Source organism: Myotis daubentonii, chromosome 9 (assembly GCF_963259705.1).
Source record: "Myotis daubentonii chromosome 9, mMyoDau2.1, whole genome shotgun sequence".
In the NCBI taxonomy this organism is placed as follows: Eukaryota; Metazoa; Chordata; class Mammalia; order Chiroptera; family Vespertilionidae; genus Myotis; species Myotis daubentonii.
In genome coordinates this window covers 56516492-56587529 of record NC_081848.1, presented here as the reverse complement: position 1 = coordinate 56587529, position 71038 = coordinate 56516492, and the positions used below count along the sequence as shown (strand labels likewise).

Sequence of the window (71038 nt, the reverse complement as noted above, 5' to 3'; positions counted from 1 at the left end):
AGAGTAAAAAAGTCCCTTCTTATCTTGTACTTCTGGTTTCTTCTGTGTTAGCTTCATCTTTACACAGTCTTTCCCCTTCCCAGTGGCCAGGTGCACAATCAGCAGCTCCAGGCTTTCATTCATCTAGTTTAGCAACCCCAAAAGAAAAAGCGCCTTTCTCCCAAGAGTTCTAGAAAAAGTCCTTAAGAGGGTTCCCACTGGCCCAGTGTGGCTCATGTATTCATCCCTGGACAAATCCCATGGCCGGGAGACTGCAACATTCTGATTGGCTGGGCATTCCCACAAAGTCTAGAGGTGATGTCAGCCCCAGCCCTATGGACTGATAGTGAGGACAGGAAGGCATTCCCAGAGGAGAAGGGAATGGATGCTGGGCAGGCAAAAAGCTCAGCCATCCTTTCTCTGGGTAACCGTAAGGCAGTCTCTTTGCCACTTGGAACCTGATTGTCCTCACTGCACAGGCTTCTTGTGATGTGAAAGCCCTTGGACAAGGTGGGGTTATTCTTTTCTCTGGTCATTTATTAGTAGCCACTATGGCTCCTCTGGCTCCTCCTCCTCCTTGAAGCCCTCCCCAATATGTTGGCCTTCAAATTCCTCCCATTTCTGACTTAGGCCATTAAACTTTTCATGCCACCCATTGGATGACTAATCATCATGTATATGTGGAGCAGAAAAAGTGCCTAGACTCTTGCCAGACCCAACAAGAAATATTACAATGAATAAAACCTTCTTTTTCCACATAGAAGACTCCCAGTGTAGTTAGTGACAAATCTAGCATTGTTTCCTAATTGCTTTGTCTGTAAGTTTCATCCCCAAAACAAACTACCGGTTCTTTGTGGGCAAGGCCATGCCTCAGCCTTCTGTCATCTTGAGAGTATCAATCGTTTGCTGCTTGGCTTTTTGGCTAAGATCAAGTGTGGAGAGTACCAGTCAAGGGCCCTTGGAGGCCCCATCACTGACATGGTTGGAAGCCCTACTCCATGGATTCTGACCTTCTTCTTTAAAGGACCCCCATGCTCCAAGCAGCCAGGACAGTCCTCCTCTCTGTTGCCTCATACTATGTGCCTTGCTTCCCACACCATCTCATCCTGAGGCCCTCAGTCACCACAACATTGGTACCCTCACGCCCAACTTAACAGTGACTTCCATCTTTAGTTTATGAAGCCACTAGAGCTCTGTGGCCCTGACTGCCCTTTGGATCTAGCCACTTCCAAGCTGAGGAGGAAAAGATCTTTCTCTAGCTTGTATCACACCATCTTGCAAGGCCAGAAGCAGAGTGGCAGCTTCGAGATATGCTCCTTTATTCAACAAATATCTTCTGAGCATCCACCCTTCTGTGCCCAGAACACGTGCTGGGGAAAGTGGTAAAGAGGCAGGCAGAGTCCTGTCTGTCCTTCAAGAGTTCACAAACCAGCAGGAAAGACTCCCCACCCAACCCTGGGAGAGAAGCTTCTCACACCTCCACAGTGATCCCTTCTATTCATTCCCTGGAACATGGATGAAAGGAACCTGGTACAACTGCCCCAATTGGCTTGGTTGTGGTTCAGGGAGTGGGGAGGAAAGGAGAGGAGTGGCTCTCATGATCAGAAACTCAAAATGGTCCTTTCTGTCATTTGTGAATCATGGCCCTGGACTCAGCACGTGGACCCAAACTCATTCTCTCCACTTACTGCTAAGGACACAAGCTGGAGCATCTTAGCTTTGGCTTCAGGCATCAGGGCTCTCCAGGGAGGTGCCTGTGCTTACACCAATGTACCCCAATCTTCAGTGGGTATATGCTTAAACCCTTACTTCCCTTACATCCTTCATGTCACCTAACACAGTCCTGTGTGCTAGACACCAGCTCAAAGGACAACTGCTGGGTAAGTCTAATGTGAAATGAAGCCGGTCAGATTGAATGGCCCTCTCCTAGGCTCTTCCAGACAGAAGTTGATTTTTGAAAAATGAGGAGCATTTTCTGATCCATCTCCTCTTCACCTGAACTCCTTCTGAAGGTAGGCATTTCCCTGGCATAAATCTGTTCTTCTCTCCTTTGAACTCAGAGGTGAAATGACTCCTGGGAACTCAGGGGTGAAATGAAGTCCCCCAGCCACCTCTTTTCTGACATTAAAATCAGTCTCTGTCTTTCATATCCACACAGGAGGGGGGTGGGACTCCACTAATGAATGTTTGAGAAACCCTTTGAGATCATGGATGAAAGGCACCTTATAAAATACAATTAAAAATAATAGGGGTAATTACTAGCTGGGCTTGTCCCTGTAGGATAATTAGAGTTTTCCTCTGGCAGATTCTGAATTTGCGCAGAAACACAAGGGTTCAAACAGCAAAACTGATCTGAGATTTCAGGGGTCACTGTTATGCTTCCTCCATTCAAAGATCCTGTTCTGGAGTCTCTTCTGAAATCTGAGGTTCATTGCATCAGGCTATAGCTAGAAAGGATTTTTGAGACAATCTGTCCAACCTCCTTATTTGCAGATAAAGCCAGTGAGGTCCAGAGAGATTATGTGACTGGCTCAAAGTTGCCCAGCAAGTGTGAGAGAGCTACAACTCTAGAGGTCCATCCCCTGGACACCCCAATTTGGGGGCTCCTGTAACCACTCCTAATCAATAACACACCCTTTCCAATCTCTACATACTGGTGACCGTCTACGGTGCAGTAGACGATTGGAATAAGAGCCAGACAGCTGAATTCAAATCCCAGTTCTGACACTTACGAAAGACAATAGCTGGCAAGTAAGCCTCATTTCCTTGTGTGTAAAATGGGCATAATACCTATCTTGTAGGGTTGCTGGGTGGAGCCAGTGAGCAATGCACACCGAAGCACCTGGCATAGAGCATGTGTTCTGTCAAGGCTGCAAGAATGAGTCTTGGCAGTTCAAAGGCTTTACCTACAGTCTGCTTTATATAGCTACTAGAGGCCCAATGCACGAAAATCGTGCAAGGGGCTCAGCCTGCACTGCTGCAGCTTCATCCAGAAGGTCATCCAGAAGGTCGTCCAGAAGGACGTCTGGTCTAATTAGCATATTAAACTTTTATTGTTATAGATGTTCAGTACTTAATGAGCACCGATTATGTGCTGAACACTGCAAAGCTCTCCAGTACTTTAGCTCATTTCATCAGTATCACATCCCATGAGATGGGCCATGCGAAATTGAGGTTCAGGGAAGTTAGTTAACTTGTCCAAGACCACACAGCTGAAGGGAAGGGAAGCCTGGAAACTGTGCTCTCAGCCACTATGCAGGCTGCCTTCCTTCATGAAAACAAGCATGAACTTTGATGTAACCACACTGAAGCCACCTAAGGACTCTCTGCTGTGACACAGGAGAGGAGGCACGCAGAGGAGTGGGCAGGGACCGGTTGTAGCCTAAGATGATCCCCTGAAGCATTTTTGCTTTCAAGGTTGTGAAAATGAAACTCTTCTCCTTTCATAAGGCTTATGTATTCTGAGGGGCTGCAATGATGCAAGGAGTCAAATGATCTCTCCCAAGAAGGGCAGTCAGTAGCTGGAGCTGAATAATTTGTAACCAAGAACCCTAGATTCAAGTCCTGGATCTGCTCCTTAGAAGCCAATTACCTTTGCTCAAGTCCTTAAGATCTCTGTCTTCGGAGTGTCTTCTGAGGATCAAATGGGAATGAACACGGAGGTACCTTGTCAATTGCAATCTTCTGTACAAATGTAAATCCTTACTGTCACCGCTGCTGCTTAGAAGATTTTTCAGTGTAATAAAGAAGGTGGCTGAAGCCCCAGGCTGGCGGACTTCAGCAAGACTGACTCAACACACTTGGCGGGCAGGGGACGGTACACATTCCTTGTCTCCAGAGGACAGCTCTGAGTGCTCTGAGCTCTGCGCTCAGATTATTTGGTTGGGAGAGGGCATTTTAGGGACTCGGCCCTTTGAAATTCAATTGTAAATGTAATGGGTTCCATTTATTTCAGGTTTTAATTTTTTCCCAGCTGAACCCCAAGATGGAGACCTGCTGGGCCACACACCCTTCTTCTGTGTGCATAGAGGAAACCAGGCCCCTGTGACGGCCCCTGGGAGAGGCCGGAATGGAGGAAAGAAGCTTCTCTGAGAGTCGTTAATCACTCATCAATTTCCTCATCAATCAAGACTTTTCCAAATACTTCCTAGAAACTAGAACAACCAGGACTGTATTTTTCTGATTACCCTGCTCAGAATGGCTAACTCTGAGTCATCCTCTCCAGAGATTTCCAAGGTTGACTAACAGAATGACAATGCGTCAGACTATCAGAGCCCAAGGTGTCTGGCAAGTCACCCTCTGCCAGACAGGTAACACCCCCAGTGATGGGCACACCCTCACATCGTTAGACGCTTCAGCCACTGTCTGCCTCCATGGGATTCTCACATGGGATTTCTCCGGCTACCCTGCTCTGGTCCTTAGAACAGAGGCAGAATGGAAAATGACATTTTGAATTGTCATAAGCAGTTTAGGAATTGGTTAGAGTCCAGTGTATTGGAGAACATTTTCATGAGGAAATGAAAACCTGATGATTCATTTCAGGGCCATGTGTGAGCTCTGTGTTTTTTTTACTTCAAAGCATAGCGAGTATTGTGCCACATGGACTCTGGACATTTGGGAGAATTCCTGGAAGCCTTGTGTGTCCTGAGGAGGGAGCATGGACCACCAGCTACTCCCACCCCGCCTCTTTCCTCCTCCAGAACATTGATGCAGGCAGCACCCAATGGGAGGAAGAGTCCGCAGAGGCCTGGCTCACAGGGTGTCTGGGTGCCCTGGGAAGAGGGTTCCTAGATGTGCTGGGCATCTTTTATGTCCCACTTCACATATCCTAGGCTCACTTTTTTCATTTGGCCGCATGCTGTGGCAACCAGCTGTACCACAGCTACACAGAATATCTCTTACTTTCAGACAGCTACTCATTAGCTGTGTGATCTTGGACAAATTTCTTAACCTCTCTGTGTCTTAATTTCATCACATAGAAAAGGGGGGTGGTGATAATGGTACCTAGTTCATATGGTTGTAGTGAAGATTATATGATTTAATAAATATAGAGTGCTTTAGCAATGCCTGGCACAGATAGATGGTGCTGTAATTACTATCATCACTATTATTGTCATCACTGTTATTACTCTATCTAGGACCTGGTACTAGAGGAGGAATATCAAGCTTCCTAGCTCTGAATCTGCTGAGTTGGAGCCTGACTTGCCATGGATGGGAGTGGACTTCAGTCCTCAGGCCTGTGGGGTGGGAGTGAGGGTGGGGCGGGAGGACAGGAACTGCCACTTATCAAAGGTGCAGAATCACAGAGGATTCTCCTCACACCTCAGGGAGAAGATGCTCTCTCTATCTCCTTTATAGAAATGAGGAAACCAAGGCTGGAAGAGCTGGTGGGAGTTGCCCAAGGTCACATGGCCAGGAATGGCTGACCAGGGCTGCAGCCAAACCCAGTGAGCTTGGTCTCTATGGCCCCATGGGAGAAGGGGGCAGAGGCAGGAAAGGAAAGTGTGTGTCTCTATTACTGCTGCCTGATATTATCTAGGAAGAAGAGAGAGGTGGCAGAGAGGTGCCTCCCAGCTCCCTGTACCTGCCCACAAATATTGCAGGGTATCACCTGTCAGGGCTCTGAGAGAAGGTGGACCCTCGTCACTGCTTCCCTGATGTATAACCAGGGGGTCAGGCTCTGGGTGAGGTGAGCAGGAGGTAGGACCTCTGTTATAAAGAGCACTGGGCCAGGAGTCAGGACATGGATTTCAGGCCTGGCTCTCCGCACAAATTCCAGCACCAAAAGCAGAACCTGCCAGGCAATGGGTCTCAATCAATATTTATTTAATAAGTGGATGAATAAACCAATGGACGAATGGTCTCTGCTCTCAGGAAGTTCCCAACCTAAAGGACAGACCCATAAATATCAAGATAGAGCAGCGTGTGCAGAGCATGGGAGTTACAACTGAGGAAAGTACCCTATAACTGACTTTATTCCAAATGAGAGCTCGAAGGATAAAGGGGATTCCAAGAGGCAGAGAAGAGGGAAGAGCACAGAGCACAAGGCTTGTGTGCACACAGGATTGGAGGTATTTGGGAGGTAGAGGAAAAGACAGTTTGATGCTGTACGGATCCTTCCATTTTGGAACATATTCTGCTCCAGTAAGCCCTTCCTCTTCATTCTCCCAAGGCACAACTCCCCACTCCAATCTGTAAATGGGCATGAGCCCAACCCTCCAACACTGGTTTTCTAAAGTCCGGCCCCATCCCAGGAGCTGGTTTAGTACAGTGACCTGTCAGTTCCCAGACCCCACAGGTCTCCTCCATCCAGCAACCACAAGGCCTGGTTCCAACCAGCCCTCAGAAAGCTGCAGTTTAAGTGGAACCCAGTCTGGGTCTGGACCTCTGCCCTCCTCCTTGGCTGTCCAACCCGCCACCACAGTGTTCACTCACACACCCTCCCCACCCAGCCCTGGTCTAACCCTAGCAGAGGAAGCTGGAGAAAACCAGACTGCTGAGCCTCACCAGGTAGCAGCTGGATCTTAAGGAACCCAGGAGAAAAGGGTGACATGAAGGTCACTGGGGCTCCCTGGTGCCACAAAGACACAGAGAGGAGCTGCTGTCTGCTGGGACCTACATGGCAGAGAGTCTTGCTCTTCTGCTCCTCAACAAGTGTCCGTGAGAACTGAAGAATTATACCAACTAGTTATAATGATCCTCTACATTTATAACTTTACAGGGCTTGCCAGCCTACAGCCCACATTTCCACGAGGTGTCTACTCTAATAGAGACACAACAACAGACATGAAACTGGGGCTCTCAGCAGCACAGCAGCAGTGGAAGAGCCGAGTGCAGCCCACTGCCGGCCCCAAAGATTCAAGTGGCTGATGTGGGCCGCGTAGCTTCAGACCCTGCTGGCCTTGAGGTCCTGGATTTCAAGACCCAGCTTCAGAGGCTTGTGGAAGTCTGGGAAAGGACTAGGGATAATAAAGATGATGATGGTGAAGATGAGCAGGTTCTGGTCAGTCACAGGATTTTTTACCTTGTGCTAAGCACTCAATTGTGACTTTAGTGACTCACAACAACACTATAGGCAGATGTCACCATTTCACAAATGGGGAAACTGAGGGTTAGTGACTGAGGGTAAGTAACTGAACTGTTAGTAAGGCTAAATTAGTTAGCAATCCTGTTAGATCCAGGACTTGAGGCTGGGAATGACCATTCCAGAGGTTAAAGTCATGGACACTGCCCCACACTGTCCTCACTGCCATTCATGAATAACCAGCTAGAAAAAAACATGGGTTCCCTTCACTATCCTACTATATTTATATATATAATCTTCACCCGAGGACATGCTTAGAGCGAAGAAGGAAGAGATCGAAACAATTGAACCGGCAACCTTTCCGTGCACAGGACAGCGATGCTCAACCAACAGGATCCTACTTAAAATTGGACCTCTTCCCAAACTTCAGTGGCTTCGGCTCCCTCTCCCTAGTCTAGCATTACATGATCCCCACAGTAATCATTGACTGCCACCTAGTGGTGCCAGGTGGAATGTCACATTTTTTTGTATTCCTTTTTCATCTGATGTGATGATACTTCGACGACCAGAAGCCTTTGCTTCCCCTTGCTTCTGCCTCCCTAAGAATACCTACAGGCAGACATTATTCCTGTTTTGTGAATGACTAAATGGATATCACATTGCATAGAAATTAAGGGTTGGGATCCTGAGCATCATATACTGAGCATGACCGACCTTGACTAGACGTTATATTTGGTTTTGGTGCCACAATAATAATTTTTTTCTTGGCTTTTTAAAATAAAATGTTCCTTCTTCCCCTTTTATCTCCCATGCTAGCTCTACCATATATCAAAGTTTGGTGTTCAAGTGAATCTGTTTCTGAGCTATTTTTCTAATCTACTGACCTATTTGTCTATCCCTAGGTCTGTGCCATGTAGTCTTAAATACTACAAGTGATGATAAAGTGAAGATCCTTTCTCCGTATGCTTCTTTGTCAAAAGAATGCTATCTATTTTTATGTTTCTTTTAAAATTCATATATCAGCTTATTAAAGATTTAAATAATTCTATTGAGATTTTTATTGGAATTGCATTGAATATACAATAGAGAAATTTAAAATAATTCATATCTTTTCAATGTTAAAAGTTCTTATGCATGAACATGTGCTGTCTCTTCACTCATTTAACTGTCTTTAATGTCATTCAAAAAATTGTAGCCCTGGATGGTTTTGAGCAGTGGGTAGAGCATCGGCCTGAGGACTGAAGGGTTCTAGGTTCAATTCCGATCAAGGGCACATGCCTGGATTGTGGGCTTGATCCCCAGTGGGGGGCATGCAGGAGGCAGCCGACCAATGATTCTCTCTCATCATTGATGTTTCTATCTCTCTCTTCCTCTCCTTTCCTCTCTGAATTCAATAAAAATATATATGTTTTTAATTGTAAAGTTTCTACACATGGGGTTCTACATATTTTTCATAGATTTATTCCTAATTACATTTTTGATATTATAAATGAATTTCTTCTTAGATTATGTTTTAAATATTTTTTACTAATATATAAAATGTAATTAACATTTTATAATACAGTAATAAAACACTCCTGTATTCATCTTATAATCAGTTAGTATAACGATTTCATCTCTCTTTTGGTTAGTGTGTGCCTGATGAATCTTTTTCCATTCCTGTAATTTTAATCTCTTTGTGTCTTTATGTTTTATGTACTATTGTTATCAAAGAACCAGATGCCCACACCCTTCACTCCTACATGCTCAGTTTCCCTCCTCGGATCTGGCATGGGAGGGGCTGCGTAGTGTGTTAACTTGAATCAGCCTGAATCAACCTAGAGCTGACAGCAATTTCAGGAAAGTGCTGGACACCAGGCCTCAGCTCTGGCTCCAGCAGAAACTCTCCAGAGTCCTTCAAAGCCCTGCCTGCCCTTCCTGCTTCTCCCATGGTCCCCGGACACCTCTAAGCCCCCCAGGCTGAGCTGTTAAAAAAGGTCTTAATGAGCCCTTTCTTGGGATAATCCCCTCAAACTGTTGTAGGAGATATGAAGGTCTAGGAGTGGGGAATAGAGAGAAAGGGGTGATATATAAAACCAAGGACACAAAGAGGAAAAGCAGAAATAGTGCCATGCAGGGATAAACAGCACTATTGGAGACAAAGACAGCACAAATCAGACAGAGTCAGGGATAGATAGATAGAGACACAGACAGAGGCACAGAGAGAACCTCTCCCATTGGAGAATGGCGTGGGCAGAGAGCCAGCACCCTGACACTGACAGAAGGGGCTTCCTGGTTATGTGTCCTCTGGGGACAGTCTCAGCAGCACTTTGGCTGCTACTGTCTATCAGAATTGACCAACCCGGGGGCTAAGAAACACATTTCCTTTTTGGAAAAGGGTGAGATTATTAGCAGTGCAGGTCCCACACCAACAAAATCATCCAATGGAGAAAGAGTCAGGGGGAAGAACTTCTGGGGGGAAGGGGCATGGCACACTCTGGGGAGGAGCCTAGAGTTATGTTCCCTGTTCTGTGCCTGACAGGTATGTGACCTTGACAGTGCACGTGCCCTTGCTGACTCTCAGATTCTCCACCTGTAATGTGGTGATGAAGGGGACGTCCCCCCCACCTATGAAATCTGGATCTCTATGAGCTTTGGAGAGATGCTGATGGAGTGAAAGAAACCAATATGGCTCAGCACAATGCAGGGAGCTTCAAGAAAGAGCAGAACACCAAGGTGTAGTGGGCAGATGCCTTCCACGGCAATTTGCTGACAGTTGAATACGGTCATATCAAACAAGACATCTCAAACCAGACTTTCACTCAATCAAACCAAGCTTATAAACAGTGCATAGAAATATCTCCAGATTGTAATTTCAACAGGCACTGGGACTTTTGTCTGTGATATTCACCCCCTGATTCCCCAGTGCCTACAACAGTGCCTGGCACAAAGTAGACATTTAATAAATATATGTTAAATGAAATTATGTGGTACTTTGGGGGGGGGGGAGACATTCTAATCAGGAAAGCTAGAATATTGGTTTTCCAAGTTTTTTATTTCTAGAATCTCCCCAGACCTACACCTCATGTTCCCTGACAGCAGATCAAAATGGATGACAGACAGGAGAACACAGAATGAAAGAACAAACAGAGAGGAAGGACCAGAGAGAGGCAGGAGCTGGCTCGCCCCAGTCAGGCGAACATGGCTCCAGGCTTCTCTCGCCACACAGCTAACAGAAGCCCTAGAACTCCTGTCTCCACGATCCCCGGATTTTCTGAGAAACCTGGCTGTTGCTTAAACAAGAGCACTTTGACCTAAAAGGCAAAGAAATGGAAAGAAAAGAATTTAACCAGCCTTTACCTTCCTTCTCCTCTGTCCTAGTAGAAAGTCAGCTCAGCTGCCTTGAAGTAGGAGGTTCTTCCTGGAGCTCTTGACCCTGAAATGAATTTCTGGTCCTCTGATAGGGAAGATTCTTGCACAACGTGCTGCCTTATCTGGTGTCACCAAGAGCCTGAGAAGCCATGTGATTTCCTATGTAAGGACTGCAGACAACCATAACTCAGTGAGAAGGGGCACCATGCTCTCATGAGGGAGTTCCTACTTCCTGTGCTCCTCAGCTCATCCCAGCTTCACTCCTCTTTCTGACTGTTCTTCCCTTTATCCAGCCAGTAGTTCAAGCTAATCTTAATCATTTGCTCCAGCCCCCTGTGGCTCTGCCACCTATGTCAACCGTCATTCTCATCACCATAGTCTTCCAGCCTGACCAAGAAGACACAAGAGATTGTAAAATCACTCCCCACCAGTGTATTTATAGAAAGGATTCTGTAACCCAGTGACTTTTCTGCCCCACCCCAACCCCAGCATATGCTGCTTCCACTTTCCCAAAGTGATCCTCTATATCACAGTGACCTGCTCCCCCATTCTTTCAATACACTGCTTTCCAAATTTTACAGGAAGTGAGAAACTAATCTAAGGCAACTACAGCTGAGTCTATTTCCTACAAGGGCTGTGCTTCTTAGATGCTGGGTAAATTTTAAACTGGACTTTATCCTGCCCAATAGTCTTTGTCTTCATTTTGTTTTGCTCTTCTACTGACAGATAAGCTCTAAAAGTTCTCTGCCCAGAATGACTACCCAACCCACATCTCCCCACGTCATCTATTCAATCACTAATTCACTCATGCTTGTAGACTCAACGTGTGCACTTAAAAAAAAATATGCTGGTCATTGGGCCAGATACTGTTCCAGGCACTGAGACATGAAGTCATGGTCATTATTCTCCAAGCACTCACAGTGCAAAGAGAGAGCAATATGTCCTGAGATGCTTAAAGAACTACAGGATACATACTTTCATATGGATATGTTTGTGGTTGTGTGAGCAAAAAACGGAGCCAAATAGAATTAGTTTTAGCAAAAATGGGTTGTCATTAATTCAAACGACTGAGAATCTGCAAGAGAAGCTAGCCCCAGCATAGCAAATCCAGAGATCAAACGACATCATAAGGATACTCCCACTTTCTTGGTTTCATTGCATGCGTTGGGCTTTCTCTGGCTGGTGATGGCCACGTGGAGTGGAATGACAACAGACCCTGACACAGGGATGAGCAGCACCCACTCAAAATATATCTGTGCAAGTTTATGTAGTAAAATCAGCCACACACATAAACACATAAACCTGAGCACAGGTGCTTCCCCAGTGTGTGAGCCCTGGCATCCGCAGGGAGGATAGCAGTGGAAGTGAGAGCGAGCTTGGCAGACACCTCACATTCTCATCATACCTCTGTCCCCCACACCCCTGCCCCCAGGTAGCCAGAAAGAGATCGCAGCGCCCCCCCCGCCCCAGGTGCCAAGGGAGGTTGGTTGCCGCCCGCTGCAACCCAGTTCCCTGTCCCAGCCTGGGGCCAGCCCCAACCAGGCTATCAGGGCCTGCCACTGGTCACAGTCTATGTGATGATCAATCCAGGGACAGGCCTCCCCCCCTACCTCCCAGCTCCCTCAGCCCTGCCCCCCGCCACTGCCACTGGGCCTGCAGTGCCTCCACTGCTACCCATTGCTAGTGCTGCGTGGCTGATGCCAACCATGCTCCTCACTGCCCCCTGGTGGTCAGTGCATGTCATGGCAAGCAGTCAAACTCCCGGTTGAACCCCTGGTCAAGAGGACAATTTGCATATTAGGCTTTCATTATATAGGATTTTGTCCCAAGGTATGCATTATACATATTTTTCCAGATTGTTGTTTGACTTGCTGATGCTGGCCATGCAGGAAAATTATTTTCATAGTTTTTTTAATCATTATTTTCACTTATGGTTTCTGAGTTTTGTGTTATGGTTAGAAAGATCGTCCCTGATCCAAGATTACAAAAGAATTTTCTCATGTTCTTTTCTAATTCTATATGATTTTCTTATTCATATTTAATATGCAATCCATTTGAAATGTAACAGGGTGTAAAATGTGAAGTATAATGTCTGCTACGTTTTACTCTAAATGGCTTCCCAGTTGCCCATTAACATTCATTAACTAGTTCACCACCAAGTCTTCCATTCTTTTTTTTCTTTTTCCCCCCCTTTTTTTATTTCAGTGAGGAGAGGGAGAGAGAGATAGAAACATCAACGATGAGTGAGAATCACTGATTGGCTGCCTTCTGCACACACCTTACTGGGGATCAAGCCTGCAACCTGGGCATGTGCCCTGACTGGAAATCAAACCATGATCTCATAGGTCGATGCTCCACCGGGGGGATTATCTTGCCATTCTCTCCTAAGCCAACTCCTGCAACCTTCCAGCCTCACCATCCCCTGGAACCATGCCTGCCATGATCGGCAGTGACTCTATACTGCATGTCCCAGGTTTAACTCTTAGTCTTCATCTTACTCAGCCTCTCAAGCTGGATTGAAGCTATTGCTCACTCCCGTGTTCACACCATTTCCTCAGTTCAGCCTCAGGATGCAGTGCTCTCCTCCTTTATCCCTCCTTAGGTAGCTGCTTCTTTCTACTGTGGTGGCTGGGCCAACCTCTTCTCCCAGGAGGGTGGAGGCCCGAATGCCGAGTCTCAAAACTCTTCTCCATCGACATTCTTTCCCTGGGTGAGCTCACCCAGCTCGTCTGGAATGTACCAACATAGTTCTGTGCATATTCATCGCTGCATCTTCCCTGCCTGGATCACTGCCTGGCACAGCATAGGCACACAGTAGACATGGGTAAACACAGAAATGAGTGAATAAGTTTCTCTCATTGTTTCAAATGCTTCATAGTTAACTTTTTGAGGAAATGCCATGTCACTCAATTTGGCTGTGGCATGGGCACATGAAAGGAAGTCATAGGAGCTAAAGCTGAAAACACTGGTTGTCCCCACATCATGTGAAAATAATCTAGCTAACAAATGTCGTAAGGAGAGAGAGAGGGATTAGTGGTAGTCCATGTGGTGTGCTAAATTCCTTATGTTTTATAAGGAAACACAATATACACAGTTGTTGATATTGATATCTCAAAACTAGAAATGAAGTTTATTATGCAAAACCATAGAATAACTTGTAAAGGAGTTAAAAATGGGAAGTGCAAACATCAGTTGCCATTGGGAGATGAGATTAAGAAAGACTTTACATTTCATTTTACATACTCTGATGTCCTCTGAAATAAGTTAATGTGCATACATTACTCCTGGGAGTAAATGGAAACAGATCAGATGAACCAGGCCATGCAGGGTCCTGAATGCCAAGCAAACTCTTCTTTAGCTATGGAAGCTCACATTGCCTGCTGGGTGGGCCTCCTGAACAGTGGGCAGTGGGCAGTGACATGCTGCAGCTCAGCCATTCCTCACTGGAGGGGGACCAGATGGGGTAAGATGGACAGAGGAAGAGATAAGTCACTTGTCCTGAGAAGCATCTCGTGAGGTCCTTGTCTCACATCTCCAGAATCTCACTTGCCAGTGCCCCTTGTGCAGGAAGTCACAGGGGCTGCCCAGCATCTTGATAAGCCTCTCTTGGTCATCAGGTTCCACTCCTGCTCCTGCAGACACCTCCTATCCAGGGGTAGGAGAGCATTCTCTGGTGTTCGGCATTCCCTGGAAAGCTCCTCCTCTTCTACTCACCACCTTCAACTAGAAGATGGCGCTCAGGTAAGAGTCGGCTCAGAACTACCTTCTCTCAAAGGCAGTTTTGTTTTCTCCCTCTTAGTCCACATGGTCACAACTGCATCTTAGGGTGGAGCATGCAAGGAGCCATGGGAACCCATGAAGGAGAGTCCAGAGACCTGAAGCTCCCTCAGGGAAGCTGTGGGTGCTGGTAGCTTAGGCTGTGAGGGACACAGGTTCTTTCTGCTTCACAGACATTGTTTTCAAACCTGAATTGTTGTTAATAACTCAGCTTTTACACATTAGCTTACTGTTCAATGGATTTGTTTGTTTGTTATATGTTTGTATCTTTCTTGTCCCAGCAAAAAACATAAGGCACAAACGTACGAGTAATTGAAGAGAGTTTAATAAAGGGACTATGTACAAAGGGGTGAGCAGGAGTAAGGGAAATTGTTAAAGATAGAGAGGCCTCTAAAGATAAGTCATAATAGGGAGCTACTGCTGAAGGGCAGAGGGAAAGAAGGTGACCAGAACACAGGGAGGGCTGTGGCTGTGGCAGTGGTTGTCATTGTGACCATAAGAAAGGCAACTAGACAGGGGCTATGTCCTTAGGCAGAATAACACCATCATGGCCAACTCAGAGCCTGACAGCAGAGAGACAGGGAGTTGCAACCTGCCTTCATCCTGCTCTCCTACCACCTGCCAGTGTCTCTCCTTCCTGAGAGCACCCAGGAGACAGAGGTGAGCCCAGTGTTGAGGGAAATAGACATGTCCTCCTAGAACACAGAGGAGGTTAGAGAAGCAGGAAATGAAATTTGACATCAAATGAAGAGAATACAGACTATTCTCCTGCCTCCAGCAGACACGACATGGTCTCCAACTATGAGTGGAGACATTTGGACTACAGAATATTCCATGTCAGCAGAAGGTCCCTGTTATGTAAACAGAGCCCTGACTCTAGAGTCAGAGAGATCTGGGTTTGAATCCAGGTTCCAGGACTCCAAGGCAGTGAAGCCTTTGGTATTGTATTCTCTGCAAGCCTCCATTCCCCACCTCTGTAACACAGACAGTAATTCCCAGGTAGCAGGGTGGCCATGAGACTCACTGATCATGCACCAGGTGCTCAAATCTTGTTTCTGTTCCAGTGGCACCAGTGGAGGGTTCTCAACCTTGAATCCATCTGTCACAGCCTGGAGCAGCGAATTCACATCAATAAGTGGAAGAGAACAAACTTTCAAAACGGAGTTCCTAACTCTGGAATTACTGACAGCCATCGTGGCCCTGGTGGGGCTGGCGGAGAACTCCATGGTGCTCTGGCTCCTGGGCTTCCGCATGCGCAGGAACGCCTTCTCCGTCTACATCCTCAACCTGGCTGGAGCCGACTTCCTCTTACTCAGCTGTCATATTATAGATGCCCTAGAAACACTCATCATCTCCATATCCATCCCGCACTTTTTCATGACTGTGTCCGTGTTTGCCTACATCTCAGGCCTGAGCTTTCTCAGCGCCATCAGCACGGAGCGCTGCCTGTCTGTCCTGTGGCCCATCTGGTACCGCTGCCGCCGCCCCAGACACATGTCCACCGTCATGTGTGCCCTGCTGTGGGCCCTGTCCCTGCTGCTGAGCATCCTGGAAGGAAACTACTGTGGCTTCCTGGTTAGGAAGGTGCACCATGTTTGGTGCCCAGTGTTGGATTTCATCACTGTGGCGTGGCTGACTTTGTTATTTGTGCTTCTCACTGGGTCCAGCCTGGCCCTGATGACCAGACTGCTGTGTGGCTCCAACCGGGTTCCCTTGACAAGGCTCTATGCCACCGTCGTGCTCACCGTGCTGGTCTTCTTCCTCTGCGGCCTGCCTTTCGGCATCATCTGGTTCCTCTTAATCTGGTTTCAAAAAGATTTGGATGCCTTCGTTCCTCATTTCTTGGCGGCAGTTCTCCTGTCCTGTGTCAACAGCGGTGCCAACCCCATCATTTACTTCTTTGTTGGCTCCTTCAGGCAGCGATGGTGGAAGCCGAGACACGCCCTGAGGCTGGTTCTCCAGAGGGCGCTGCAGGACACTCCTGAGGTGGATGAACCTGGAGAAAGCCTTTCTGGGGAAACCCTGGCCATGTCAGGAAATCTGGTGTCCTGATTCAGAGTCAGCTTTGTTCAGACAGATGTGACTTTGAAAGCCAGCTTTGTCCCTCTCATTTGGTTGGATTTCTTACCATGTTTAACTTCTGGGCTCCGGATTTAAAACAATTAACATAATAATCCAGCTCCTGAGGATGAAGTGAGCCAGTGCCTGTTAAAGAAACACAGAGTGTGCCCTAACCGGTTTGGCTCAGTGGATAGAGCATCAGCCTGCTGACTCAAGGGTCCCAGGTTCGATTCTGGTCAAGGGCATGAACCTTGATTGCGGGCACATCTATCCCTCTCCCTTCCTCTCCATAAAAAAAAACAACAATAAAATATATATTTTTAAAAAAAGAAAGAAAGAAACACAGAGTGCAATGTCCCAGGACTGCCTTAACCAGGGCCTTCACCCCATCCCCATGGGAGTTTTGCCATCTCTGGGGTCCAGGACTGCTCTCACATTTGAAGAATTCGACCTACAGCAGAAGATGAGTGAAGTTCAGGAAAAGTCTAAATTTCTTTCATCACTGAACTTGATAGAAACTGCATGAATATTACATTTTTGACAAGTTTTTGTGGTCATTCTCCTACAATGTCTCTGTAAATTAAATGAATTAAAGTTCAATCAAGCCCCCGTGACCAGTCCTTGATGACTTTGGCAGGCCTTGGACTAGCACTTTAGCATAATAAATGTGGATTGAATAAGTGAATTAATGAATGAACATATGGTGATTTTCAAGTCGAGTCTCTGCTAAATCCCCATTGCCAGATTTCAGTCACCCTCTTTAAGGACATTGTTCTCACCACTTTTCAACCTTTGCAAGCATGAGCATCCTTTCATGAGCTTATTGGCTACTTGTATTTCTTAAAGTGTTTTTTCAGTTTTCCCAATTTTTATTAAGTGTTGCCCTTTTTCATTATTTATTTGTAAGAGATTTGATATATGTCGAATGGGGCTTTGGTTAGTTATGTGCATTGTAAATATTTATTCAGTTGCTGGTTTGCTTATTCATTTTAATAGACGTTAAAATTTAAAGCACATTTTAAGAAAAATAGTACAGAAAGTACAGAAGATTTCTATAACCGCCCCCCCATTCCTAATTCCCCACACAGTTTATCTTATTACTAACATCTTCCATTAATGTGGTACATTTATTGAAATTGATGCATACATTTTTTTTAGTTTTATTTTTGTAAGTATTACAAATGTTCCCTCTTTTCCCCCATTGACCCCGTCCAGCCGACCCTCCCACTCCGACGCCCCCCCCTCCCCCCAAGGCCTTCACCACCTTATTGTCTGTGTCCATGGGTTAGGCCAGTGGTCGGCAAACCGCGGATCGCGAGACCCCTTGAGTGTGGCTCTTCCACACAATACCACGTGTGGGCGTGCACATACAGTGCGATTGAAACGTCGTGGCCCATGCCCAGAAGTCGGTTTTCGGCCTATTTTGACGAAGTGGCATTAGAAGAAGTGGGGGTACAGTTGCTGAGGTAGACCCCTCAGATTGAGGACGTTTTTAGCAAAGGCCAGCTTAGGAGTACCCTAATTAAGTTAATAACAACGTACCTACCTATATAGTTTAAGTTTAAAAACTTTGGCTCTCAAAAGAAATTTCCATCGTTGTACTGTTGATATTTGGCTCTGTTGACTAATGAGTTTGCAGACCACTGGGTTAGGCATACAAGGTCTTTGGTTGATTACCTCCCATCCACGCACCTTCCCCTGCCTTCCCTCAGAGATTCTACACTCTGTTCCATGCTTCCATGTCTCTGGACACACTCGTCATCAGTTTATTTTGTTACTTATAGTCAACATTTTGAGTGCAATTATATGATACATGTCTTTCTCTGACTGACTTATTTCAGTCAGTTCCTCCATGCTGTCTCAAAGGGTAAGAGATTCTTCTATTTTACTGCTGCATAGTATACCATGGTATAAATGTACCACAGCTTTTTCATCCACTCATCTACTGATGGACACTCTGGCTATTTCCACATCTTAGCTATTATAAATTGTGCTGCTATGAACATAGGGGTGCATGCATTCTTTCTGATTGGTGTTTTGCATTTCTTAGGATATATTCCTAAAAGTGGGGTCACTGGGTCAAATGGCAATTCTATATTTAATTTTTTGAGGAAACTCTATACTGTTTCCCATAATGGCTGCACCCATCTGCATTTCCACCAGCAGTGTACAAACATGCTCATAGAACAGCAAGGTAATATGTGAAACCTAAGCTTATTAACAACAATTCAGGGTTGAAAACAATGTCTGTGAAGCATAAAAGACCTGGGTCTCTCCACATCCTTGTCAGCACTTGTCACTTGTTGCTTTATTGATGGTGGCCATTCTGACAGATATTAGGCAATACCTCACTGTCATTTTAATTTGCATCTCTGCAATGATCAGTGACTTTGAGCATTTTTTTATATGTCTCTTGGCTATCTGTATGTCCACTTTGGAGATGTGTCTATTTAGGTCCTTCACCCATTTTTTCATTGGATTGTTTGTCTTTCTTTTGCTAAGTTGTATGAGTTCCTTATATGTTTTAGATCCTCAGCTTCCCCTAATCTGCTGTGTATTCCATCCAATGTGTTCTGTTTTGTGCTATGTCATTCTTTATTTATGACTTCTTTTTCATAGTTACTATATATTTTTTCATGCTGTTGAGCATCTTTACCATCATTATTCTGAACTCTATATCAGATAAATTTCTTTTTTTAATTAAATATTTATTGTTCAGATTATTACATTTGTTCCTCTTTTTCCCCCCATAACTCCCCTCCACCCAGTACCCACCCCACCCTCCTCCCTCACTCCCCACCCACTGTCATCATCCATAGGTGAACGATTTTTGTTCAGTCTCTTCCCGCATCCCCCTCACCCCTTTCCCCCCCAAGAATAGTCAGTCCACTCCCTTTCTATGTCCCTGATTCTATTATAATCACCAGTTCATTCTGTTCATCAGATTATTCACTTGATTTTCAGATTCACTTGTTGATAGATGTGTATTTGTTGTTCATAATTTGTATCTTTACCTTTTTCTTCTTCTTCCTCTTCTTAAAGGATACCTTTCAGCATTTCATATAATACTGGTTTGGTGATGATGAACTCCTTTAGCTTTTCCTTATCTGTGAAGCTCTTTATCTGACCTTCAATTCTGAATGATAGCTTTGCTGGATAAACTAATCTTGGTTGTAGGTTCTTGGCATTCATCACTTTGAATATTTCTTGCCACTCCCTTCTGGCCTGCAAAGTTTTTGTTGAGAAGTCAGCTGACAGTCGTATGGGTACTCCCTTGTAGGTAACTGACTTTCTTTCTCTTGCAGCTTTTAAGATTCTCTCTTTGTCTTTTGCTCTTGGCATTTTAATTATGATGTGTCTTGGTGTAGTCCTCTTTGGATTCCTTTTGTTTGGGGTTCTATGTGCTACCTGAACTTGTACGTCTATTCTTTCACCAGGTAAGGGAAGTTTTCTGTTATTATTTCTTCAAATAGGTTTTCAATATCTTGCTCTCTCTCTTCTTCTGGCACCCATATAATTCGGATGTTGGTACGCTTGAAGCTGTCCCAGAGGCTCCTTACACTATCTTCGTATTTTTGGATTCTTTTTTCATTTTGTTTTTCTGGTTGGGTGTTTTTTGCTTCTTCATATTTCAAATCGTTGACTTGATTCTTGCGATCCTCTAGTCTGCTGTTGGGAGTCTGTATAATATCCTCCATTTCAGTCAGTGTATGCTTAATTTCTAGTTGGTCCTTTATCACAACCTCGAGGGTCTCATTAGATTTCTTGTAGGTCTCATTAACTTTATTGGCAGTTTCTAGAAAATTCTTGAAAAACCTTAAAAGTGTGGTTTTGAACTCTATATCCAGTCGTTTGCTTTCCTCTATTTCTGTCATTTGTGTCCTTTTCCTTTGTCTCCGCATTTTTTATGCTTCCCTGTGTTGATAAAGTGGTTTTCTGTGCAAAGTGTCCTCTAGGGCCCAGTGGTTCAGCCTCCCCAGTTACCTGAAGAGGACACTCTTGGTGCACCCCTTTGTGGGCTTTGTGCACAGTCTTGTTGTAGTTAAGCCTTGATTGTCATAGGTATCACTGGGAGGAATTGACCTCCAGGCCAATTGGCTGTGAGAATCAGCTGTGTCTGCAGTGGGAGAACTTCTGTGCTGGAGACACCCCTCTGGGGCAAGACTTGCTTCAATGGGGCTTTGGTGCTCACTGAGTCTACTCCCTGAGTGTGTCCTTTATGGTTCCATGGAGCTGCAAACTGGATGGTCCCACTCTGACCTCTGGGTACACTGGCTCCTGGATCTCTAGGGAGGCACTAATCTAGCCTCTGCCTGAGGCTATCCAGCAAAAGCCTCCCTGCAGGGCTTGGGCGGGGCGGGGCGAATCCCACGGGATCAACAGGGCAGGGCTAGCAGTTGTGGCTGCTCTTAGAGGCCCAGCTTCTCAGTGTCTCAGCAATGGCTGCAAGCCCCTCCAAGAGAAAGCTGCCCTCGAGTTCTGACCGATGCCAGACAGTCCCTCTTCTCCCGTAGGAGTCTGGGTCCCCAGAGACTCGCCCGGAACTGGAGCTCAGAGCCTGAGACTCCCTCCCGATTGAAAACAACAACCGCGCCCTCAGCCACCAGCCCGCTCCGTGTGCACCTCTGTACCTTAGTATATTACTTCCGCATTGCACCTACTCTGAGTCTCAGTATGCTTTACTCTTTCCTTCAAGTTGTAGAATTTCCACTCAGCTAGCCTTCCTGTGGTTCTGGATGATGTTCATTCCGTCTTATAGTTGCATTTTTGAAGTGGTTGTTCAAGGCAGCAAACTCCAGTGTTTACATATGCTGCCATCTTGGTTTTTCCATATATCAGATAAATTTCTTATCTCCTTTTCTTTTATCTCTTCTTCTGAAGAATTCTCTTGTTCTTTCATTTGGGAGCTGGTTTTTTGTCTCCCCATTTTGGCTGTCTATCTGGATTTGTGACTATGCATTAGGTAAATCTGCTATGCCTCCCAATCACTAGTGCAGGACAGGCCAAGTGATGTTTCTGACTAATTATATCAGGCAAAGATTCAAAGCCTCCAGCAACCTGCCTCTGCTTGCACACTGTTTGGATTAAGTCTTGAGTAACCCTCAGGCAATTTCCAGAGTGGTGAGTGGTTTTCCCACAGTGCTTCTACCTGGAGGCTAATTGCTATTCTCAGGCTCTTAATGGGCCTCAGAAACTCCACACCATGGGGTGAGGGGTTTTCCAGTAGGGTGGGTCAACTGTCTTCCCAGCCAGGCAATAACTACTTGGATAGCAAAGGTCTGCCTGAGAGAGATGACCTCTGCAGTGTGAGGGAATGACTCAACACAGGAAAAAGGGTGTCTGCTTTCCAAGCTCTAAACCCAAAACCCCTAACCCTGGATTCTGCTCACACAGCTCCAATACACTCTGTCCTCCCCCTGCCAGAGCACAAGGTGAATGGCTACAAACAAAATTTCGTGCATTTTTCCTTTAAGACAGTGACTGCATTTCCAGTCAACTCTCCCTGGAAGACAACAACCCTGCTGCTTTACACAGCCAGATGTTACGTGAACATCTTTCTCAGTTGTGGTCCTCTCTGCTCGGGGGCCCAGCTTGGGAGGAGTACTCAGTGGCAAGACCACACAGCTGAAATATCTTTCCAAAAATTGAGCTTCTGTCTATGGGAGCCTGGCCTGCCCTTTCCTGACTCTGCCCTTTTTACCAGCCTCTATGCAGTCCCCATTTTCCATCCTTGGTTATCAGGGATCTCTCCATCTAGTCTTCACTTGATTATTTAGGGTAATGTTTTTTTTTATTTTAGTTGTAATTCCAGTTTGGTCCTGAGAGCTTGTGAGTAGCTTCCGCTTACTCCCATGCCATTTTGTCCCACTATTTCCTTATATTTTAGAAAGAAACACAGTATACACAGTTGTTGATGTTGATAAATCAAAAAAAGAAATGTAGTTTTATAATGAAAAGCTATAAAATAACTTGTAAAATAATTATAATGGAAACTGTAAACATTGAGGAATGAGATTAAGAAGGACTTTACACTTCACTTTGCACACTATGGTGTCCTCTGAAATAAAGTATTATGCATATATTACTTCTGGAAATAATTGGAAACAGATCAGATGAGCCAGGCCAGACAAAACCCTGAATGTCAAACTCTTCTTTAGTGATGGAAGAGTTTGCTTAGTAGGTGAGCTTCCTGCACAGGATCACTATGGGCAGTCACAGATTCCAATTTAAACATTCCTCACAGGGAGGGGGACCAGATGAGATAAAATGGACAGAGGAAGAGATAAGTCATTGGACTCAGGAAAAGTGAGAAACATCTCGTGAGGTCCTTGTCTCACATCTCCAGATTCTCATTTGCCAGTGCCCCTTGGGCAGGAAGTCACCAGTGCTGCCCAGCATCTTGATAAGCCTCTCTTGGTCATCAGGTTCCATTCCTGCTCCTGTAGACACCTCCTATCCAGGGGTAGAAGAGCATTCTCTGGTGCTCAGCACTCCCTGGAAAGCTCCTCTTCTTCTACTCACCACCTTCAGCTACAAGATGGTGCTCAGGTAAGAGTCGGCTCAGAACTATCTTCTCTCAAAGGCAGTTTTGTTTTCTTCTTCTTAGCCCACATGCTCATGATTGCATTTTGGGGTGGAGCATGCAAGAAGCCATGGGCGCCCATGAGGGAGAGTCCAGAGACATGAAGTTCCCTGAGGGAAGCTTTGGGTGCTGGTAACTTAGATTGTGGGAGATTCATGGGACCAACCAGGTCCTTTCTGCTTCACAGCCATTGCTTTCAAACCTGAATTGTTGTTAATAACCTCAGGTTTCACACATTACCTTGCTGTGTTGCTGTTCAAAGGGTGTGTTTGTTTCTTTCTTTGATGTATGTTTGCATCTGGCTTGTCAGGAAAATAACACAAGGCACACACTAATGGGTAACAAAAGAGAGTTTAATAAAGGAACTGTGTACTAAGGGGTAAGCAGGACTAAGGGAAGTCAATAAAGGATACAGAGGCCCCTAAAGATAAGTCATAATAGGGAGCTACTGCCCTTGTGCACCCTGAAGGATAGAGGGAAAGGTAAGTTGCCAGACACAGGGAGAACTGTAGTTGTGACCATTACTGTGACCATAACAGGCCAAGGGACAGAAGCTATATCCTTAGGTAGATTAACATCACCATGGTCCACGCACAGTAGAGAGTCAGGGAGTTAAAACCTCAATCACCCTCCTCCTGCCTTCCAATCACCCATTACTGTTACCCTTTCCTGAGAGCACCAGGAGCCAGAGGGAAAAGGAGCCCAGTGGGGAGGCAAATCAATAGGACACAGAGGAGCTGAAAATTAGATTGGATGGCAAATTATGAAAACCCATCTATTATTATAGTCTCCTCACAGTTGCTTTTCCTAGGACTTTTTGTCTCCCAATGTAATTACTAGTAGATAAACCTCTCATTACATCTCGTCATTTATTTTACTAGATTCTGTTGGCGCATCTTTATTGGGTGTCATTTTCTTCGAATAATATATCTCTCATCACAAATGCCTTGAGGATGGAATGTACTTTACTTTTTAGGTGGTTTTATGTAAATATACTTAAGAATTTATGTTTATCATTTTGGTAGCTCTAAAAAGAAGCGCAAGAGAAATTACTAGAACTGGACTGATGATTTCAAGCCATCAGACACTTGTGCTCTTTCAAATCACACAAATGAGTTCCCATTTTAGATTTGTCCCTGAGAGTTACTTGCTTCCTGCCCCACCACCCTCCCTGTGCACCGGACACACCACCCTGGAAGTGGGGCTGCAGGAAAGGGGAAGGGCAAAGGCTCTGACACAGACCTGTGGGTTCAGATCCAGGCTCTTCCACTTGTGCACGTGAGAACTGGACCTCCTTCTGCTTCTTTTTTCCCATATGCCAGATGGGTATAGGCATAGTACTGGCCTCAACGAGCTATTTGGAGGATTAAAAGAGGTAATACCATGTAAGCACTCATCAGCTGCTACTCTTCACCTATGTGTGAGTAGATTTATGTCTCACACCTAAATTCTGCAAGAGCTTCTCTGTTTTCATCCAAAGCCCTTTCTAAAATAGAAGTAAGCACTTCTTAACTCCACCACCACCATAAGAATTCTCTTACACAAATGCTTTGATCTGCAAAGAAATCTTTACTCCAAATCACATGGAGCAACAATAAATAACTTTCATATTACACATATCATCAGAAAATCACTTTATAACCCCACTTTCCATATTTCTGTCTAAACTACCTCTATTCAAACCCTTTGCCCCTCTCCCTCTTCTTCGCAATAGAGCTTCTTTCTCCTCTAAAATGCAGAGACATTAAATTCAGTCCTGTTTTCAAGTCTTGTTTCGTTTCCAGGCCTAAAACTGCAGGGTTTCTGAGCACGGATATGACAGCCACAGCATGGGAGTCCAACCTCACACCAACGAATGGAATTGATCAGGCCTTCCATGAATCTGATACACAGTTCATGATCTTGAAATTACTGACAGCCACCGTGGCCCTGGTGGGGCTGGCAGGGAACTCGGTGGTGCTCTGGCTCCTGGGCTTCCGCATGCGCAGGAATGCCTTCTCGGTCTACATCCTCAACCTGGCGGGGGCTGACTTCCTCTTTCTCGGTTACCCATTTATACATAATCTACTTTTACTTTTTGACTTTGATTTTGTCGATGAAGTAATTAGCAGATTTCTCCCGCCTGTGTCATTCTTTGCCTACATCTCAGGCCTGAGCTTTCTCAGCGCCATCAGCACGGAGCGCTGCATGTCTGTCCTGTGGCCCATCTGGTACCGCTGCCGCCGCCCCAAACACATGTCCACCGTCATGTGTGCCCTGCTCTGGGCCCTGTCCCTGCTGCTGAGCATCCTGGAAGGGAAATACTGTGGCTTCATGAGATCGAATGCAATTGATGGTTGGTGCTCAGCGTCGGATATCATCACTGTGGCATGGCTGATTTTGTTATTTGTGCTTCTCTCTGGGTCCAGCCTGGCCCTGATGACCAGACTGCTGTGTGGCTCCCATCGGGTGCCGCCCACCAGGCTCTACGTGACCATCATACTCACAATGCTGGTCTTCCTCCTCTGCGGCCTACCCTTAGGCATCCACTGGAACTTCTTATTCTGGTTTCCTGCCTTGTCTCATCTTGACCAGTTTGTAGTACCCCTGTCCTGTGTCAACAGCTGTGCCAATCCGATCATTTACTTCTTGGTTGGCTCCTTCAGGCAGCGATGGTGGAAGCGGAGACACACCCTGAGGCTGGTTCTCCAGAGGGCTCTGCAGGACACTCCAGAGGTGGATGAACCTGGAGAAAGCCTTGCTGGGGAAACCCTGGCCATGTCGGGAAGCAGTCTGGGGCAGTGATGAGAGCCTCTGTCCTGATCAGTCTGAAGTAACTCTGAGACTCACTGCTGCCCTGCCAGGCGTGGAAAGCATCTAGTGTTCTCTCAGCCTCAGTCTCAGAATGTGTCAGCGATCCCCCAATCTCTTCAAATAGGTTGTTTTTAATCTGGCTGTTCTAGTTTTTCTCAGAGAAAGCATTAGTCTGAACATTATACCTCTCCATCATCCTTGACATTACCAATAAATTTCTCATGTAATCTTCTGAATTTATTCTTTACAATTTTCATTTCAACAGAAAGAATTCCTCCCTGAATCAGTCAAATCAAGGTCTGAAGTCCTGGTTCTGCAGCTCTCCTCTCCAAGCCTCCGTTAATTCATTGTAAAATGTGGTGAAATCATCTGCTCATAGAATCATAGTGGGGAATAAATTAGAAAACAGATGAAAAGGACTCAGCCAGGTGTCAAATATGACTAAATATTTCATAAACATCAGTGATTAATACATGTGAAGCCTCTAATATATTATTGACTTCTGAGGTAATATTTAATAAGTTAAAAAGAAAAGAATCCCTGTCCAAAACCATAAATAGTCATTCAGAAATTGTTCTACCTGATTGGATAGAAAATGAAGATTCCCTATGTTTCTCTCAGACTATAGGCCCTTTACATTTGTGCTTAGTGCTGTGGTTGGGGGCATTCTACAGGGTAAAAGCTTGAATAAATGAGTTGACCTACCTCTAATCTCATTGGGTTGTCTGGGTTTAGGGAAAATGATATCTTATGATAAGCACAGTCTAAGAAATTGGGCCTGTGAAAGGCCCTCTGGTAGCATTTGTCCACAGCATCTTCTCTGCCTGGATCACTGCCTGGCACAGTATAGCACACAGTATTAGTAGAGTTGGGTAAACACAGAAATGAGTGAATAAATTTCTCTCACTGTTTCCAATGTTTCATAGTTAAATTTTTGAGGAAATGCCATGTAACTCAATTTGGCTGCAGCATGGGCACATGAAAGGAAGTTATAGGAACTAAAGCTGAAAACACTGGTTGTCCCCACATCATGTGAAAGAAATCTAGCTAACAAATGTCCTGGGGAGAGAGAGAGGTTACAAGTAGTGCATGTGGTGTGCTAAATTCTTTATCAGCTGAAAGGGAACACAGTTTACACAGGTGTTGATATTGATAAGTCACAACTAGAAAGGAGGTTTCATTACACAAAGCTACAATATAACTTGTAAAAGAGTTAAAATGGGAACTGTAAACATCGGTTGCTATTGGTGATTGAGATTAGGAGAGACTTTACATTTTTATTTTGTATACTCTTGTGTCCTCTGAAATAAACTCAGGTGCATTCATTACTCCTGGGAGTAAATGGAAATAGATCAGATGATGCAGGCCATGCAAAACCCTGAATGCCAAGCAAAATCTTCTTTAGCTATGCAAGCTGACATTGCCTGTTGGGTGGGCTGCCTGCACACGCCCACAGCGGGCAGTGACAGGCTCCAGTTCAAACATTCCTCACTGGAGGGGGACCACATGGGGTAAGATGGAGCGAGGAACAGATAAGTCATTGCACTCAGGGCAAATGAGAAGCATCTCATGAGGCCCTTGTCTCACATCTCCAGAATCTCATTTGCCAGTGCCCCTTGGGCAGGAAGTCACAGGGGCTGCCCAGCATCTTGATAAGCCTCTCTTGGTCATCAGGTTCCACTCCTGCTCCTGCAGACACCTCCTATCCAGGGGTAGGAGAGCATTCTCTGGTGTTCGGCACTCCCTGGAAAGCTCCTCCTCTTCTACTCACCACCTTCAACTAGAAGATGGCGCTCAGGTAAGAGTCGGCTCAGAACTACCTTCTCTCAAAGGCAGTTTTGTTTTCTCCCTCTTAGTCCACATGGTTACGACTGCATCTTGGGGTAGAGCATGCAAGGAGCCATGGGCACCCATGAAGGAGAGTCCAGACACATGAAGCTCCCTCAGGGAAGCTGTGGGTGCTGGTAGCTTAGGCTGTGAGGGACCCAGGTTCTTTCTGCTTCACTGACATTGTTTTCCAACCTGAATTGTTGTTAATAACCTCAGCTTGCACACATTAGCTTACTGTTCCATGGATTTGTTTGTTATGTTTATATCTTTTTTGTTCCAGCATAAAACACACGGCACAAACTAATGAGTAATTGAAGAGAGTTTAATAAAGGGACTATGTACAAAGGGGTGAGCAGAAGTAAGGGAAATTGATGAAGATGGAGAGGTCCCTAAAGATAAGTCATAAAAGGGAGCTACTACTGAAGGGCAGAGGGAAAGCAGGTGACCAGAACACAGGGAGGGCTGTGGCTGTAGCGGAGGTTGTCATTTTGACGATAAGAAAGGCAACCATTCAGGGGCTATGTCCTTAGGTAGAGTAACACCACCGTGGCCAACTCACAGCCTGACATCAGAGAGCCAGGGAGTTGAAACCTGTCCTCCTCCTGCTCTCCAACCAACTGCCCGTGTCTCTCCTTCCTGAGAGCAACCAGGACACTGAGGTAAAGGGGTCCAGTGGTGAGGAACAGGGTCCTGTCCCCCAGGATGCAGAGGAGGGTAGAGAAGCTGGAAATGCGATTTGATGTCAAATGAAGAAACTCATCTCTTCTTATCGTCTCCCAATAGTTGGTTTTCCTGGTGTCTCTCTCTCTCTCTCTCTCTCTTTCTCTCTCTCTCTCTCTCTCTCTCTCTCTCTCTCTCTCTCTGTTTGAGATCAATAAGATCAACTTCTCATTGTATCTCCTCAGTTTGTTTGTTTGACTCTGTGTGCCTATTGGGTTTCACTTTTTAGAATAATCTCTTGCTATCATCAAAATGCCTTGATAATAAAATGTAGTTTGTTTGGTGTGTGTTTTTTAAAGTGGGAGTACACTATTAATGATAAGTATTTTATATTTATTATTTTGGCTGCTCTAGGAAGAAGCCCATTATAAGCGTGAATTAAACAGTGTCCCACTAGACACACCACTGTTCAGGAGAAAAGTACCTCCTGTCCTCATAGAGATGACACACTCAGCATTTCTAGCACAAGAGGACAGGTCATACTCATACCCCTCATAGCAAGAGAGTGTATTCCATTTATCTTATCATAAAGAACCCAAAATCATGATCTTCTTTCTGGAGGATGGACATTCTTAGTCACTGAGAAAACCCAGAGGTCATGGCTGGGACTTTCAACTTTGAGCCCTTGAAAGGAAATCTCAGTTGCAGGGCAGAAGCAATGGTGAGCTCCGAGTCCTGCTGTCATCCCACATTACCTGTCGAGACTATGCTCCTCCTGCCTCTGGAAGACATGACATGGACTCCAACTATGAGTGGATATATTTGGACTACAGGCTATTCCCATGTCAGAAGAAGGTCCACGTTGCATAGAGAGAGCCCCGACTCTAGAGTCAGAGAGAACTGGGTTTGAATCCAGGTTCCAGGACTCCAAGGTGGTGATGCCTTTGGTATCATAATCTCTGTAACACAGACAGTAATTCCCAGGTAACACAGACAGTAATTCCCAGGTAGCATGGTGCCCATGAGACTCATTGATCATGCACCAGGTGCTCAAGTCTTGTTTCTGTTCCAGTGGCACCAGTGGAGGGTTCTCAACCATGAATCCATCTGTCACAGCCTGGAGCAGCGAATTCACATCAATAAGTGGAAGAGAACTGCCGGAAGCCGGTCCATCCTTGCTGCTTGACACGGTTGTTGCAGGGAAGAAACATCTGCACAGCATATGTCTCGGGGACCTGGCATATATGGCATACTGTTCTTGATGTGTTTGCTCCCTTCTTGGCGCTATGTGTTTTAACCAAGGTCACCTCTCTGAGAAAGGTTGTTTCCCCAGGTAGGGATTTTTCCCTGAAGTTAGGAAGGGAATAAAATCCCTTAACTAAGTGCCAGGCGGGTAGTTAATCACTTTAACTACGAACAATCTAGCTTAAGCAACATAATCTTTACTCCCTGGAATGGAGATAAGAAATGCCCTAACCTTTGGAATAGAAATTGACAGGATTAAAATCAACTGGTTTAAATACAGATGTAACAAGACAATAAAACACAGAACCTGGCTACAGAACCTGGCTGGAGAACCTAGGAAGAGACATGGCTACAGAACCTGGCTGGAGAACCTAGGGAGAGACATGGGTACAGAACCTGGCTGGAGAACCTAGACAGAACTTGGCTGGAGATCCTGTATAGAACCAGGCGAGAGAACCCAACCATGCTGATCAACTGAACGCTGTCTTCGTGTCATTCCTTCTTCGCCGACTCCGTCCACACCTTTGGGAACCCCTGGACCTGCTGGGGCTGGACCTCAACAGAGAACAAACTTTCAAAACAGAGTTCCTAATCCTGCAATTACTGACAGCCATCGTGGCCCTGGTGGGGCTGGCGGAGAACTCGGTGGTGCTCTGGCTCCTGGGCTTCCCCATGCGCAGGAACACCTTCTCAACCTGGCTGGAGCCGACTTCCTCTTACTCTGCTGTTATATTATAGATGCCCTAGAGACACTCATCAGAAACTTCTTTCTCATCTCCATATCCATCCCGCACTTTTTCATGACTGTGTCCGTGTTTGCCTGCATCTCAGGCCTGAGCTTTCTCAGCGCCATCAGCACGGAGCACTGCCTGTCTGTCCTGTGGTCCATCTGGTACCGCTGCCGCCGCCCCAGGCACCCGTCAGCGGGCATGTGTGCCCTGCTGTGGGCCCTGTCCCTGCTGCTGAGCATCCTGGAAGGGAACTACTGTGGCTTCCTGGTGAGGAATATGCATCATGTTTGGTGCCCAGTGTTGGATTTCATCACTGGGGCGTGGCTGATTTTGCTGTTTGTGCTTCTCTCTGGGTCCAGCCTGGCCCTGATGACCAGACTGCTGTGTGGCTCCAACCGGGTTCCCTTGACAAGGCTCTATGCCACCGTCGTGCTCACCATGCTGGTCTTCCTCCTCTGCGGCCTGCCCTACGGCATCATCTGGTTCCTCTTAACCTGGTTTCAAAAAGATTTCAATGCCTTCGTTCCTCGTTTCTTGGCGGCAGTTCTCCTGTCCTGTGTCAACAGCGGTGCCAACCCCATCATTTACTTCTTTGTTGGCTCCTTCAGGCAGCGATGGTGGAAGCGGAGACACACCCTGAGGCTGGTTCTCCAGAGGGCTCTGCAGGACACTCCTGAGGTGGATGAACCTGGAGAAAGCCTTCCTGGGGGAACCCTGACCATGTCGGGAAATCTGGTATCCTGATTCAGAGTCTTGCTTTGTTCAGACAGATGTGACTTTGAAAGCCATCTTTGTCCCTCTCATTTGGTTGGTTTTCTTACCATGTTTAACCTCTGGGCTCCGGATTTAAAACAATTAACATAATAATCCAGCTCCTGAGGATGAAGTGAGCCAGTGCCTGTTAAAGAAACACAGGGTGCCCTAACCGGTTTGGCTCAGTGGATAGAGAACAGCCTGCAGACTCAAGGGTCCCAGGTTCGATTCAGGTCAAAGGCATGTACCTTGGTTGTGGGCACATCCCTAGTTTGGGGGGGGGGGTGCAGGAGGCAGCTGAACGATGTTTCTCTCTCATCGGTGTTTCTAACTCTCTATCCCTCTCCCTTCCTCTCTGTAAAAAATCAATAAAATATATTTTTTTTAAAAAAAAGAAAGAAACAGAGTGCAATGTCCCAGGACTGCCTCACCAAGGCCTTCACCCCATCCCCATGGGAGCTTTGCCATCTCTGGGGTCCAGGACTGCTCTCACATTTGAAGAATCCCACCTACAGCAGAAGATGAGTGAAGTGCAGGAAAAGTCTAAATTTCTTTCATCACTGAACTTGATAGAAACTACATGAATATTACATTTTTGACAAGTTTTTGTGGTCAATCTCCTACAATGTCTCTATAAAGTAAATGAATTAAAGTTCAATCGAGCCCCAGTGAGCAGTCCTTGATGACTTTGGCTGGCCTTGGATTAGCACTTTAGCATAATAAATGTGGATTGAATAAGTGAATTAATGAATGAACATATGGTGATTTTCAAGTCAAGTCTCTGCTAAATCCCCATTGCCAGATTTGAGTCACCTTCTTTAAGTACATTGTTTTCACCATTTTTCAACCTTTGCAAGCATGAGCAACCTTTCATGAGCTTATTGGTTACTTGTATTTCTTAAACTGTTTTTTCAGTTTTGCCAATTTTTATTAAGTGTTGCCCTTTTTTCATTATTTATTTGTAAGAGATTTGATATATGTCGAATGGGGCTTTGGTTAGTTATGTGCATTGTAAATATTTATTCAGTTGCTGGTTTGCGTATTCATTTTAATAGATTTTAAAATTTAAACCACTTTTTAAGAAAAATAGTACAGAAAGTACAGAAGATTTCTATAACCCCCCCATTCCTAATTCCCCACACAGTTTATCTTATTACTAACATCTTCCATTAATGTGGTACATTTATTGAAATTGTTGCATCTGTATGGATACATTTTTTTAAGTTTTATTGTTGAAAGTATTACAAATGTTCCCTCTTTCCCCCATTGACCCCGTTCAGCCGACCCCCCCTCTAACCTCCCTCCAAGGCCTTCACCACCTTATTGTTTGTGTCCATGGGTTAGGCATACAAGGTCTTTGGTTGATTACCTCCCATCTACACACCTTCCCCTGCCTTCCCTCAGAGATTCTACACTCTGTTCCATGCTTCCATGACTCTGGACACACTCGTCATCAATTTATTTTGTTACTTAGATTCCACATTTTGAGTGCAATCATGTGATACATGTCTTTCTCTGACTGACTTATTTCACGTAGCATGACCCTCTACAGGTTCCTCCATGCTGTCTCAAAGGGTAAGAGATTCTTCTATTTACTGCTGCATAGTATACCATGGTATAAATGTACCACAGCTTTTTCATCCACTCATCTACTGATGGACACTCTGGCTATTTCCACATCTTAGCTATTATAAATTGTACTGCTATGAAATAGGAGTGCATACATTCTTTCTGATTGGTGTTTTGGGTTTCTTAGGATATATTATTAAAAATGGGATCACTGGGTCAAATGGCAATTCCATATTTAATTTATTGAAGAAACTCCATACTGTTTTCTATAATGGCTGCTCCAGTCTGCATTCCCACAGCCGGGTACAAGGGTTCCCTTTTCTCCACATCCTTGCCAACACTTGTCATTTTTTGCTTTGTTGATGGTAGCCACTCTGACAGATATGAGGCGATACATCATTGTCATTTTAATTTGCATCTTTTGATGATCAGTGACTTTGAGCATTTTTTCATATGTCTCTTGGTTACCTGTATGTCCACTTTGGAAATCTTTCTATTTAGGTCCTTTGCCTATTTTTTCATTGGATTGTTTGTCTTCCTTTTGCTAAGTTGTATGAGTTCCTTATGTTTTGGATTCTCAGCTGCCCCTAATCTGCTGTGAATTCCTTCCAATGTGTTCTTTATTTGTGTATGTCATTCTTTATTTCTGACTGTTCTTTTTTCATAGTTGCTATATGTTTTTTCATGCTGATGAGCATGTTTACCATCATTATTCTGAACTCTATATCAGATAAATTTCTTAATTTCATTCATAAATTTCCCATTTCATTTATATTTTCTTCTGGAGAATTCTCTTTTTCTTTCACTTGAGAGCTGGTGTTTTGTTTTCCCATTTTGGCTGCCTGTTTGGATTTGTGCCTTTGTAGTAGGTAAATCTGCTATGCCTCCCAATCACCAGTGCAGGACAGTGCCAAAGGTTGTTTCTGACTAATTAGATCAGGCAAAGATTCAAAGCCTCCAGAGACCTGCCTCTGACTGCACACTGTTTGGATTAAGTCTTGAGTAGTCCTCAGGCAATTGCCACAGAGTGGTGAGTGGTTTTCCTTCAGTGCTTCTACCTGGAGGCTAATTGCTATTCTCAGTCTCTTAATGGGCCTCAGAAACTCCACACCATGGGGTGAAGGGTTTTCCAGTAGGGTTGGTCAACTGTCTTTCCAGACAGGCAATAACTACCTGGATAGCAAAGGTCTGCCTGAGAGAGGTGACCTCTGCAGTGTGAGGGAATGACTCAACACAGGAAAAAGGGTGTCTGCCTTCCAAGCTCTAAACCCAAAATCCATAACACTGGATTCTGCTCACACATCTCCAGTACACTCTGCCCTCCCTCTGCTGGAGCACAAGGTGAATGGCTACAAACAAAATTTTGTGCATTGTCCCTTTAAGAAGGTGATTGCATTTCCAGTCATCTCTCCCTGGCAGACAACAACTCTGCTGCTTTACACAGCCAGATGTTATGTGAGCATCTTTCTCAGTTCTGGTCCTCTCTGCTGGCGGGCCCAGCTTGGGGAGCAGTTCTCAGTGGCAACACCACACAGCTGAGATATCTTTCCAGAATTTGAGCTTCTGTCTGTGAGAGCCTGGCCTGCCCTTTCCTGACTCTGCCCTTTTTACCAGTCTCTATGCTGTCTCCATTTTCCATCCTTGGTTATCAGGGTTCTCCCCATCTAGTCTTCACTTGATTTTTCGGGGTATTGTCTTTTTATTTTAGTTGTAATTCCAGTTTGGTCCTGGGAGCATGTCGGTGTAGCTTCCACTTATTCCCATGCAATTTTTCGCCACTAAATTCCTTATCTTGATGGGCGAGAGCGCGGCCTCGGACCGCGCGCCGCCGCCCCGGCCTGCTTCGGCCGGCGACGCCCGGGGGTCTGAGGCGCCGGACGCGTGGCTCTGCCCCAACGGTGTCTTCCAGGTTGCAAAAAAGATGCAAAGAAGGATATGTGCACTTTGTCCCAAAGACCTCGAGTGTGGTGTCCTGTACTGTGCACAATCAGAGGACATAGCTGCTCATGAAAATTGTTTGCTGTATTCTTCAGCACTTGTGGAATGTGAGGATAGTGATCCAAAACGTGGTTATAGAAGTTTTAATGTGGAAGCAGTAAAGAAAGAAATCTTCAGAGGAAGGAGATTGAAATGCACATTTTGTGATGAAAAAGGAGCCACCGTGGGATGTGATAAAAAATCCTGTCCCAAGAATTACCACTTCTTCTGTGCCAAGAATGACCGTGCTGTTCTGCACACCGGATCTGGAGGAATTTATAAAGTGTTTTGCCAAGAACATGATCCATCGAGAGAAACTCAATCTGGCCTCTTCTCTGTAAAGCCTTTGTCTCGTGTCTTCCATCCTCACTGCATTCAGAAGACTGTCTCACAACAAGCTCATTTTTCAGGAGTACCAAGAAAAAGAAAGAAGGCAGATCACTCAACAAGCATTTCTGTACAGGTACCTAAACTAACAACAGTAAACAGGTCCGAAAAACAATTGGAAGAAGAGGATAGCAGACACACAGATGCAGTTGTGAAAGTCGCTTTTCTCAAGAAATGTAAGGAAGCAGGACTTCTTAATGATTTATTTGAAGAAATATCACAAAAACTTCATTTGATTCAGGAAAGACTCATGGATGAGAATATTTCAGAATCAGACTATGAAGAAATCGGGACTTCACTTTTTGACTGTAGATTGTTTGAAGACGCATTTGTAAATTTTCAAGAAGCATTAGAGACTAACATTCAGCAATTCGAAGAAAAATGGCAGCAGATGAAGGAAGAGATTGAGCTACTTCAGGACTTAAAACAAACTTTGTGCTCTGTTCAAGAAAACAGTGCTTCAGTATCTTCTTTATCTTCTTAAGAGTTACCATTTCCTAAGCCAGAAATTGGGCATAGCTGCAAGCAGGCTGAGAACTAGAGACCAGGCCTGGGAAAGCCACACATCTCTAGCACAAGGTCTCGTGTCTCTCTTGTCTGCACACTTTGATCCTCACCAGCTCAAACCTGTTCATGCCTAACTGGGTGTTTACTGCCTCCCTCTTATGATCTCACTTCTCCTACCTCTCCTCTGGCAAAATGTTTCTCAGATTCTACTTGAGTAAATTGGATCATGCCTTCCATATCTCCCAACCTCTGTACTAAAACCCTTCCTCTGGCTTCCTGCTGACACATTGCCTCCACCCGTCTCCAGTGAAATAGGTCAGCAGTCGCCAACCTTTCGGACCTCCGGTTGGCAACCGCTGATCTAGGTTGATTCCAGTAACACACCAGGTGCCCCTGCCCCCAGGGCCTTTAGCACATCCTGTTGTGAAGACTTAACTGCTCTTTTGCCTTCCTCTAACTGCTCCCTCTGCAGATCTTATTATACATGTTCCTCCCACTTATTCCATCTGAGAGTACTTTTCCTTCATAACACTTTCCAGTATAATCCACTGTACCTTACCTCACACTGCTGGAGGATCAGCTCTGAGGGCAGGAACTAACTATTCTGTGTTTGCTTACTATCACATTCCCAAGCACCCAGCATGCTCCATAAATGTTTGTTCAATAAATACATAAACTGTTTTTATCTTTTGAAACTATTTCTAGCCCATAATGCCTCTTAGATATAATAAATTTGAATATTTTATTTTACTTGTAAAAAAAAAAAAAAAAAAAAAAAAAAAAAAAAAAAAAAAAAAAAAAAAAAAAATAAATTCCTTATCTTTTAAAAAGAAACACAATACACACAGTTGTTGATCTTGGTAAATCAAAAAGAGGAATGTAGTTTTATAATGAAAAGCTATAAAATAACTTGTAAAAGAGTTATAATGGAAACATTGGTTACTAGAGAAAAATGAGATTAGGAGGGACTTTCCTTTTTATTTTACACACTATCGTGTCCTGTGAAATAAAGTATTATGCATATACTTCTTCTGGAAGTAAGTGGAAACAGATCAGATGAGCCAGGCCATGAAGGGCCCTAAATGCCAAGCAAACTCGTCTTTAGCTATGGAAGCTCCGTTGCCTGCTGGATGGGCTTCCTGCACAGGCTCACTATGGGCTGTTACTGGATCCACTTCAGACATTCCTGGGGAGGGGGACCAGATGGGGTAAAATGGACAGAGGAAGAGATAAGTCATTGGACTCAAGGCAAATGAGAAACATCTCGTGAAGGCCTTGTCTCACATCTCCAGAATCTCATTTGCCAGTGCCCCTTTGGCAGGAAGTCACAGGGGCTGCCCAGCATCTTGATAAGCCTCTCTTGGTCATCATGTTCCACTCCTGCTCCTGCAGACACCTCCTATCCAGGGATTGGAGAGCATTCTCTGGTGCTCAATACTCCCTGGAAAGCTCCTCTTCTTCTACTCACCACCTTCAACTAGAAAATGGTGCACAGGTAAGAGATGGCTCAGAACTATCATCTCTCAAAGGCAGTTTTGCTTTCTCACTCTTAGTCCACATGGTCACAACTGCATCTTGGGGTGGAGCATGCAAGGAGCCATGGGCTCCCATGAAGGAGAGTCCAGAGACATGAAGCTCCCTCAAGGAAGCTATGGGTGCTGTTAGCTTGGGCTGTGAGGGACCCAGGTCCTTTCTGCTTCACAAACATTGTTTTCAAACATGAATTGTTGTTAATAACCTCATATTTCTCACGTTATCTTACTGTTCTACCAGTTTATCATATGTTTATATCTTTCTTATCCCAGGCAAAAAACACAAGGCACAAACCAACAGGGCAAATGAAGAGAGTTTAATAAAAAGACTCTGTAGAAAGGGTGAAAGGGATGAGACACCTAAAGATTAGTCATAATAGGGAGCTATTGCCCTTGCGTATCCTGATGTGTCAGGGAAAGATAAGTTGCCAGAACACAGGGAGGGCTGTGGATGTAGCAGTGGTCGTCACTATGTCCAGTATAAAAGGCTCACAAACAGAAGCTTTATGCTTAGGTAGAGCAACATCACCATGGCAAACTCACAGCCTGACAGCAGAGAGGCAGGGAGTTACTAGTAAAACATCAAGATCCTCCTCCTGCCCTCCTATCAGCTGTTGGTGTCATCCTTTTCTGAGAGAAACCAAGAGCCAGAGGGAAAGGGAGCCCAGTGGTGAGACAAAGAGATGTGTCCTCCCAGGATGCAGCAGGGGTAGAGAAGCTGGAGATGAAATTTGACGTCAAATGAAGAGAATCCATTTTTTTTATAACCCCTTCATTGTTCCTTTTCATTTATGATTTTGGTAGCCCTAAAAAGTAATGTATGAAAGGTTACTAGAACTTGACTGGTGATTTCAAGGCATCAGACACTTGCGCTCTTTCAGATCACTGCTCCCCAGCCCTAGAGAGGTGACTTCATTCTCATGCAGGGCTCCCAGACGCATCTGCATTCCATCCAGAGGAGAAGAGGGGAAGGAAAGGCACAACCTAAAATTGGTTACATCACTTGTGCTCACCTCCCATTGGCTACCACCTGGTCCCATGGTGCCATCAAACGGGAATGGAAACTGGGAATAGAATCCATTTTCTCATCTAAAACTCTCAGAAATATTATGTGAGAGAGAAGGAAATGGGTATTTAGACCAACTAGCATTTCTACACCCTGAAGTTCTCTCACGTTCTGAGTTCACATGAAGATTTCACTCAGGTGCTCATCCCACAATGAGGCAGAGAACTGTGGGAAAGCCTCAGGCTGGACTCCAGGAGACCAGGGCTGGCATTGGACCTGCTGCTCACCCTGTGATCTCAGGGAAATCCTTTGGCTCTTTCAGCCTCAGCTTCTTCCTGTGTTAAAGGATGATATTATAACAGATGGTCTCTAAGGAACATGTGCTCAATGCCAAGGATACAATAGTGAACAACAGCCAAGAAAAAAAGACAAAGCCCAGACAGGTCTAGTCATCATTAAGTTTCGAGTTTAAAAAGGGAGAGAAGCCTAGCAGGTTTGACTCAGTGGTTAGAGCAGCACCCACAGACTGAGGGGTAGCAGGTTACATTCTCCTGGGGGAGCCTGCGATGGCTGAACCAGGCAAGAATTGACTGATTGGTTCTGTCCAGAGGGAAGAAGGAGCTCCTGGAATCTCTGGTCCGTTCTCAGGTGGATTCCACCCACTTCTTCTTCCACACTGGATAAGCTTCACTTCCTTGTTATTTACCAAATTTGCCTAGTCTAACTTAATAAAACACATAAGTGAGTTGCCATTTTAGACTTGTCCCTGAGAATTACTTGATTCTTGCCCACCATTCCCCTTGTGTACCGGACACACCACCTGGTAGTGGGCTACAGGGCGGGGGAAGGGCAAAGACTCTGACAGACCTGTGGATTCAGATCCAGCCCCTCCACTTGTGCACATGAGAATTGAAGCATGTCATTCACCTCCTTGTGCTTGTCTTCTCCTATGTGCCACATGAGAGTAGGCATAGTACAGACCTCATAGGGCTATTTGGATGATTAAAAGAGGTAATACCATGTAAGCACTCATCAACTGCTACACTTCACCTATGTATGAGTTGATTTATGTTTTTCACCTAAATTCTGCAAGAGCTTCTTTCTTTTCATCCAAAGCCCTTTGTAAAATAGAACTAAGCACTTCTTAACTCCACCACAACCACCACGAGAATTCTCTTACACAAATGCTTTGATCTGCAAAGAAATCTCAACTCCAAATCTCATGTAGGGACATGAGTCGCTTTCCTATCACACATATCATAGGAACTGGTTAATAATGCCCCTTCTGTTTTTCCTTCTCAACTACTTCTATTCAAACCTTTGGCCACCTCTCTCCTTCCCAAAATGGCTTCTTTCTCCTCAAAAATGCAGAGAAATTTAATTCAGTCCTGAATCCTCTCCCCCCTGGATAGGAGGTGTCTGGAGTCATCAAAAAAATTCTTTCAAACACACAAGAGCTTTGCACAGAATGAATACTTAGAAACAAAATTTTCTTTTCATTACATATGTGCTTTTTGATGGTGGCATTATAAGTACTGACTTCTGTTTTACTAGTACATTTAAAATTCTTCATTTAAAAAATTTATATTATATTAAACCCAAATTTTCTTCCTCATTGAGCCCCTCATTCATTCATTCATTCATCTGTGGATTAAAATCTGATTGACAGCCCCATTGTGTACCCACACACTTGGGCCCTGGGGAAACAACTATGGGAAGAGTAATCACTGTCTATCCTCATAGAGATGACACACTGGGACATTTCTAATGCAAGCGCTTTGGGGGTCCTCACTCTGTCCTAACAAGGGGTCTCATTCCCTTCATGAGCCTAAGTCATAACCTCCTTTCTCCCTCCTGGGTAGACCACTCTCAGCCACTGAGATTGTACTGGGGCTTCTGACAGCCTGCTGTCAAACAAAGCCACTGTCCCAGAGCACAAGTACTGGGGAACTCAGAACCCTGCTGTCATCCACAGGACCTGTGCAGACTCTTCTCCTCCTGCCTCCACGGCACATGTCATGGGCTCTAAGGTGAGTGCAGAGGTTGGACATAGAGGCTCTGTGTTGTAGTAGAAAGAGCCCAGGCTCTAAGATTCAGAGAGAACTGGGTTTAAATTCAGGCTCCAGGACTCCAAGACCGTGTGGTTCAGGAAGAATCTTAATCTCTGGAAGCCTCCATTCGCCACAGACAGGGTGGCCATGAGGGTCAGTGGTCACAGAGCAGGTGCTCAAGTCTTGTTTTATTTCCAGGCCCACAACTGCAGCGTTTCTGAGCACAGATATGACTGTCACAGCCTGGGAGACCGACCTCACAACAACCAATGGAAGTGATCAGGCCTTTCATCAATATTATACTGAGTTAATCCTGGAATTACTGACAATCGTTGTGGCCCTGGTGGGGCTGGCAGGCAACGCAGTGGTTCTCTGGCTGCTGGGCTTCCATATGCGCAGGAACGCCTTCTCTGTCTACATCCTCAACCTGGCGGGGGCCGACTTCCTCTTCCTCTGCTACCGATTCATACATAGTCTAGTTATAGTTTTCAACTTTGATTTTGTCGTTAGAGTAATTAGGACATTTCTCTCGCCTGTGTCAATCTTTGCCTACATCTCAGGCCTGAGCTTTCTCAGCGCCATCAGCCCGGAGCGCTGCCTGTCTGTCCTGTGGCCCATCTGGTACCGCTGCCGCCGCCCCAGACACATGTCCGCTGTCATGTGTGCCCTGCTCTGGGCCCTGTCCCTGCTGCTGAGCATGCTGGAAGGGAACTACTTTGCCTTAGTTGGAATGTGCAACATGTTTGGTGCCCAGTGTTGGATTTCATCACTGGGGCGTGGCTGATTTTGCTGTTTGTGCTTCTCTCTGGGTCCAGCCTGGCCCTGATGACCAGACTGCTGTGTGGCTCCAACCGGGTTCCCTTGACAAGGCTCTATGCCACCGTGGTGCTCACAGGGCTGGTCTTCCTCCTCTGCGGACTGCCCTTCGGCATCATCTGGTTCCTCTTAACCTGGTTTCAAAAAGATTTCAGTGCCTTCGTTCCTCGTTTCTTGGCGGCAGTTCTCCTGTCCTGTGTCCACAGCTGTGCCAACCCCATCATTTACTTCTTGGTTGGCTCCTTCAGGCAGCGATGGTGGAAGCGAAGACACACCCTGAGGCTGGTTCCTCAGAGGGCTCTGCAGGACACTCCTGAGGTGGATGAACCTGGAGAAAGCCTTTCTGGGGAAACCCTGGCCATGTCGGGAAATCTGGTGTCCTGATTCAGAGTCTTGCTCTGTTCAGACAGATGTGACTTTGAAAGCCAGCTTTGTCCCTCTCATTTGATTGGTTTTCTTACCGTGTTTGCCCTCTGGGCCCCAGAATTAAAACTATTAACATAATAATCCAGCTCCTGAGGGTGAAGTGAGCCAGTGCCTGTCAAACAAACAGAGAGTGCAATGTCCCAGGACTGCCTCACCAAGGCCTTCACCCCATCCCCATGGGAGCTTTGCCATCTCTGGGGTCCAGGACTGCTCTCACATTTGAAGAATCCCACCTACAGCAGAAGATGAGTGAAGTGCAGGAAAAGTCTAAATTTCTTTCATCACTGAACTTGATAGAAACTACATGAACATTATATTTTTGACAAGTTTTTGTGATCATTCTTCTACAATGATTCTATAAATTAAATGAATTAAAGTTCAATCAAGCCCCCGTGACCAGTCCTTGATGACTTTGGCAGGCCTTGGACTAGCACTTTAGCATAATAAATGTGGATTGAATAAGTGAATTAATGAATGAACATATGGTGATTTTCTTTTTTTTTTTATTGCTTAAAGTATTACAAAGGGTATTACATATGTATCCATTTTATCCCCCCGCCCTAGACAGTCCCCTAGCCTCCCCTATCCCCCAGTGTCTTATGTCCATTGGTTATGCTTATATGCATGCATACAAGTCCTTTAGTTGATCTCTTACCCCCCTACCTCCTGCCCCCCAACCCTCCCCGGCCTTCCCGCTGCAGTTTGACAATCTGTTTGAGGCAGCTCTGCCTCTGTATCTATTATTGTTCAAAAGTTTATAATGGTCTCTATTGTCCATGAATGAGTGAGATCATGTGGTATTTTTCCTTTATTGACTGGCTTATTTCACTTAGCATAATGCTCTCCAGTTCCATCCATGACGTTGCAAATGGTAAGAGTTCCTTCCTTTTTACAGCAGCATAGTATTCCATCGTGTAGATGTACCACAGTTTTCTAATCCATTCATCTACTGATGGGCACTTAGGCTGTTTCCAGATCTTAGCTATGGTGAATTGTGCTGCTATGAACATAGGGGTGCATATATCCTTTCTGATTGGTGTTTCCGGTTTCTTGGGATATATTCCTAGAAGTGGGATCACAGGGTCAAATGGGAGTTCCATTTTCAGTTTTTTGAAGAAACTCCATACTGTCTTCCATAGTGGCTGCACCAGTCTGCATTCCCACAAGCAGTGCACAAGTGTCCCCTTTTCTCCGAATCCTCTCCAGAACTTGTTGTTTGTTGATTTGTTGATGATAGCCATTCTGACAGGTGTGAGATGATACTTCATCGTTGTTTTTATTTGCATCTCTCAGATGATTAGTGACTTTGAGCATGTTTTCATATGTCTATTGGCTTTCTGAATGTACTCTTGTAAAAGTGTCTATTTAGGTCCTTTGCCCATTTTTTGATTGGATTGTTTATCTTCCTTTTGTTGAGTTGTATGAGTTCCCTATAAATGTTGGAGATTAAACCCTTATCAGTGATAACATTGACAAATATGTTCTCCCATGCAGTGGGCTTTCTTGTTGTTTTGTTGATGGTTTCTTTTGCTGTGCTGAAGCTTTTTATTTTGATGTAGTCCCATTTGTTTATTTTCTCTTTAGTTTCCAGGTTACTTGTATTTCTTGAAGTATCTTTTTCAGTTTTGCCAATTTTTATTAAGTGCTGCTCTTTTTCATTATTTATTTATAGGAGATTTGATATATGTCAAATACAGCTTTGGTTGGTTATGTGTATTGTAAGTATTTATTCAGTTGCTGGTTTGCTTATTCATTTTAATAGATTTTAAAATTTAAACCACATTTTAAGAAAAATAGTACAGAAAGTACAGATTTCCATAAATCCCCCCCCCCCATTTCTAATTCCCCACAGTTTCTCTTATTACTAACATCTTCCATTAATGTGGCACATTTATTGAAATTGATGTATCCGTATGGATACTTTTTTTTAGTTTTATTGTTGAAAGTATTACAAATGTTCCCTTTTTCCCCCCATTGACCCCATCCAGCCACCCCCCCTCCTTCAACCCCCCACCCCCAAGGCCTTCACCACCTTATTGTTTGTGTCCATGGGTTAGGCATACAAGGTCTTTGGTTGATTACCTCCCATTTACACACACCTTTCCCCGCCTTCCCTCAGAGATTCTACAGTCTGTTCAATGCTTCCATGTCTCTGGACACACTCATCATCAGTTTATTTTGTTACTTAGATTCCACATTTTGAGTGCAATCATGTGATACATGTCTTTCTCTGACTGACTTATTTCACGTAGCATGACACTCTACAGGTTCCTCCATGCTGTCACAAAGGCTAAGAGATTCTTGTATTTTACTGCTGCATAGTATACCATGGTATAACTGTACCACAGCTTTTTTCATCCACTCATCTACTAATGGACACTCTGGCTATTTCCACATCTTAGCTATTATAAATTGTGCTGCTATGAACATAGGGGTGCATACATTCTTTCTGATTGGTGTTTTGGGTTTCTTAAGATATATTCCTAAAACTGGATCACTGGGTCAAATGGAAATTCTATATTTAATTTTTTGAGGAAACTCCATGCTGTTTTCCATAATGGCTGCACCAGTCTGCATTCCCACCAGCAGTGTCAAACATGCTCATATAACAGCAAGGTAATGTGTGAAACCTGAGCTTATTAACTGCAATTCAGGGTTGAATACAATGTCTGTGAAGCATAAAAGTCCTAGGTCTCTCCACATCCTTGCCAGCACTTGTCATTTGTTGCTTTATTTATGGTGGCCATTCTGACAGATATTAGGCAATACCTCATTGTCATTTTAATAACCATCTCTCCGATGAACAGTGACTTAGAGCATTTTTTCATATGTCTCTTGGCCATCTGTATGTCATCTTTGGAAATGTGTCTATTTAGGTCCCTTGCCCACTTTTTCTTAGGATTGTTTGTCTTCCTTTTGCTAAGTTGTATGAGTTCCTTACAGGTTTTAGATCCTCAGCTTCCCCTAATCTACTGTGTATTCCTTCCAATGTGTTCTCTTTTGTGCTATGTCATTCTTTATTTCTGACTGTTCTTTTTTCATAGATACTATATATTTTTCATGCTGTTGAGCATCTTTATCATCATTATTCTGAACTCTATGTAAGATAAATTTCTTGTCTCTTTTTCATTTATCTCTTCCTCTGAAGAATTCTCTTGTTCTTTCATTTGGGAGCTGGTTTTTTGTCTCCTCATTTTGGCTGTCTATTTGGACTTGTGACTATGCACTAGGTAAATCTGCTATGCCTCCCAATCACTAGTGCAGGACAGCGCCAAATGGTGTTTCTGACTAATTAGATTAGGCAAAGACTCAAAGCCTCCAGAGACCTGCCTCTGCTTGCACACTTATTGGATTAAGTCTTGAGTAGGCCTCAGGCAATTTCCACAGAGAGGTGAGTGGTTTTCCCTCAGTGCTTCTACCTGGAGGCTAATTGCTATTCTCAGTCTCTTAATAGGCCTCAGAAACTCCACACCATGGAGTGAGGGGTTTTCCAGTAGGGTGGGTCAACTGTCTTCCCAGCCAGGCAATAACTACCTGGATAGCAAAGGTCTGCCTGAGAGAGATGACCTCTGCAGGGTGAGGGAATGACTCAACACAGGAAACAGGGTGTCTGCCTTCCAAGCTCTAAACCCAAAACCCCTAACCCTGGATTCTGCTCACACAGCTCCAATACACTCTGTCCTCCCTCTGTCAGAGCACAAGGTGAATGTCTACAAACAAAATTTTGTGCATTGTCCCTTTAAGAGGGTGACTGCATTTCCAATCATCTCTCCCTGGCAGACAACAACCCTGCCGCTTTAAACAGCCAGATGTTACCTGAACATCTTTCTCAATTGAGGTCCTCTCTGCTGCGGGGGCCAGCTTGGGGAGGTGTTCTCAGTGGCAACACCCCACAGCTGAGATATCTTTCCAGAAATTGAGCTCTGTCTGCAGGAACCTGGCCTTCCCTTTCCTGACTCTGCCCTTTTTACCAGTCTCTATGCAGTCTCCATTTTCCATCCTTGGTTATCAGGGATGTCTCCATCTAGTCTTCACTTGATTATTCAGGGTAATGTGTTTTTTTTTTATTTTAGTTGTAATTCCAGTTTGGTCCTGAGAGTGTGTCAGTGTAGCTCCAACTTACTCCCATGTCATTTTTTCCCACTATTTCCTTATATTTTAGAAAGGAACTCAGTATACACAGTTGTTGATGTTGATAAATCAAAAATAGAAATGTAGTTTTATAATGAAAAGCTATAAAATAACTTGTGAAATAGTTATAATGGAAACTGTAAACATTGAGGAATGAGATTAGGGAGGACTTTACATTTCACTTTGCACACTATGGTGTCCTCTGCAATAAAGTATTATGCATATATTCCTTCTAGAAGTAATTGGAAACAGATCAGATGAGCCAGGCCAGGCGAGACCCTAAATGTCAAACAAACTCTTCTTTAGCTATGGAAGAGTTTGCTTAGTGGGTGAGCTTCCTGCACAGGATCACTATGGGCAGTCACAGATTCCAATTTAAACATTCCTCACAGGGAGGGGGACCGGAGGAGGTAAAATGGACAGAGGAAGAGATAAGTCATTGGACTAAGGGCAAATGAGAAACATCTCGTGAGGCCCTTGTCTCAGATCTCTAAAATCTCATTGGCCGGTGCGCCTTGTGCAGGAAGTCACAGGGGCTGCCCAGCATCTTGATAAGCCTCTCTTGGTCATCAGGTTCCACTCCTGCTCCTGCAGACACCTCCTATCCAGGGGTAGGAGAGCATTCTCTGGTGTTCAGCACTCCCTGCAAAGCTCCTCTTCTTCTACTCACCACCCTCAACTACAAGATGGCGCTCAGGTAAGAGTCAGCTAATAAATACCTTCTCTCAAAGGGAGTTTTGTTTTCTTCCTCTTAGCCCACATGCTCATGATTGCATTTTGGGGTGGAGCAGGCAAGGAGCCATGGGCACCCATGAAGGAGAGTCCAGAGACATGAAGTTCCCTGAGGGAAGCTTTGGGTGCTGGTAACTTAGATTGTGGGAGATTCATGGGACCAACCAGGTCCTTTCTGCTTCACAGCCATTGCTTTCAAACCTGAATTGTTGTTAATAACCTCAGGTTTCACACATTACCTTGCTGTGTTGCTGTTCAAAGGGTGTGTTTGTTTCTTTCTTTGATGTATGTTTGCATCTGGCTTGTCAGGAAAATAACACAAGGCACACACTAATGGGTAACAAAAGAGAATTTAATAAAGGAACTGTGTACTAAGGGGTAAGCAGGACTAAGGGAAGTCAATAAAAGATACAGAAGCCCCTAAAGATAAGTCATAATAGGGAGCTACTGTCCTTGCGCACCCTGAAGGATAGAGGGAAAGGTAAGTTTTCAGACACAGGGAGGGCTATGGCTGTAGTTGTGACCATTACTGTGACCATAACAGGCCAAGGGACAGAAGCTATATCCTTAGGTAGGTTAACATCACCATGGTCCACTCACAGTAGAGAGTCAGGGAGTTAAAACCTCAATCACCCTCCTCATGCCCTCCAATCACCTATTACTGTTACCCTTTCCTGAGAGCAACCAGGAGCCAGAGGGAAAAGGAGCCCAGTGGGGAGGCAAATCAATAGGACACAGAGGAGCTGAAAATTAGATTGGATGGCAAATTATGAAAACCCATCTATTATTATAGTCTCCTCACAGTTGCTTTTCCTAGGACTTTTTGTCTCTCAATGTAATTACTAGTAGATAAACCTCTCATTACATCTCATCATTTATTTTACTAGATTCTGTTGGCTCATCTTTATTGGGTGTCATTTTCTTAGAATAATATATCTCTCATCGCAAATGCCTTGAGGATGGAATGTACTTTACTTTTTAGGTGGTTATATGTAAATATATTTAAGAATGTAAGTTTATCATTTTGGTAGCCCTAAAAAGAAGCGCAAGAGAAGTTACTAGAACTGGAATGATGATTTCAAGGCATCAGACACTTGTGCTCTTTCAAATCACTGCTCCCCAGCCCTAGATAGGTGACTTCATGCTCCTGCAGGGCTCCCAGACTCATCAGCTTCCATCCAGAGTAGAAGAGGGGAACGAAAGGCCCAACCTAAAATTGGTTACATCACTTGTGCTCACCTCCCATTGGCTACCACCTGGTCACATCGTGCCATCAAGCATGAATGAAGGCTGGAATTAGAATCCAATTTCTGGTCTAAAACTCTCAGAATTATTATGTGAGAATGAAGTAAAATGGTATTTAGACCAACTAACATTTTCTACACCCTGAAGCTCTCTCACGTTCTGAGTACACATGAAGAATTTGCTCAGGTACTGATCCCACAATGAGGCAGGCAACAGTGGGAAAGCCTCAGGCTGGGCTCCAGGAGACCAGGGCCGGCATTAGACCTGCTGTTCACCCTGTGATCTCAGGGAAATCCTTTGGCTCTTTCAGCCTCAGCTTCTTCCTGAGTTAAAGGATGATATTATAGCAGATGGTCTCTAAGGGACATGTGCTCAATGTTGAGGATACAATAGTGAATAACAACAACCAAGAGGAAAAAAAAAAACACGGAAAAATCTAATCGTCATTATTGAGTTTTGTGTTTTAAAAGGGAGAGAAAAGAAAACACATACACTTACAGCTAAGACTTCTGATTCTTTTCATGAATAAAAGGTTCATGGTGCCCTGGGGGAGATATCAGAGGTTGTGGTTTCCCTCCATCATCTCATTAGTTCAACCAGGATTGTAGGAACTAAGACTGATAGATCATTCAGTCCTTGAAGCTACCTCTGTGGCCAGAGGGTCCTGCCTCCCTCCACTCTGACACGCCTGTGCTGGGTGCACCTGGAGAGGCTGGAATGATTGAGCCTCTCCAGAGGCAAGAAGGAGCTCCTGGACTCTCTGGTCTGTTCTCAGCTGGATTCCACCCCCTTCCTCCACACTGGATAATCTTCACTCCCTTGTCATTTACAAAATTTGCCTATTCTAGCTAAATAAAACACATAAGTGAGTTTCCATTTTAGATTTGTCCCTGAGAGTTCCTTGCTTCTTGCCCCACCATTCCCCTTGTGTACCGGACACACCACCCTGGTAGTGGGGCTGCAAGACAGGGGAAGTGCGAACACTCTGACACAGACCTGTGGGTTCAGATCCAGGCTCTTCCACTTGTGCACGTGAGAACTGGAGCACCTTCTGCTTCTCTTTTCCTATGTGCCAGACGGGTATAGGCAGAGTACTGGCCTCATAGGGCTATTTGGAGGATTAAAAGTGATAATACCATGTAAGCACTCATCAGCTGCTACTCTTCACCTATGTGTGTGAGTAGATTTATGTCTCGCACCTTAATTCTGCAAGAGCTTCTCTCTTTTCATCCAAAGCCTTTTGTAAAATATAGCTAAGCACTTCTTAACTCCACCACCACCATGAGAATTCTCTTACACAAATGTTTGATCTGCAAAGAAATCTTTACTCCAAATCACATAGAACGACGATAAATAACTTTTATATTACACGTATCATCAGAAAATCACTTAATAACCCCACTTTCCATATTTCTGTCTCAACTACCTCTATTCAAACCCTTTGCCTCTCTCCCTCTCCTTCGTAAATGGGCTTATTTCTCCTCTAAAATGCAGAGACATTAAATTCAGTCCTCTGTTCAAGTCTTGTTTTGATTCCAGGCCCACAACTGCAGCGTTTCTGAGCATGGATATGACAGCCACAGCGTGGAAGATCGACCTCACACCGACGAATGGACGTGATCAGGCCTTCTATGAACCTGATACAGAGTTCATAATCCTGCAATTACTGACAATCATCGTGGCCCTGGTGGGACTGGCAGGGAACGCGGTGGTGCTCTGGCTCCTGGGCTTCCGCATGCCCAGGAACGCCTTTTCTGTCTACATCCTCAACCTGGCAGGAGCCGACTTTCTCTTCCTCTGCTGCCTGATTATACGGTCCCTATGTTTATCTTTATTCTTTGAATTTGTCCCAATTAAAATCTGCGGATTTGTCATCACTGTGTCAGTGTTTGCCTACATCTCAGGCCTGAGCTTTCTCAGCGCCATCAGCACAGAGCGCTGCCTGTCTGTCCTGTGGCCCATCTGGTACCGCTGCCGCCGCCCTAGACACCTGTCAGCTATCATGTGTGCCCTGCTGTGGTCCCTGTCCCTGCTGCTGAGCATCCTGGATAAAAATTTCTCTATCTTTCTGTGGAATTTTTTCAGCCTTTCCATGTGTCGGGTATTTGACTTCATCACTGGGGCATGGCTGATTTTGTTATTTGTGCTTCTCTCTGGGTCCAGCCTGGCCCTGATGACCAGACTGCTGTGTGGCTCCAACCGGGTGCCGCCCACCAGGCTCTACGGGACCGTCATGCTCACTGTGCTGGTCTTCTTCCTCTGTGGCCTGCCCTTCGGAATCCACTGGTTCCTCTTATTCTGGCTTGAAAAGTATTTAGATGCCTTCCCTCGTCTTGACCAGTATTTAGTACCCCTGTCCTGTGTCAACAGCTGTGCCAACCCGATCATTTACTTCTTGGTTGGCTCCTTCAGGCAGCGATGGTGGAAGCAGAGACACACCCTGAGGCTGATTCTCCAGAGGGCGCTGCAGGACACGCCTGAGGTGGATGAACCTGGAGAAAGCCTTCCTGGGGGAACCCTGGCCATGTCAGGAAGCAGTCTGGGGCAGGGATGAGAGCCTCTGTCCTGATCAGTCAGAAGTAACTTCCAGACTCACTGCTGCCCTGCCAGGCTTGGACAGTATCTAGTCTTCTCCCAGACTCAGCCCCAAAATACTTCAGTGATTCCCCAAGCTCTTCAAATAGGTTCTTTTTTAACCTGGCTGTTCTAGTTTTTCTCAGAGAAAGCATTAGTCTGAAAGTTATACCTCTCCATCGTCCTTGACATTACCAATAAATTTCTTATGTGATCTGAATTTCTTTTTTTTTTTAAATGCTTTTTCTTTTCAATCTTCATTGCAACAGAAAGAATCCCGGTCCAAATCAGACAAATCCAGGTCCGAAGTCCTGGTTCTACAGCTCTCCTTTCCAAGCCTCAGTTAATTAATCTGTAAAATGCGGTTGAAATCATCTCCCCGTAGGATCATAGTGGGGAATAAATAAGAAAACGGATGAAAGGGACTAACCCAGGTGCCAAATATGACTAAATGTTTCACAAACATTAACTGTTAATATCGTGAAACCTCTAATACAGTATATTGTTGTCTTGGAGGCAATATATAATAAGTAAAAAAAAAAAAGAATCCCTGTCCAAATTCATAAACTGTTGTTCAGAATTTTTTTCTACCTGATTGGGTAGAAAAAGAAGATTCCTTATTTTTCGTTCAGACTTCATGCCCTATAGATTCATGTTTAGTGCTTTGATTGGGGGCATTCCATAGATTAAAAGCTTAAATAAATGAGTTGGCCCTCCTTTAATCTCGTTGGGTTCTCTGGGTTTAGGGAAAATATCCTTAGAGAGAGTCTCTACATAAGCACAGACCAGGAAATTGGGCTTGTAAAAGTCCTCCAGTGGCATTTGTCTACAGCATGGTGACAAGTGGGCTTTGGGTTGTAGTAAAGAAAACCATGGCCTTTACCTTTGAGAAATGATGAGTAGTTATAGTTCTCACCTTGACCAGGGTAGAGTGTAGCACTATATCCCACCAATTCCAATGTGGCCATTGTAACCTCAAGGTCAATTTTAAAATAAAAATTATCTAGAAACACAATTATTAGTAGCACGTAGATAGTAGTTTTGGAATACTCTGTAAGCCTCAAGATTTTGTACAGATTATACTGGCTGTGAATTATAGTCAGTTTCATGGCCACTCCATGAGTTAGAAACATCTGATCCTGCCCTACTCATGTCATTGTATTGGTAGAAACTTAGGTTCATACCAGAATTCTGGACTATTCTCTGACACTGGTTACTCATTCCTCAGAGAACTCAGGCAGACGTGGAGGGTCCACTATGACAAGGTGACAGCAGACAGGGCTGTCTGTTCACAGACAGTGAGGCTGCCCCATATATTTACACTCAGAGGGAGGAATTCACAAATGAATGCTGAGTGCTTCAGAGACACTACAGGTAGCTGTGAAAATGATACTAACTGCAATTTTCCACTTTTCGAACCAAATATATCCATCAGAACTAGGTTTCCTGACGTTTGATCCAATGCTCTTTCCAGTTAATCACTTTCTGATTCTGTGTCCTACAAGCACCCCCTTCATTTGCAGATGCTGTACTAGGCTTGGCTGTAGTAAGGGGTTCCTCAGCTGGATGACAGGGTGGTGGGAGAAGGTAGGAAGATAGTGCATGTAGTCTGTGCACCAGGCTGAGTGCTTTGATGTAATGCCACCAACTTACACTGAGGGTGCTTAAGAGATTCAGCCCTGTGAGTCTTATGATCCTTTCAAATGTACAGCTTTAAGGAACCCTGTAGGAAAATTTTACCTCATTTTTTGAACCAAAGACAGTTGTGTTTCACCTGGAAAACTGGTTATTTTTATGTCAGTGGCATTCCTCTTCGTGTTGGCTGCAAGAAAACTTAGAGCTTCTGGATGCTCAAGCCCAGCCATTGCAGCCACAGTGAACACATGTGGCCCCAACCTTCCTCTATAGATTACTTATAACATTGTCCCAGAATGTCTGGTTTGTATGTCTCCCTCTTCCACCACACTGTGAGGTCTTGAGGAACAGATAGCATGCCTTTGAAAGCCCAGTGATGGTCTTGGCCTGCAATTTAGAAGATGCTAAGTAACAATTTTCTCAAACAGCTCCTGACTGATAATCATGATGTTTTCTTGAAAAGATTGGCTGAAGAAAAAAAAAAAGGAAAAAGAAGAGACAGGCTCTGTCACGGGTCTCACTGAAGCTCCTGCAGGCATCTCCCACTCAAGGTAATAGAAAGTGTTCTCTGGAATCGGTCAATAGGAGGAAGGTGCTTACCTTTCATCGCAGGTCTCATCGCTGCCTCCAAGGATAAGAATGGAAGGGAGGAAAGAGTCTGCTCAAGAGCTGCCTCTTTTCCAAAGCCAGTGATGGCTTTTCCTGTGACTTCATATTGGGTGGGTCATGCAGGACATAGAAATTTCCTTCTGGAAGAGAGGAAGGATATGAAAGTCCCTCATGGCACTTTTTGGGAGCTGTCATCCACAACTGTCTATTTATGCATTACTTCAACAAACATCACTACAACATATGTGACCAAGCACTGTACTTCTATATAGAACAAAAACTTCTTCAAAAATATTTTCTCAGTAGACTGTGTAACCACCCCTTTCTATTCCATCTAGAAAAGGTACTGATTTACATCCAATAAAAGCTGAGCCCTCAAGGTTACCCACTGATTCCCTAGTGCACATGGACCTCAGAGCCCTGAGTTATCTGCTTCACAAGAAGTATTTCCAATACTGCTTATGCTATTGGTCTTATTCATGTACTTATCTCATTTATCAAAATACAATGTAAACCAATGAAAAATGATTATGAAAGGAGAATTATAGTTCCAATTAAAAGTAATATGAGTGTTCAATTAAAGGAAGTCTCAGAAATATTATTATTGAAATGGGCATAAATCTGACAACTACTCTAGATAGAAAACATTTAGCAGTATTGAGAAATATCCTCATGCAGCATGAAATACATATGATTTTATGACCTCCACTAACTACATATAAACTGCAAATCATAGGCAAGGCTTGATGGATGCGCTTTCTGCAAGCAAGGCAGAGTATAATACTATATGCTGACACACATTCCAAGGAAATTCATTCCCTCTCTTTCATTTTTGGTGAATGAATTCAAGGTAACAGTTTAATATGTATATTACAAATATATCCTTCTTTTCAATTGCCCTTTAACAGATATTTACAGTGAGCCTATCCACATGTAGTCTTGAATATATCAAGCATGCATTTTATAACAAAGTCACTCAATTATTCTCCTGTTATTTCTATAAATAATAACTGAGCTTCTCCTATGCTCCATCCCCTGTGCCAGGTTTTAGAGATTCAAACACAGCATCCCCTCAAGCTGTAGAAGGAAGCAGTCCAGTGCAGCGCACACTGTCATACAACATGGTACATGCCATCATAGGGTTATGTTTCGGGGTCAGAGGAGAAGTCATCTAAAAATTCTAAGTTCTCTTGCCTCCATCCCGAAGAGCCCAATACCAGCCCAGGAGATGCATGACAGTATAGACCCAGGTGGCTCCTCCTGATGGACACCATCCTCAGCAAAAGCTTTACCAGTTATGCAATAGCTAGAGTCACTACGCCAAATCTGCCAACAGCCCCCAGTCTACGCTCTGACATCCACCAACACACAATTCATGAAGACATTTTTCAAAGAGAGTGCCTGCAGGTGCTTAGGTCACGGGCCTTGCTCCACTACCTATTCCTGAACCTGTTGGTCCAGCAGAGGAAGCCCTGTCTCCACCCAGCCCACTTTAGCAACCAGAGACCCTGGAACATGCAGAAATGCAGAACCTGTGTGTGCTAGATTTGGAGCACTGGACCTGGAGTTTAGGAACCTACATTTTCATGATGACTCCATCAGAAACTTGGGTCACAAGCCCAGTCTAGGCAATCCAAGCAAACAGTGTGATTATGAGGTTGCCTCAGTCTGAACTACATGCCATTGTGTTCAGGTATCAGTTTTCAAATACGAAGGTAGGCTTTGACTTTACCAGAGATGTGGGCTGGAGGTAACTTCTGTTGCAAGTCAGGCTGGAAGTAAATGACATAGAGACTAAAACAAAACTATGCCAGTTTGGGTCAGTAGATGGAGTGTTGGCCCACAGGCTGAAGGATCCCGGGTTTGATCCTGGTCAAGGGTATGTACCTTGACTGCAATTATGGACCGGGTTAGGGTGCCTGCGGACATCAATGTTCCTCTCTCTCTCTTTTTCTCCGCCTCCTTTCCCCTCTATCTAAAAATCAATGGGAAAATATCCTCAGGTGAGGATTAAAAATAAATAAATAAAAATAAAAACCATTAAACTTTAAAAAAACAAACAAACAAACAAACAAAAAGCCCTAGCCTGTTTGGCTCAGTGGCACTCCCCTTTTTCAGTGCCGCTGGCCCTCACCAGGCAAAGCCTCCTCCCAGGCTCTGACCAGGCCAAATGTTCTTGTCCCCAGGGCTGCCAGACTCAGCCACAGGGGCACAGGTTTTCCAGCTCACAGCCTTGCCCCTTGCCTCAGGTCGCTGCAGGGCAGGGGAGAATCATTCATTCCACAGGGCATGGAAGGCGGGCCTCCACTGCTCTAGATGTGGACAGGACCTCCTTCCCAGGCCACACTGTCCAGTCTCCATCTGGCTTTCCTTCAAACATTCCTCAATACACCCCTCAGGACCACTGGTCAGAGTGCCTGCCTGACAGCTCCACGGGCCCTGAGCTGCCCTGCATGGCTCCCACCCACAGACTCTCATGAAAAGAACTCCTGAAGAATGTGCTTTGAGAGGAATGGAAGACATGAAAAGTGAAATGCAAAGGTGAGCAAAAACATTGATGTTATGGGAATACATTTGAACAAACAATATTGAAAACAGTAACTGTTTAATTTCTTTGGGGAAAAACAGAGTCAAAATTCAGTCCTGGAGCCCAGTAGGTTGGGAGGATGGAAACAGAGTTGAGTTTCCCACTGTCTTGGTGCTTGGTATTCATGAGGAGGCAGACTTCTGGGTTGAGCTGTATGATTTGTCCACTGCACCAAAGGCAGAGGAGGGGAGGGGGTGACACACAATCCGCTGGTTAACCCTTGTGTCCAGCTGCAGGGTTCTCACTACAGGAAAGGGGACATTTTTCTTCATACACAGGCAAGGTCAGGGCTGCTCAGCTCAGAAAGAATACCTTCTCCTAATCTGCATTAGTATGCTAGCAGTGGACACTTTTACATGGTAAAACTACTCATTTCTTTAGATTTTACACAAATGTGTTAAATAGCTAAGGCAATTGACTGGGAAATAGACAGAGAATTTAAAACTTCCAGATAAGTTGAGGAGAAAACAAACATGTTCTGTAAAGCCCCTGATGTACTGGGCAGTACAGAACTTCCTATGCTGCTCCCACTCTTTTATGAAATCTTCCAAAAATAGGAAGATCAGAGACCTGTGTCTAGTGAGATGAAGGTTTAATGCCTGCTGACTAAACTGGCAGGCTGTTGCCCTGACCGGTTTGGCTCAGTGGATAGAGCATCAGCCTGTGGACTGAAGGGTCCCGGTTCGATCCCAGTCAAGGGCATGTACCTTGGTTGCGGGCACATCCCCAGTGGGGGGTGTGCAGGAGGCAGCTGGTCGATGTTTCTCTCTCATCAATGTTTCTAACTCTCTATCCCTCCCCCTTCCTCTCTGTAAAAAATCAATAAAATATATTTTAAAAGAAAAAGAATACCAGTTTCCTCACGGGCCCGAAACACACGATATTGGGCTAAGGGATATATGATCATCTGAGGGTGAAAATATCTCAGTGGAGATTCTTTTTCTCTATGTGTGTGTGCTTTTGGAATATGATTTTGCCAGCTTTTTACTGATATATTTGCCATATAACATTATATTAGTTTCCAATGTACAACAAAATGATTCATTATTTGTGTGTATTGTGAAATAATCATCATAATATGCCTAGTTAGCATCCATCACCACACATAGATACCTTTTTTTCTCTTGTGAGGAGAACCTTTAAGATTTACTCTCTTGGCCCCTTCCCATTATACAAAACAATATTATAAACTATGGTCACCATGTTTTACATTACCTGCCCAGGCCTTATGTATTTTGTAACTATGAGTCAGTTTTGGGGGGCCTTTTTTCCCCTTTCTATTAAATTTATTAAATTAATTGGGTAAACACAGAAATGAGTGAATAATATTGGTTAAGAAATTATCCAAGTTTCAGCCCTGGCCAGTTTGGCTCAGTGAATAGAGCATCAGCCCACGGACTGAAGGGCCCCAGGTTTGATTCCGCTTAAGGGCATATTCCTGGGTTGAAGGCCTGATACCCAACAGGGAGTGTGCAGGAGGCCACCAATCAATGATTCTCTCTCATCATTGATGTTTCTATCTATTTCACCTTCTCTCTTTTCTCTGAAATCAATAAAAATATTTTGAAATAAATGATCTAAGTTTCAGGTGTCCAGTTCTATAATACATCATCTGTATATTGTACTGTGTGTTCACTACCCCAGTCAAGTCTCCTTCCATCACCATTTATTCCCCCTATACCATCTTCTACCTACACCCAACCCCTCTCAGTGGAGCTGCAATTACCCTTTGCCATCATCTGTAAGTTTTAGCATTCTTTTTTCATTCTAAGAAGCAAAGATTACCTAGGAACTGAGTTGATCAAATTCTTATTGGTTGTTAGGGTTCTTTCTAGGTAATGGGCAGAAGATATAGAAATATATTTTTTATACATAATGAATATGTAAAAACTTGTTATATATTTTCTTTTTGTGTCCAAATATTCATTGTAAGTATGTTTTCAGTTTCTTTTTTTAGTTGATGATGGCCTTATTCATGAAAAAAATTGCTTTTTAATAGTTTTCTAATCAATATATTCATCTATGACCTTGGAGTTTTGTTCGTGGTTTGGAAAACAATCTCCAACCAAGGTTATAAAAGAAATCGCCCCTTTCCTTTCTAATTCTACATTATTTCTTAATACATATGTGAATGTGCAAACCTCTTAAATGTAACAGGGTGTAAGAGACAGAATTTTATGTGGATTTACGTTTGATTCCCTGAGACTTGCTATCTATCTCTCTACCTGTTTGTATATAAACACAACATTGCTGCTTACACTGATGGTACAGAATAGCCTCTAATATCTGTTAAGGCTGATCAGTCTTCATTGATTCCTGTTTTCTCTACAAGTGGTGAGATTGAATTTAGAGCATTATATATATACTAGGGGCCCGGTGCACGAAATTCGTACACTGGGTGTGCGGGGCGAGGGGGGGGGGGGGGAGGGAGTGTCCCTCAGCCCAGCCTGCCCCCTCTCACATACTGGGAGCCCTCAGGCGTTGACCCCCATCACCCTCCAATCGCAGGATTGGCCCCTTGCCCAGGCCTGACGCCTCTGGCCTAGGCATCCGGCCGGGCAGCGGGGACCCACAGCTGCAGCAGCCCCACAATCGTGGGCTTCGCTTTAGGCCCAGGCAAGGGACCCCTAGCTCCTGGGACTGCCAGCTTCGACCGTGCCCAGCTCCCATCGCCGGCTCCACCCCTACTTCCTGCTATCACTGGCCAGGGCGGAAAAGGCACCTGATTCTCCGATCATGGCTGGGGGGCAGGGCAAAGGCAGCCCCAGGGCTGCCTTTGCCCTGCCCCCCAGCTCTTAGCTCCCCCCTGGGTTTCCGATCACTGTCAGTGGCAGGGGGCTTCTTCCTGCTTTCCCTTTCACCTCCCTGCATTGTGCCTACATATGCAAATTAACCGCCATCTTGTTGACAGTTAACTGCCAATCTTGGCAGTTAATTTGCATATAGCCCTGATTAGCCAATGAAAAGGGTATCGTCGTACGCCAATTACCATTTTTCTCTTTTATTAGTGTTGACTAGAGGCCCAGTGCACAAAAATTTGTGCACTGGGGGAGGGGAGGCGTCCCTCAGCCAGGCCCGTGCCCTCTCGCAGTCTGGGACCCCTCAGGGGATGTCCACCTGCTGGCAGTCAGATATCCCTCTGGCAGCCCGGGAGCCCTCAGGGAATGTCCACTTGCCAGTGGGCGGCAGGTCTAAGCTGCAGTCTGACATCCTTAGTACTGCTGAGGGGGCAGGAGAGGCTCCTGCCACCACCACTGTCTTGGCAGCCATCAGCCTGGCTTGTGGCTGAGCAGAGCTCCCCCTGTGGGAGCACACTGACCACCAGGGGGCAGCTCCTGCATTGAGCATCTGCCCCCTGGTGGTCAGTGTGTATCATAGTGACCAGTCATTCCCAGTCTTTCTGCTGTTAAGGTCAATTTGCATATTACCCTTTTATTATATACAATAGAGGCCTGGTGCATGGGTGGGGGCTGGCTGGTTTGCCCTGAAGGGTGTCCCGGATCAGGGTGGGGGGTCCCGCTGGGGTGCCTGGCCAGCCTGGGTGAGGGGCTGATGGCTGTTTGCAGGCTGGCAAGCCCCCCAGCAGGGACCCTCACTCCATGGGGGTGTGACCAGCCTAGGTGAGGGGTTGAGGGCTGTTTTCAGCCTGGCCACACCCCCTTCAGGGTGGGGGTCCCCACTGGGGTGCCTGGATAACCTGGGTGAGGGGCTGATGGCTGTTTTCAGGCTGGTCAAGCCCCCCAGTGGGGACCCTCACCCCATGGGGTTGAGCCAGCCTTGGTGAGGGGCTGATGGCCGTTTTCAGGCTGGCCATGCCCCCCTGCGACCCAAGCTCCCAACCTCTCCTTTTGGGCTGGAAGCAGGTATCTGGGATTTATTTATCTTCTATAATTGAAACTTTGTAGCCTTCAGCGGCGCCCAGGGCTGTCCAGGGCAGGCAGGAAGCTTGGCTTCCTCCATCGCCAGGGGCAACCCATGCCTCCTGCTGGTCCAGCTCCAAGGCCGCCACAATCTTAGTTGGGTTAATTTGCATACTTGCTCCTGATTGGCTGGTGGGCGTGGCTTGTGGTGTAGTGGAGTGGCAGAGTGATGGTTAATTTCCATGTTTCTCTTTTATTAGTGTAGATATCCTATCTAATAAAAGAGAAACATGGTAATTAGCCATACATTCACTACCCTTCCCATTGGCTAATCAGGGTGATATGCAAATTAACTTCCAGCCAAGATGGCTGCCGGCAGCCAAGCAGCTTGAAGCTAACATGAGGCTTGCTTGCTTCAGTGACGGAGGAAACCAACGTTCCCCATCTGCCTTGCCGGCCTCTAAGCTTGCAGTTTGAAACATTGTTACAAATATAGAAGCTAAACAAAACCCCAGAAACCTCCTTTCAGCCAGCCGGGATCTCAGAGCTGGAGTTGATACAGTGTTTCGATTATAGAACCCAAACAAACCAGATACCTGCTTTCAGCAGCAGAGGCCTCAGAGCTGGAGCCAGAGCTATAAAGCTGGCCCAGAATAAAAACAAAAAAAGAAAAAAAGGAGCAGTTGGGAGCTTCAGTCACCCGCCAGCCTGAAAACAGCCCTCGGCCCCTCACCCAGACTGGCCAGGCACCCCAGTGGGGACCCCCACCCTGAAGGGTGTGTGACCAGCTGCAAACAGCCATCATCCCCTCACCCAGGCTGGCCAGGCACCCCAGTGGGGACCCCACCCTGATCCAGGACACCCTTCAGGGCAAACCAGCTGGCCCCCACCCGTGCACCAGGCCTCTATCCTATATAGTAAAAGGGTAATATGCCTCCCAGCACCAGGATCAGCGTGACAGGGGGCAGCGCCTAAACCCCATGATCACCCTGCGGCTCTGTGTGTGACGGGGCTGTGGAAGGGCACAACCTCCCTATCCACCCTGCTCTGTTCATGACAGGGGAAGGCGCCCCAACCCCCTGATCAGCCCTACTCTGTGCCTGATAGGGGAGAGCTCCCTAACCCCCTGATCGCCCTGCAGCTCTGTGTGTGACAGGGTGCGGCGCCCCAAAGCCTCCCTCCCCCATGGGCCCTGCTCTGTGTGTGACAGGGTAGGGCCATAACCTCCCCATCGGCCCTGCCCTGAGTGTGACAGTGGTGGCGCCCCAACACCCTGATCGGCCCTGCTCTGTGGGTGACAGGGGGTGGTGCCCCAACTCCCCTATTGGCCCTACTCTGAGAATGACAGGGGGGAGCTCCTCAACCCCCTGATCAGCCCTGCTCTGTGCGTGACAGGGTACAGAGCCCCAACCCCCCTAATGGGCCTTGCTCTGTGAGTGACAGAGGGCAGCGCCCCAACCCCCTCATTGGCCCTGTTCTGTGCGTGACAGGTGGTGGCGCCACAACCTCCCCATCGACCCTGCCTTGAGTGTGACAGGGGGCGGTGCCCCAACCCCCCAGTCGGTCCTACCCTGAGCGTGTCTGAGGGTGGCATCACAACCTCCCGATCCGCCCTGCTCTGTGCATGACAGGGGGCAGCGCCCCAACTCCCCAATCGGCCCTGCTCTGAGCCTGACCAGGGGCTGCACCTAGGGATTGGGCCTGCCCTCTGCCACCCAGGAGCAGGCCTAAGCCAGCAGGTCGTTATCTCCCGAGGAGTCCCAGACTGCGAGAGGACACAGGCCGGGCTGAGGGACCCTACCTCCCTCCCGAGTGCAAAAATTTTTGTGGACCAGGCCTCTGGTATATATATAATTGTTCTGTTACATCTGTATTTATACCATTTGATTTTAATCTTATCCATTCTATTACAAAGGTTAGGGCATTTGTTAGCTCCATTCCAAGGTCACTACTCTATTGTTCTGTTAAGCTACAAGAAAGTAACTGAAGGAGATTATCCTAAGTAAAGATTATGTAGATTAAGCGTGATTGTTCGTAGTTAAGGTGATTAACTACCCGCCTGGAACTTAGTTAAGGGGTTTTACTGATTTATTCCCTTCCTTCGTCCTGTTAATTCCTAACTCCAGGAAAAAATCCCCACTTGGGGAAACAACCTTTCTCGGAGAGGTGACCTTGGTTAAACACATAGCGCTAAGAAGGGGAGCAAACATGTTAAGAACAGTATGCCATATACGACAGGTCCCTTGAAGCATATGCTGTGCAGATGTTTCTTCCCTGCAGTGACTGTGTCAAGCAGCAAGGATGGACCGGCTTCAGGCATACCTCCTTTACTGCCTACTTCTTAGCTGCTCCTTATGCCTGTGTTGGCTGGGCCCTCCACTTCTCCCAGGGGTCGGTAGGGGACAGGACCTAATGCTGAGTTTCCAAACTCTTCTCCATCAACATTCTCTCCCAGGGTGAGCTCACCCAGCTCATCTAGAATGTATGGACATAGACCCTGCGTTATTCTTCCCTGCTGAGAACAGTGCCTGGCACAGCATAGGCACAAGGTACAATTGGGTAAACTCACAAATGAATGAATAAGTTTCTCTCATTTTTTCCAATGCTTCATAGTTAACATTTTAAGGAAATTCCATGTAACTCAATTTGGCTGCAGCATGGGCACATGAAAGGAAGTCATAGGAGCTAAAGCTGAAAACACTGGTTGTCCCCACATCATGTGAAAATAATCTAGCTAACAAATGTCAGAAAGGAAGAGAGAGAGAGAGAGAGAGAGAGAGAGAGAGAGAGAGAGAGAGAGAGAGAGAGGTGACTGGTAGTGCCTGTGGTGTGCTAAATTCCTTATCTGTTAAAAGGGAACACAGTATACACAGTTGTTGATATCAATAAATCAAAACTAGAAAGAAAGCTATATTATGCAAAACTATAAAATAAGTTATAAAAGAGTTAAAATGGGAACTGTAAACATCAGTTGCTATTGTTGATTGAGATTAGGAAAGACTTTACATTTTTATTTTATACTAGAGGCTTGGTGCACAAAATTCATGCATCATGAGGGGGGTCCCTTCAGCCCAGCCTGTACCCTCTCCAATCCGGGACCCCACAGGGGAAGCCCGACTGCCGGTTTAGGCCCATCCGGGGATCGGGCCTAAACCGGCAGTCAGACATCCCTCTCATAACTCTGGCCTGCTGGCTCCTAATCACTCACCTGACTGCTTGCCTGGATGCCCCTAACTGTCCCCCACTGCCAGCCAGGTCATACCCAACTGCCTCCTCCCTGACAGCCTGGTCACTCCTAACTGCCCCCCCCCACCAGCCTGGTCATGCCTTACTGCCCCCCCCGCTAGCCTGGTCACCCCCAACTGCCACCCAGGCCTTGTAAACCCTCACTGCTCCCCCGCCAGCCTAATCGCTCCCAACTTCCCCCCCTGCAGGCCTGGTTGCCCTGAACTTCACCCCCGGCCACCCTGGTCACCTCCAACTGCCCCCTCTGCCAGCCTGGTCGCCCCTAACTACCTTCCCCTGCTGGCATGGTCACCCCCAACGGCCCTCCCCTCCACCAGCCTTGTCACCCCAGGCCCCTGCTGTTCATTTGTTTGGTCGTCCCTCACTAACCCCCCTCCAGCCTTGTCGGTCCAGACAGCCTGCATGTTCAATCGTTTGGTCATCCCTCACTAACCCCCCTCTGGCCTGGTCACTCCACACAGAGTGCTTGTTCAGTAGTTTGGTCATTGCTCACTAATCCCCCTGCCAACCTGGTCGCCCCACGCACCCTGCTTATTCAGTCATTTGGTCTTTCATCACTAACCCCCCTGCCAGCCTGGTCATAGGCAGCCATCTTTGTGAGGGCCTGAGGGTCAATTTGCATATTACCTCTTTATTATATAGGATACTCTTGTGTCCTCTGAAATAAACTAATGTGCATACATTACTCCTGGGAGTAAATGGAAACAAATCAGATGAGCCAGGCCATGCAAGGCCCTGAATGTCAAGCAAACTCTCCTTTAGCTATGGAAAAGCTCACATTGTCTGTTGAGTGGGTTTCCTGAACTCACCCTCAGTGGGCAGTGACAGGCTCCAGTTCAAACATTCCTCACAGGAGGGGGACCACATGGGGTAAGATGGAGAGAGGAACAGATAAGTCATTGGACTTAGGGCAAGTGAGAAACATCTCATGAGGCCCTTGTCTCACATCTCCAGAATCTCATTTGCCAGTGCCCCTTGTGCAGGAAGTCACAGTGGCTGCCCAGCATCTTGATAAGCCTCTTTTTATCATCAGGTTCCACCCTTGCTACTGCAGACACCTCCTAAACAGGAGTAGGAGAGCATTCTCTGGTGTTTGGCACTCTGTGGAAAGCTCCTCTTTTTCTACTCACCACCTTCAACTAGAAGATGGCGCTCAGGTAAGAGTCAGCTCAAAACTACCTTCTCTCAAAGGCAATTTTTTTGTTTTCTCCGTCTTAGTCCACATGGTCATGACTGCGTCTTGGGGTGGAGCATGCAAGGAGCCATGGGCACCCGTGAAGGAGAGTCCAGAGACATGAAGCTCCCTCAGGGAAGCTATGGGTGCTGGTAGCTTAGACTGTGAGGAATCCAGGTCCTTTCTGCTTCACAGACATTGTTTTCAAACCTGAATTGTTGTTAATAACCTCAGATTTCACACAGTACTTTGCTGTTCTATGAGTTTGTTTGTTATATGCAGGTATCTTTCTGTCCCAGCCAAAAACACAAGGCACAAACAAATAGGCAATTGAAGAGAGTTTAATAAAAAGACTGTGTAGAAAGGGTGAGCAGGATGAGACACCTAAAGATTAGTCATAATAGGGAGCTATTGCCCTTGCACATCCTGAAATGTAAAGGGAAAGATAAGTTTCCAGAACACAGGGAGGGCTGTGGCTGTAGCAGTGGTCAGTCACTGTGACTGAAAAATAAAAGGCCAACAGACAGGAGCTATCTCCTTAATTAGAGTAACACCAACATGGCAAATTCACAACCTGACAACAGAGAGGCAGGGAGTTAAAACCTCAATCACCCTCCTCCTGTTCTCCAATCAGCTGTCGGTGTCACCCTTTCCTGAGAACAACCAGGAGCCAGAGGGAAAGGGGGCCAGTGGTGAGGCAAAGAGATGTGTCCTCCCAGGATGCAGCGGAGGATAGAGAAGCTGGAAATGAAATTTGACGTCAAATGAAGAGAATCCATTTTTCTTATAGCCTCTTCTTAGTTGCTTTTCCTGGGACTTCTTCTCTCTCAAGTTACATCAACTTGTTATTTCATCTCATTTATTTGATCTGTTGGCACCCTCTACTGGGTGTCACACCTTAAAAATAATATCTCTCATCATACATGCCTTGAGGATGGAATGTATGTTATTTTTCAAGGTGGCTGTATACAAATATTTTTAAGAATTTTAATTTATGATTTTGGTACTCCTAGAAAGTAACATGTAAGAGATTATTAGAACTTGGCTGGTGATTTCAAGGCATCAGACACTTGCGCTGTTTCAAATCACTGCTCCCCAGCCCTAGAGAGGTGACTTCATTCTCATGCAGGGCTCCCAGACTCATCACCATTCCATCCAGAGGAGAAGAGGAGAAGGTAAGGCACAACCTAAAATTGGTTACATCACTTGTGCTCACCTCCCATTGGCTACCACCTGGTCACATGGTGCCATCAAATGGGAATGGAAACTGGGATTAGAATCCATTTTCTGGTCTAAAACTCTCAGAATTATTATATGAGAGAGAAGGAAATGGATATTTAGACCAATTAGCATTTCTACACCCTGAAGCTCTCTCATGTTCTGAGCTCACATGAAGAATTTGCTCAGGTGCTGATCCCACAATGAGGCAGAGAACAGTGGGAAAGCCTCAGGCTGGGCTCCAGGAGACCAGGCCTGGCATTGGAACTGTTGCTCACCCTGTGATCTCAGGGAAATCTTTGGCTCTTTCAGCCTCAGCTTCTTCCTGAGTTAAAGGATGATATTATAGCAGATGGTCTCTAAGAGACATGTGCTCGATGCGGAGGATACAATAGTGAAGAACAAGAAAAAAAGGCAAAATCCAGACAGATCTAGTCATCATTATTGAGTTTTCAGTTTAAAAAGGGAGACAAGCCCTGGCAGGTTTGACTCAGTAGCTAGAGCAGCAGCCCACAGACTGAAGGGTAGCGGGTTCAGTTCTACTGGGTAAGCCTGCGCTGGCTGAACCAGGCAAGACTCCACTGATTGGTTCTGTCCAGAGGGAAGAAGGAGCTCCTGGAATCTCTGATCTGTTCTCAGGTGGATTCCACCCACTTCTTCTTCCACACTGCATAAGCTTCACTTCCTTATTATTTATAAAATTTGCCTACTCTAGTTTAATAAAACACACTGGTGAGTTGCCATTTTAGATTTGTCCCTGAGAGTTCTTCGCTTCTTGCCCCACCACCCCCCCATCTGTACCGCACACACCAACCTGATAGTGGGGCTGCAGGACAGGGGAAGGCCGAACACTCTGACACAGACCTGTGGGATCAGAGCCAGGATCTTCCACTTGTGCACATGAGAACTGGAGCATGTCATTCAACCTTCTTATGCTTCTCTTTTCTTATACCAGATGAGAGTAATCATAGTACTGGCCTCATAGGGCTATTTGGAGGATTAAAAGAGGTAATACCATGTAAGCACTCATCAGCTGCTACTCTTCACCTATGTGTGAGTTGGTTTGTGTTTCTCACCTAAATTCTGCAAGTGCTTATCACTTTTGTAAAATAGAAGTAAGCACTTCCTAACTCCACAATCACCACGAGAATTCTTTTACACAAATGTTTTGATCTGAAAAAAATCTGTACTCCAAATCACATGGATTGATGATAAATGACTTTTATATTACACACTAGAGGCCTGGTGCATGGAAATCTTGCACAGACAGGTCCGTGAGCCTGGCCTGCACTCTCTCCAATATGGGACCCCTCAAGGGATGTTGGACTGATGGTTTAGGTGGGATGGGACCTAAAATGGCAGGTGGACATCCCTCTTGCAATCCAGGACTGCTGGTTCCAAATCGCTTGCCTGCCTGCTAGACTGATCACCACCTACCCACTCCCCTGCCAGTCTGATGGCCTCTAACTGCCCTCCTCTGCAGGCCTGATCGTCCCTAACCGCCTCTGCCTCAGTCCCCACCACTGTGGCTTTGTCTGGAAGGAAGTCAGATGTATAGAAGATGTCCAGTCTCCTGGTCTTATTAGCATATTACCCTTTTATTAGTAGAGAGTAGTGGCCCAATGCATGAAATTCGTGCATGTGGGAAGGTGTCCCTCAGCCCGGCCTGCACCCTCTCCAATCTGGGACCCCTCAGGGATGGCCAACTGCAGGGGGATGGCTAAACCAGCAGTCAGACATCCCTCTCACAATCTGGGACCACTGGCTCTTAACCGCTCACCTGCCTGCTTGCCTGATCACCTTAACCACTCTGCCTGCCAGCCTAATAGCCCCCAACTGCCCTTCCCCTGCTGGCATGCTCATCCCCAAATGCCCCCCTTGCTGGCCTGCTCACCCTCAAGTGCCGCCCCCCCCCCCCGCCAGCCTGCTCACTCACAACTGTCCCCGCTGCCGACCTGCTCATCTCAAACTGCCCCCTCTGCCAGCCTGCTCACCCCCAACTGCCCCCCTGCAAGCCTGTTCACCCCCAATTGCCCTTCCGTCCTGGCCTGATCGCCCATAACCACCTCTGCCTCAGCTCTGCCACCATTACTTTGTCTGGAAGGACATCCAGAAGGTCTCCTGGTCTAATTACCATATTACCCTTTTATTACAGTATCGAAAATCACTTAATAACCCCACTTTCCATATTTATGTCTCTACTACCTCTATTCTAACCCTTGACAACCTCTCTCTCTCCTTCACAAATGGGCTTCTTTCATCTCTAAAATATAGAGAAATTTAAATCAGTCCTGAATCCTCTCCCACCTAGATAGGAGGTGTCTGCAGACATAAAAAGAGTCTTTTGAACACACAAGAGCTTTTTGTAGAATGAATACTTAGAAATGAAATTTTCTTTTTGTTACATATGTGTTTTTTGGTGGTGGAGTTAAAAGTGCTGACTTCTGTTTTATATTTAAAATTCTTCATTTAAAAAATTTTCATATTATACTAGAGGCCCAGTGCATGAAATTCATGCATGGGGGGAGGTGTCCCTCAGCCCAGCCTGTACCTTGGGACCCCTCAAGGGATGTCTGACTGCCAGTTTAGGCCCAACCTGGTGGGATTGGGCCTAAATGAGCAGTCGGACATCCCTCTCACAATCCAGGACTGCTGACTCCCAACTGCTCACCTGCTTGCCTGCCTGATTGCCCCTGACCACTCCCCTGCCAGCCTGATCAATGCCTAACTGCCCCCCCTGCCAGCCTGGTCACCCCTAACTGTCCTCCCTTGCATGCTTGGTTCCCCCCAACTGTCCTCCCTTTCAGGCCTGGGTTCCCCACAACTGTGCTCCCCTGCAGGCTTGGTTCCCCCCAACTGCCCTCCCCTGCAGGTTTGGCCCCTCCCAACTGCCCTCCCCTGCTTGCCTGATCACCCACAACTGCCCTACCCTGCCAGCCATCTTGTGGGCACATGGAGGCGGCCATGTTTGACCACTTGTGGGTGGCTATCTTGTGTGTTGTAGTGATGGTCAATTTACATATTACTCTTTTATTAGGTAGGATTAAATCCAATTTCCTTCTTCCCATGGGCTACTCATTGGTTCTTTTATTAATTCATTCATTTGTGGATTAAAATTTTATTGACAGCCCCATTGTGTTCCCACACAGACTTAGGCCCTGAAGACACAACAATGGGAAGAATAATCAATGTCTATCCTCACAGACATGACACACTGGGACATTTCTAATGCAAGAGCTTGGGGGGTCCTCACTCTGTCCTAACAAGGGGTCTCATTCCTTTCATGAGCCTAAGTCATAACCTCCTTCCTCCCTCCTGGGTAGACCACTCTCAGTCACTGAGGTTGTCCTGAGGCTTCTGACAGCCTGCTGCCAAACAAAACCACTCTCCCAGAGCACAAGTACTGGGGAACTCAGGACCCTGCTGTCATCCACAGGACCTGTGCAGACTCTTCTCCTCCTGCCTCTGGGGCACATGTCATGGGCTCTATGGTGAGTGGAGAGGTGGGACATAGAGGGTCCGTGTTGCAGTAGAAACAGCCCAGGCTCTAAGATTCAGAGAGAACTGGGTTTAAATTCAGGATCCAGGACTCCAAGACAATGTGGTTCAGGAAGAATCTTAGTCTCTGGAAGCCTCCATTCGCCACAGACAGGGTGGCCATGAGGGTCTGTGGTCATAGAGCAGGTGCTCAAGTCTTGTTTTGTTCCCAGGCCCACAACTGAAGTGCTTATGAACATGGATAGGATTGTAACACCCTGGGAGACCGAACTCACAACAAGCAATGAAAGTGATGAATATTATACAGAGAACATAATCCTGGAATTGCTGAATGGCTTCGTGGCCCTGGTGGGACTGGCAGGGAACGCGGTAGTGCTCTGGCTCCTGGGATTCCGCATGCGCAAGAACACCTTCTCTGTCTATATCCTAAACGTGGCGGGGGCTGACTTCCTCTTTCTCTGCTACCAATTTATGCATAGTCTAGTTTTACTTTTTCACTTTCATTTTGTTGTTAAAGTAATTAGGACAGATCTCTCGCCTGTGTCAAACTTTGCCTACATCTCAGGCCTGAGCCTTCTTAGCGCCATCAGCACGGAGCGCTGCATGTCTGTCCTGTGGCCCATCTGGTACCGCTGCCGCCGCCCCAGACACATGTCCGCTGTCATGTGTGCCCTGCTCTGGGCCCTGTCCCTGCTGCTGAGCATCCTGGAAGGGAAATACTGTGGCTTCCTGGTGAGGAACATGCATCATGTTTGGTGCCCAGTGTTGGATTTCATCACTGTGTCATGGCTGGTTTTGTTATTTGTGCTTCTCTCTGGGTCCAGCCTGGCCCTGATGACCAGACTGCTGTGTGGCTCCCACCGGGTGCCGCCCACCAGGCTCTACGTGACCGTCATGCTCACAATGCTGGTCTTCCTCCTCTGCGGCCTGCCCTTCGGAATCCACTGGTTCCTCTTATTCTGGTTAGATGCCTTCCCTCATCTTCACCAGTTTGTAATATTCCTGTCCTGTGTCAACAGCTGTGCCAACCCGATCATTTACTTCTTGGTTGGCTCCTTCAGGCAGCGATGGTGGAAGCGGAGACACACCCTGAGACTGGTTCTCCAGAGGGCTCTGCAGGACACTCCTGAGGTGGATGAACCTGGAGAAAGCCTTCCTGGGGAAACCCTGGCCATGTCGGGAAGCAGTCTGGGGCCGTGATGAGAGCCTCTGTCCTGATCAGTCTGGAGTAACTTTGAGACTCACTGCTGCCCTGCCAGGCATGGAAAGTATCTAGTCTTCTCTTAGCCTCAGCCTCAGAATGTGTCAGTGATTCCCCAATCTCTTCAAGTAGGTTGTTTTTAATCTGGCTGTTTTAGTTTTTCTCAGAGAAAGCATTAGTCTCAACGTTATACCTCTCCATCGTCCTTGACATTACCAATAAATTTCTCATGTAATCTTCTGAATTTATTTATTGAATGATTTTTCTTTCTTTTTTTTTCTTCTCACTTTTTTTTATTATTATTATTTTTTTATTATTATTATTAGTTAAGGTATTACAAATGTGTCCTCACCCCCCCCATTAACTCCCAACCTCCCACACACACACAAACTCATGCTCCCATCTCCCTGTTGTCCATGTCCATTGGTTTGGCTTATATACATGTATACAAGTCCTTCAGTTGATCTCTTCCCCTTACCCCCGCCCTCCCTTACTTTCCTTCTGGGGATTGATAGCCTGATCGCTGTTTCTCAGTCTTTGGGTCTGTCCCTTTTCATCAGTCTATGTTGTTCTCTATAATCCACAAATGAGTGAGATCATGTGGTATTTATCTTTCTATGACTGGCTTATATCACTTAGCATAATGCTCTCCAGTTCCATCCATGCTGTTGCAAAAGGCAAGAGTTCCTTTTTTTTACCGCAGCATAGTATTCCATTGTGTATATGTACCACAGTTTTCTAATCCATTCATCTACTGATGAGCACCTAGGCTGTTTCCAAATCTTAGCTATGGTGAATTGTGCTGCTATGAACATAGGGGTGCATATATCCTTTCTGATTGGCGTTTCTGGTTTCTTGGGATATATTCCTAGTAGTGGGATCACTGGGTCAAATGGGAGTTCCATTTTTAGTCTTCTGAGGTAGCTCCATACTGTTCTCCACAGTGGCTGCACCAGTCTGCATTCCCACCAGCAGTGCATGAGGGTTCCTTTTTCTCCACATCCTCTCCAACACTTGTTGTTTGTTGATTTGTTGATGATAGCCATTCTGACAGGTGTGAGATGATACCGCATTGTCATTTTGATTTGCATCTCTCATATAATTAGTGATTTTGAGCAGGTTTTCATATGTCTTTCAGCCTTCTGTACGTCCTCTTTCGAAAAGTGTCTATCTAGGTCCGTTGCCCATTTTTTTATTGGGTTGTTTATCTTCCTTTTGTTAGGTTTCATGAGATCCCTGTAAATGTTGGAAATTAAACCCTTATCGGTGGTGTCATTGCCAAATATGTTCTCCCATGTAGTGGGTTTTCTTGTTGTTTTGTTGATGGTTTCCTTTGCTGTGCAAAAGCTTTTTATTTTGATGTAGTCCCATTTGTTTATTTTCTCTTTAGTTTCCATTGCCCTAGGAGCATTATCAGAGAAGAAATTTCTTCGGCATATGTTTGCGATTTCGCTGCCTGTGGATTCCTCTAGTATTTTTATGGTTTCCCGTCTTACGTTTAAGTCTTTTATCCATTTTGAGTTTATTTTTGTGTATGGTGTGAGTTGGTGATCTAGTTTCATCCTTTTGCATGTATCTGTCCAATTTTCCCAACACCATTTATTGAAAAGACTGTCTTGACTCCATTGTATGCTCTTGCCTCCTTTGTCGAATATTAATTGGGCATAGTGGTTTGGGTCGATTTCTGGGGTCTCTATTCTATTCCACTGATCTATATGTCTGTTCTTGTGCCAGTACCAAGCTGTTTTAAGAACAGTGGCTTTGTAATACAGTTTGATATCTGGTATTGAGATCCCACCTACTTTGTTCTTTCTCAGGATTGCTGTAGCTATTCGGGGTCTTTTTTTATTCCAGATGAATTTTTGGAACGTTCGTTCTAGATTTGTGAAAAATGCCATTGGTAATTTAATGGGGATTGCATTGAATCTATAAATTGCTTTGGGTAGTATGGACATTTTGATGATGTTGATTCTACCAATCCATGAACACGGTATATTCTTCCATCTGTTTATGTCTTCCTCTATCTCTTTTTTCAGTGTCCTGTAGTTTTCAGCATATAAGTCTTTTACCTCCTTAGTTAAGTTTATTCCTAGGTATTTTAATTTTTTTGGTGCAATGGTAAATGGGATTGCTTCTGTAGTTTCACTTTCTGTAAGTTCACTATTGGTGTAAAGAAATGCCATGGATTTCTTAGCATTAATTTTGTATCCTGCTACATTGCTGAATTCATTTATTAAGTCAAATAATTTTTTGATGGAGTCTTTAGGGTT

General features: G+C 45.5%; 5 protein-coding genes and 2 pseudogenes across 5 annotated transcripts; all 7 read left to right on the top strand.

The window, feature by feature from the left end:
* Positions 1-13901: 13901 nt before the first annotated feature.
* LOC132242228 (mas-related G-protein coupled receptor member X2-like) lies at positions 13902-16381 on the top strand. Its single transcript, XM_059711134.1, has 2 exons — positions 13902-14095; positions 15196-16381. Exons 1-2 carry the CDS (start codon positions 14085-14087, stop codon positions 16181-16183), a joined length of 999 nt encoding a protein of 332 aa, XP_059567117.1. The 5' UTR covers positions 13902-14084; the 3' UTR covers positions 16184-16381.
* A 6261-nt stretch (positions 16382-22642) lies between these two features.
* LOC132242227 (mas-related G-protein coupled receptor member X1-like) lies at positions 22643-25837 on the top strand. The gene is made up of 2 exons (XM_059711133.1): positions 22643-22741; positions 24560-25837. The coding sequence occupies exons 1-2, from the start codon at positions 22731-22733 to the stop codon at positions 25557-25559; spliced, it is 1011 nt and encodes a 336-aa protein (XP_059567116.1). The 5' UTR covers positions 22643-22730; the 3' UTR covers positions 25560-25837.
* A 1253-nt stretch (positions 25838-27090) lies between these two features.
* LOC132242226 (mas-related G-protein coupled receptor member X2-like) lies at positions 27091-30931 on the top strand (annotated as a pseudogene).
* A 3220-nt stretch (positions 30932-34151) lies between these two features.
* Positions 34152-36039, top strand: PHF11 (PHD finger protein 11). Its single transcript, XM_059710860.1, has one exon. It carries the CDS (start codon positions 34152-34154, stop codon positions 35202-35204), a length of 1053 nt encoding a protein of 350 aa, XP_059566843.1. The 3' UTR covers positions 35205-36039.
* A 3978-nt stretch (positions 36040-40017) lies between these two features.
* Positions 40018-41484, top strand: LOC132242225 (mas-related G-protein coupled receptor member X2-like; annotated as a pseudogene).
* A 7225-nt stretch (positions 41485-48709) lies between these two features.
* On the top strand, positions 48710-49919 carry LOC132242224 (mas-related G-protein coupled receptor member X2-like). The gene has a single exon (XM_059711131.1). It carries the CDS (start codon positions 48731-48733, stop codon positions 49718-49720), a length of 990 nt encoding a protein of 329 aa, XP_059567114.1. The 5' UTR covers positions 48710-48730; the 3' UTR covers positions 49721-49919.
* A 17864-nt stretch (positions 49920-67783) lies between these two features.
* Positions 67784-68979, top strand: LOC132242223 (mas-related G-protein coupled receptor member X2-like). Its single transcript, XM_059711130.1, has one exon. The coding sequence runs from the start codon at positions 67799-67801 to the stop codon at positions 68765-68767; it is 969 nt and encodes a 322-aa protein (XP_059567113.1). The 5' UTR covers positions 67784-67798; the 3' UTR covers positions 68768-68979.
* The last annotated feature ends 2059 nt before the right edge of the window (positions 68980-71038 follow it).

What these genes read in the sequence shown, in the direction of transcription:
- PHF11 (XM_059710860.1), top strand. Translation starts at nt 34,152, where the DNA reads ATGGGCGAGAGCGCGGCCTCGGACCGCGCGCCGCCGCCCCGGCCTGCT.
- LOC132242224 (XM_059711131.1), top strand. Translation starts at nt 48,731, where the DNA reads ATGGATATGACAGCCACAGCGTGGAAGATCGACCTCACACCGACGAAT.
- LOC132242223 (XM_059711130.1), top strand. Translation starts at nt 67,799, where the DNA reads ATGAACATGGATAGGATTGTAACACCCTGGGAGACCGAACTCACAACA.